General features: G+C 37.7%; 4 protein-coding genes across 4 annotated transcripts; 1 reads left to right on the top strand and 3 right to left on the bottom strand.

Moving 5' to 3' along the window:
* Positions 1–29,600: 29,600 nt before the first annotated feature.
* LOC133797745 (uncharacterized) lies at positions 29,601–32,829 on the bottom strand. Its single transcript, XM_062235765.1, has 4 exons — positions 32,660–32,829; positions 31,885–31,974; positions 30,645–30,912; positions 29,601–30,457 (listed from the first exon to the last, which is right to left on the bottom strand). Exons 1-4 carry the CDS (start codon positions 32,700–32,702, stop codon positions 30,136–30,138), a joined length of 723 nt encoding a protein of 240 aa, XP_062091749.1. The 5' UTR covers positions 32,703–32,829; the 3' UTR covers positions 29,601–30,135.
* Positions 32,830–47,715: 14,886 nt separating this feature from the next.
* LOC133797744 (uncharacterized protein At2g27730, mitochondrial) lies at positions 47,716–49,654 on the top strand. Its single transcript, XM_062235764.1, has 3 exons — positions 47,716–47,998; positions 48,142–48,225; positions 49,399–49,654. The coding sequence occupies exons 1-3, from the start codon at positions 47,855–47,857 to the stop codon at positions 49,417–49,419; spliced, it is 249 nt and encodes an 82-aa protein (XP_062091748.1). The 5' UTR covers positions 47,716–47,854; the 3' UTR covers positions 49,420–49,654.
* A 451-nt stretch (positions 49,655–50,105) lies between these two features.
* On the bottom strand, positions 50,106–53,459 carry LOC133797743 (tRNA (mnm(5)s(2)U34)-methyltransferase, chloroplastic). Its single transcript, XM_062235763.1, has 6 exons — positions 52,972–53,459; positions 52,630–52,693; positions 52,215–52,407; positions 51,235–51,308; positions 50,538–50,693; positions 50,106–50,376 (listed from the first exon to the last, which is right to left on the bottom strand). Exons 1-6 carry the CDS (start codon positions 53,315–53,317, stop codon positions 50,250–50,252), a joined length of 960 nt encoding a protein of 319 aa, XP_062091747.1. The 5' UTR covers positions 53,318–53,459; the 3' UTR covers positions 50,106–50,249.
* A 7,493-nt stretch (positions 53,460–60,952) lies between these two features.
* On the bottom strand, positions 60,953–64,774 carry LOC133797742 (abscisic acid 8'-hydroxylase CYP707A1-like). The gene is made up of 9 exons (XM_062235762.1): positions 64,516–64,774; positions 64,084–64,405; positions 63,836–63,985; positions 63,474–63,725; positions 63,079–63,168; positions 62,790–62,868; positions 62,032–62,138; positions 61,789–61,907; positions 60,953–61,125 (listed from the first exon to the last, which is right to left on the bottom strand). The coding sequence occupies exons 1-9, from the start codon at positions 64,713–64,715 to the stop codon at positions 61,020–61,022; spliced, it is 1,425 nt and encodes a 474-aa protein (XP_062091746.1). The 5' UTR covers positions 64,716–64,774; the 3' UTR covers positions 60,953–61,019.
* Between the last annotated feature and the right edge of the window lie 7,315 nt (positions 64,775–72,089).

The raw sequence follows: 72,089 nt of genomic DNA, 5'->3' as shown, positions 1-72,089 counted from the left end.
TTAATTTCATTTCTTAGTCTTGTAAAGTGATTGCAAGTTTACTTTAAGTCATAAGTATAAAATTTGGCTCATTCACGTACTAAAAATGGTGATTTTTCAAAATGAGAACTAAACATCCTAAATTCACTTTTAAGAAAATACATCCCGATACGGTCGTAACGCAATTGGAATTTTTGAAATCGGATAAACGAGCTAAAAGTTATAAAGAATTGAAAAACGGGAAAATAGGCATAATTCGGATTTTTGCTCTCTGTTTGCCATCCGGAATTCCGGTTGGCAACCAGAATTCCGGTTCCCCATCCGGACTTCCGGTTCGCGGCAGGCAGCATCAAAAATTAACCCTTAACGGCTATAAACGGCTAGTTTTTTCCCAAACTCTATATAAACTCGTTTTTCACTCAAAATTGGTGGTTGGCTGAGCATTTATTACATTTATCAATCCTAATCCATTGATTTCAAAGAGCTCTCAAAGTTTATATCATCCAAACACATATTCACACACTTGAGCCAAGATTTGTATTTATTTCTTCTAAGTGTGCTTGCTAATCACTCTAGGTTTCTCATTGTATCATCATACTTCTAGAGTGATTTTTGCTTGTAATATCAAACACATTCCCATATTGTGATTGAGGTGAGGTTGGCACCGGTTTTGTAAACAACCCGGTTAGAGTGAGATTGGGACTTCAACAATCCGAAAAAGAGGTTGATAGTCCTTGGTGGTGGAAAACTATTGTAAGAGGTTTGGAAATACCTTGGTGAAAAATTCCCGGTTGTAAGGGTTAGTCAAGCCCGCTAACTTGGCTCGATAGTTGAACTCAAAGCTAGGTCCATAGCTTTGAAGACCAAGGACGTAGGTGGCTTAGTTCTACCGAACCTTGTAAAATTCGAGAGTTTGCGATTTCTTAACCTTCCACTCTTTACATTACAAGTTTGATTATTTGCTATATCTATTTGATTGCCATATTATTTGCTTTTACTTGATAAATTTGATTTATTGCATAATTTGGCATATTAAGTTTTAAATTTCCGAAATTAGTTTAAATTTCCAATTCACCCCCCCTCTTGGAAACATATCTTGGGTTAACAGTGGATTGTTGGAATTGATGGAAGTTTTGGTTGGGGTTTAACTTGGGTTTTGATGAGGGAGTGTTATAGATCAAGTTTAGGAGTTGAATTGGATGTTTGAGTGGTGTTTGAGCTTGGTTTGAAAGGTTGGTTCCAAGGGAAATCGCAAGGGAAGAAAAACCAGAGTATTGGCTGAACTGGGGGTTGAGCCGCGGCATGGCCAATGTAACGCCCTACTTCCTTAGAGCCGTTACTACGTGAGTTTTAAGACAAAACAGTGTGCAGTGATCTCGCTAACCGAGGTTTTGAAGCGAAAGTGTGACTAATTAAAAGTTAAGGCTGTAACCTTTGAAAATGCGTTGTTTCAATAAAAACTTATAGTAATAGACATTTGGGATCCCAAAATAAGGTTTGAAAACTATTTACATCTTGAAATAAGTTTACAGTTGATCAGTACTAAAATCATAGATTATTACAGCCATTTTCGAATAAACCCCCAACCAAAGCAGTCAGGCAGGCCAAACATGTACGCGTCGCTTCACGCTCTCCGTACTCATGGTTGGTTGACTCAGTCTTTGCCCTTACCTGCAACACGAAGCACCCGAGAGCCGAAGCCCAGCAAGAAAACTCATGCAGAACATAACATATGCAAATATACAGTTAATCATATCATATAGTCCACAGATAAACAAGTCAACCATTAGACTAAGCAAACACGGCCATGCCGCCCCAGAAGCCTTACCGAAGCCTGGGGTATCGGTTCTCACCGTAAGGATAACACATGTATCCACCGGGCCCTGCCCTGACTATAGCATCCCATGTGCTAAGTGTTACTTCCGGCCCCGCTGCCGCACCCGGCCTACGCCGCTCTTGGCCCTTGCCGTTCATTTTATTATAATCACACATATAGTATAACACAACAACATTCAAACGAATATTAATTCATTTAAGTCTGCATCCTACCATGTGATGCAATATAGGGCCGTGCCCTGCAATCATCTCATCATGCAACATGCAACATAGGGCCGCGCCCCGCAATCATACTATGGGCCCATGCCCTATCCTACGGGTGTTATAGTTTTCTTACCTTTAGCTTTCAAATGAGTTAGTTACGGGCGATACACCTTGAGCGCGATCCGATCCTCGAGCCCTAGCTTAACACCTAGTCACAACCATGAAGAAAGACACCATTAACAACCTTAAATGAGCTTCCAAGCCAAGTTCTAGTACTTGGAACGTTGAACTTCACCAAATATGGTAAAAGACTCAACCCCGAGCACCCTAGGTTAAATTTCCAAGCCTAAAATCTCAAAATCCCAAAATCCCTTAAGCGCCGCGGCATGGCCCCCAAACAGAACCCCCAAAGGCTCAAAAATAGGTAAGGGCCGCGGCATTGCTTAGGCCATGCCGCGGCCCGCCCTTCTTCCTCAGCATGTAACTTCTTCGAAGGGCCGCGGCTCACCAAGAACCATGCCGCGGCCCGACCCTTCGAACCCAGTAAAACCCACCATTTTACTCTCTAAACCTCACCTTAAACCATCCCAAACACATATCTCAACCCCAAAACATCATAACCCAACTCAATAACACAATCATACTCAAAATCCACCCATTTGATCTCAACTTAAGAGATCTAAACCCATAAACCAAAAACATAAACCAAAGCTTGAAAAAGCTTAAACCATGCTTCAAATTTCACAAATCAAAACATAAATCAAACTTAATTATGCATAAATTCCTTACCTTAAGTAGAGAATCCAACCCTAAGCTTCCTTCATCCCCTAAGTCTCCAATTTCAGCTCCTCCACTCATCTTCTTCTTCTTCTTCATGCCCTAGCTTTTCCTTCTCCTTTTTCTTCTCTTCAATTTATCAAAGCATCAAATGGCCAAGCCCCAAACCGTGTACCCCTTAATACCCAGCTGCCATATATCAAATTCCCAGCCAAATGACCATTTTACCCCTCCTTGCATATCCTTTCCTAACTAAACCTCAAGGGCACTTAAGTCCTTTTACTTCTATTTCATTTCTACCATTTTCTACCTAGAACTTGTTACTCTCAGCAGTAACTAATGGTTACCCAGGTTACTAAATCTCCAATAACCATTACCCGCTAAATCTCAACTTAACCATAAAATTCCCAAGGTACCCCTAGGCTCCTCCCGAGCCGGGTATAGAAATCCCGTTGTGACTCTTAAGTTAATTTGCTCCCTCTAGGACCGTCTCGGCACGTGTATCACAATAATAACACCACACTCATGTGGTACAATTCATAGAATACATATATCACATATCAATACAGCTGTGCCCAATCATGGCTAAAATTACAATTATGCCCTTCAAACACAACCAGGGCCTACATGCATACTAATACACATAGTCATGCATCTCAGATAAATAAATAGTCAAATAACATGCTTTAAATCATAACCATGCATTTAACTAATAAAATCACACATAAATCCCGACATGCCCTCCTGGCACACCAATCAAGGCCCTTAAACCTTAATAGTGATTTTGGGTCGTTACAGCCAAGGAGGGCCACGACTCTTGAGGGGTGCTGAAGGAGGCCGCCTCTGTTTGAGGGGCGGGTCGCGGCATGGCTAGGGAGGGTCGCGGCCTTAGTGGCATTTTGGCCAAAAATGGATTTTTGGCTTTGGGATTCTAGCCTTAGGCCGTGGGATCGATCCTACTACCCGGTTTAGTAGTATTCAATGTCTCGGAGGCTAGGTTTTGGTTTGAGAACCCTTTGTTATTCATTTTATTGATGGAATCCCATAATTGGTTATGACCAGGTAACCGCTAAGGGAAAAAAGACAAGTCGTTCTTACATTAATTCTCGCTCGAACCAGAGGTAAGAAAACTGCGCCCCATATGTGACATGCATGATTATTCTTGAGGCATGTTGATTGTGTAAATGTGGACATGGATTGATTATTGAATGCTTAGCAAATCTTGCTCACTTGTGCATGGTACTGACTAATTAGTCAGATTTGGCAAAGGTGTCAGTATCAACTGTGAAGCTGTGACTCATTAGTCAGGTTCGGCAGTGTACGCCCTGGTTTTCCCACGGGCTGATTAGCAGGTCGAGCCTCGGACTAATCACGGTTAGTCCGTAAATTTCCCCAGGTCGGAGATCCTGTTTTCGAGGTCGTACCCCCTTAGCTCAAGGTATCCTCAAGGACTCGCCAAGGCTCCCAAGACTGGGGGAAGGAGTCTGAAGGCCGAAGGTCGGGTCAGGGAAGCAGCTCGTGGTACGAGCTTCTCATGGATCTCTGACCCTTTGTAAAGTCAACACACGCAAGATAAACGTGCCTATATCTGACATCACGTGTCCGATATCTCCCTGACTTCTCGGACATGCAGCAGGAACGTGCATATTCAGACACCCACGGCTGGGTTGGGCCGTGCGGCCCATTATCTCCTTATCTATCGATTTGACCATACTTATGTGTCAGGTGTAGGAATTAATCATGAATGTCACAGAGTTGATATGACAAATAAGAAGGTCACGGGATGACCTCCTTACCAACTTCCAGGTGCCTTCTCCTATAAATATGGAGACCCTGGGAGTTGATAAGGGTTGGAAAACAATAGTCTCGAAAGAGATATACACTTTGTAACCAAATACCCAGAATATATCAATAATATTGACTAGTGGAGTAGAAGGATTTTAACCTTTGAACCACTTAAAAACGTGTCTTGGGTCACCAAGTTCATCCTCTAAGATTTCATATCTGTGACGGTTCTACTTTCAGCACTAATCCTTTTCTCTCCTTCTCTTAATTACCTGTTGGCGAAGAACCGCGTCAACAGTTTGGTGCTTTCATTGAGAGCAAGTTCAATTAGTGCTGCCACAAACATCCAACTATGGTGACCACTCGATCCAGGCATGGCAACGAAACAGAGCAGCAGGATGGGCAGGAGGCCCACCATATTTCCATCCCTGATGAACAAATTCCTGAAGTCCAACAGAGGCCAGGAAAGCAGCCGGCGGGCCAAGACGATACTGGTAGTTCGGCGCCCCGGCCACCTAATCCGAACCCGTGTTATTATACTGCGGTGGAGATGGAGAACGCTCAGCTGAGGAGCCAGTTAGCAACTGCTAGTCGGCAAATCCAGGATATTCTGGCCCGACTACCCCTTCTCACAACCAACGTTAACGTTGGAGAGAGGCAAGGTGAGGCTCCTAAGTCTCACCGGGGTAATCGGCCCAGGCGTAGCCGTTCGGATAGACTTCCTGCAACCAACTCCACCCCTTCATCGCACCATCAAGAGGCAAACTTCAGGGAAATGCCTGGAACCAGACAACAGCAATACAGCCGTTCGGTCAGGACGTCAACTCCTAGTTCTCAACCTTCCTCGAGAACGCCCAGGAGAGCTCGAGGAAATTCCCGAAGGAGATCCGGGGAGGGCCAGCGACGTCAGCCCGTCCCAGAAGACCGTCCTGCGCCTCGTCCAGCTCGACCAGATCGGGACCAGCTAGCTGGCAGGGCCGAAAGGCCCCCACCAAATTTGATCCGTCCAGACGGAACTAGGATCGCCTCCCCAGTCAGGCATCCTCCTTCTCCAATTAGATATCCGTCTCCTTAGCTCGTCCGAGACATCCCAGCATACGGGAGTAGTAGGAGAAACCCACCATCAGCAGGACCTTCCCGGCGTAGCAGGGCGCCTGAAGAAAGCTCAGGTCCTCACCACCAAAGACGCACTCCGAGCCTGTCCAGCAGGAGTTATTGGACCGGAAGCCGCCGGAGTGATCTCTCCGGAGGAGATCTGCGTCAGCGGCTGAGTTCAGCGCAAAGTCACCAGACCACCCAGGGGGGCGACCTTTGAGATCGCCTCAACTCTCACAGGGAGGGTCGAGCTAGAGATGGTAGCCCGGCCCGCTCGGCGGGAGTCCGATCCTGTTGACGCCGTTTTTTGTCAAACAGTGAAAGAAGAGCACATAAACAGTAAATGATAATAGCCAAATAAAATCAAACAAATCAAACACACGATTTTTACGTGGTTCAGCAGTTAAATCTGCCTAGTCCACGAGTCTCTGTTATTAAACTCAAGATTATCTCTGAAAATTCTTAAGCATGAATTTTTCAGAGTTTTCTCTCAAGGTTCAGAATCTCGGTCCCTTACAATGGTGCATGGCCTCTCTATTTATAGAGAAGGCTGCAGAATACTATCCCACATATTTTGGGTAGTTACTCTTTTTGTGAATAAAATAAATGGCTTTAAATGCCTATAATCAGATATAAAAGGAAACGTCCCCTGAAGACCAGGAGACGTATAACTGACCAAATAATATCCCACGATTCCAGGGGATTTACAATAATAAATGAGGATTACATCTCATATTTATAACACTTGTAGATATTCAAGGTGGTTATCACGTATCTCTAAGGCTTTAGCCTCCCAGGTTTCCTGTCACCTTTCGAGCTGGAGACATCTTCCGAGGTCACTTGGCTTTTTCGAGATCGTATGTGCGTCGAGCTCGGGAACCCTGATCCGAAGTTGTCCCCGAAGATGAATGTGCTCCCGGAGCTATCTTTCGAGATCATGAACTCTTCGAGGTCACCATACTCGAGATTGTCTATATCCTGCAAGCTCGGCATATGATCCTGGAGCTTGTTTCCAACCTTATGAGTCCACTTTTTTGCGAATCCAACTTTCGAGGTCATAATTAACATGGCTCGAAATCTGGGTATAACAGATCCGAAGTACGTAACGGAGGGAATGTCCCAAATAACCTATCTCAAGATAGGAGGGGCAACAACCCACCTAATATGTACAATGGGTCCGGAGCTGTTGAACAGCCCCAGAATAACCCAGGATCTCAGGACCAAACCCTCGAGCGCCTAACTCAGATGGAGGAACTGATGAGAAAGCTCCTATCAGAAAAAGAAAAAGACGAATATGATTCGGGTGACGAAATGGAACTCTTCGCCCCCAACATAGCAGCGACGGCATACCCATCTGGCTTCCGTATGCCTCACTTGTCAAAGTTCAACGGGGACGGGGACCCGTCGGACCATTTAGGGATGTTCAACACCCTAATGATGGCCCATAACATTGGCCCGGAGCTGCGTTGCTTGATCTTTCCTTCCACACTGACTGGACCTGCCAGGCAGTGATTCAAGCAGAGTAAAAGGCAGTCAATCAGCTCCTGGAAGACCTTTTCAGCTGATTTCAAAAGGGCGTTCCGCGCCTCCTAGGCCGCCAGAGTCCAAGCCGATTCCCTAGCTAACGTGAGACAGCAGCCCGGTGAGACGCTGAAAGCCTACTTGAGCAGATTCGCGAATGTCGCTGCTCGAGCGAGGGACCCTGATGATAGCTCCAAGCTCATGGCCATGAGAACCGGAATCCTGGTCGGGGGAGACCTGTGGAAAGATATTCAAAGGAAGGGAGTCAGCTCGGTTAACGAATTCCTTAACAGAGCCCAAGAGTGGATAAACTTAGAAGAAGCTGAAGCTTCAGCCGCGGGGACCAGCCAGGTTCCCTAGAAGCCCGCTGGAGCGGGGACAGAGATCGTGGTGGCGATCCCTGAGGTCGCGCAGAACAACCAGCCCGGTGGTGGCAAAAGAAAGAGAAATGGTGAAAACAGCCAGCACGGTCAAAAGAAGAATAAGTCTGTGGATAAATTCAAGCCTGTGTTCACGACATATACCGAGCTCACCCAGTCCAGGGAAAGTATTTTCCTGGCCAACGCTGCTCGGGTCCCCTGGAAGAGACCGGAACCCTTGAAACACCACAAGAGAAAGAGAGACACTTCAAAATTCTGCCGTTTTCATAACGACGTCGGCCACAATACCGACGACTGCAGGCATCTAAAAGATGAGATAGAGACTCTCATCCGAGCAGGCCCCTTGGCGCAGTACTCACGAAACAGGGTCCCAGCGAGTCGACCCGCTCCAGAAGTCCCAGTCAGTCAGTCCGGGCCTCGGGTAGATCAGGACATCCCTCCTCCCGTGGTGGAGGGAGAGATATCCACCATCTCTGGAGGACCGCACATGGCTGGCACAAGCAGAGGCGCCCAGAAGAGGTATGTGAATGAGTTAAAGGCCCACAACGGAGCGGAGTTCGTCCCGGAGCAGCGTCATTCAAAACAGCAGCGGTTAGAGAAGCAACCGATTACTTTTACGGAGGAAGACGCAGGCCATGTCCAATTCCCCCATAATGATCCCTTGGTCGTAGCAGTCCAGCTCGCCAACCGGAAAGTGAGGAGAGTGTTGGTGGACAACGGAAGCTCGGTGAACCTCCTATTCCGATCCACATTAGAAAAGATGGGTCTAACCGTCGCCGAGCTAAAGGCGACCTCCATGATGCTGTATGGTTTTACGGGAGAAGGATCGGCAGCGATAGGAACGATCGAGCTGGTGATCACCCTAGGAGAAGAGTCTCGGACAGTCTCCAAGCTACTTGAGTTCGTGGTCATTGACTGCTCCGCTGCCTACAACACCATCTTAGGCCGACCTACACTCATAGCTTTCGAGGCCATCACTTCCATTCGACACCTCGCCATGAAGTTCCCTACTTCAACATGAATCTGCATCATCAAGGGCGATCAGCTCGCTGCCAGGGAATGCTATAGCATTTCCATGAAGGGAAAGTCTAAACCCGGGCAGTTGGCAATGGCCATTCAGAGTGAGGAGGAATCTCAGGGACCCTTGGCGGCTCCTGAGATTGAAAAACCTCAGATTCTCGAAGAGGAAATGATCGCCTTGAGTGAGGACATTGACCCCCGAGTAGGCGAGGACAGATCCGAGCTCCAGGCTATTATTGAGGAGCTTGAGGAGGTGAACATTGATAAACAAAATCCGTCACGGATGGTTAAGATTGGGAAGAACCTCTGCGACCAGAGAAAGGCGGAGCTGATTACATTTCTGAAGAATAGCTTGGACGTATTCGCATGGTCTCACGAGGACATGGTGGGGATCAGTCCGAGCGTCATCATGCACACGCTCCATCTGGATAAAAGCGTTCCTGCCAAGTCTCAAAAGCAAAGGCGTTTAGGAACAACTCGAGCTGAAGCCCTAGAAGAAGAAGTGGCCCGGCTCAAAAAGTGCGGCTTTATCCGCGAAGCCAAATTCCCAATTTGGGTCGCCAACCCCGTGCTAGTTCCAAAGCCCAACGAGAAATGGCGGACCTGCATTGACTTCTCCGACCTGAATAAAGCCTGCCCCAAGGATTGCTTTCCATTGCCTAGGATCGATCAGCTGGTGGATGCTACGGCGGGGCACGAGCTCATGTCCTTCATGGACGCGTACTTAGGCTACAATCAGATCGCGATGAATCCGGCAGACCAGGAGCATACCAGCTTCATGACCCCAACGAATGTCTATTGCTATAAGGTCATGCCGTTTGGCCTGAAGAATGCCGGAGCTACCTACCAGAGGCTAGTAAACAGAATGTTCGCGGACCAGATCGGAAAGAACATGGAGGTGTATGTTGATGACATGCTCGTCAAGTCAAAGACTGCCGACAACCATGTTTCCGACCTGGAAGAATGTTTTAAAATACTACGGGAATATGGCATGAGGCTCAATCCTCAGAAATGCACGTTCGGTGTCGCATCGGGGAAATTCCTGGGGTTCATAGTCAATACCCGAGGAATCGAGGCGAACCCCGACAAAATCAGGTCACTGCTCGAGCTTCCTTCCCCCAGGTCGCGGAAAGATGTCCAAGGCCTCACAGGAAGGGTGGCAGCACTCAACCGGTTCATTTCCAAGTCAATCGACAAGTGTTTGCCCTTCTACAACCTGCTCCGGGGAAACAAGAAGTTTGAGTGGACAGTAGAGTGCGAAAGCGCATTCCTCGATCTGAAGGCGCATCTGGCTGAACCGCCCGTGCTGTCCAAGCCCAGGGCAGGAGAGCCTCTTTTCCTCTACATGGCCATCACGGAGGATGCAGCTAGCGCCGTGCTAGTACGAGAAGAGGACCAAGTTCAAAAGCCGGTCTACTACATCAGCAAGAGACTCCTTGGAGCAGAGTCACGGTACCCACTGATGGAAAAATTGGCGTTTTGCCTAATCACAGCCTCGCGAAAGCTCAGACCGTATTTCTAGTCCCACTCGGTACACGTCATGACCGATCAGCCTCTAAGGCAGGTTTTGCAAAAGCCTGAAGCATCGGGACGTTTGTTAAAGTGGGCGGTCGAACTCAGTCAGTTCGAGATTTTCTATACTCCACGAACTTCCATAAAAAGTCAGGCGTTGGCTGACTTCGTGGCGGAGTGCACGGGATTCCAGGAGGATCCATCAGAAGGCCTACTTCAAGTCGCCTCGCCGCATTCATCGTGGAAGATCTTCGATGATGGTTCATCTAACGAGAGCGGCTCTGGGGCTGGAATCATTCTAATATCCCCCGAAGGACATAGGTTCCACTCGGCGCTAAGGTTCGGGTTCAAGGCGTCGAACAATGAGGCAGAGTACGAAGCTTTGTTAGCTGGGCTAAGGGTAGCTCAGGAGTTAAAGGCGAGCTCCGTCTAGTGCTTCAGTGACTCCCAGCTCGTGGTAAACCAGGTTCTGGGTGAATATCAGGCGCGGGGACCCAAGATGGCCGCCTATTTGGCGAAGGTAAAAACTGAGCTGTCCGCATTTGAGCGAGGATCGATCGAACAGATACCTCGGGAACAGAACGCCAATGCAGATGCTCTCGCCAAACTCGCCACCTCGGGAGAAACAGAAACCCTGGGGTTGGTGCCAATAGAATTCTTGAAAGAACCAAGTATAGAAGGAGATCGGGCAGAGGTCGAGATGATTAATGCCAAGCCGACCTGGATGACCCCCATTCTTGAGTATCTCGTCGAGGGCAAGCTGCCTGAAGAGCGTAACGATGCACGGCGAGTCTTGTATCAAGCTCCGAGGTACACGCTGGTCGATGGTGTGTTGTACCGACGTGGACATTCCCTACCTCTCCTCCGGTGCGTTCATCCAGTTGAAGCACAGGCCATCCTGCAGGACATTCACGAAGGATTCTGCGGAGACCATGCTGGGGGGCAAAGCCTGGCCTTAAAGGTTCTCAGGCAAGGTTATTACTAGCCAACTCTGTGCAAAGACTCGATTTCATATGTGAAAAAGTGCGACAAGTGCCAGCGTTTCGCTGCGGTTACCCGAGCTCCTCCAGTCGAACTGAAAATGATCTCGGCCCCTTGGCCATTCGCCGTTTGGGGGATAGATTTAGTAGGCGCCCTGCCTACCGGAAAGGGCGGGGTCCATTACGCCGTGGTAGCCATCGACTACTTTACTAAGTGGGCCGAGGCAGAACCGTTGGCTACAATAACATCGAAGAAGGTACTCGACTTTGTGGTTAAAAGCATCATCTGTCGGTTCGGCCTGCCGAAGAAAATTGTCTCCGACAACGGCACTCAGTTCGACAGCGACCTGTTCACCGAGTTTTGTGAAAGGCACGGAATTGTGAAAAGCTTCTCCTCTGTGGCCTATCCTCAAGCAAACGGGCAGGTCGAGGCTGTCAACAAGACTCTAAAGGCAAGCCTCAAGAAGAGGCTAGATGAGGCAAAGGGGGTCTGGCCAGAACAGCTCCCCCAGGTCCTTTGGGCATACCGGACCTCGCATCGGACTCCTACGGGTCACACTCCTTTCTCCCTAACCTTTGGGAGTGAAGCAGTCCTCCCCGTGGAAGGTAAAGTTCTGTCGCATAGAGTCCAGTCCTACGACCAAGATAGGAACCATGAGCTCCTATGCCATTCCCTAGACCTTATCGATGAAAGGCGAGAGGATTCGCAACTCCAGCTCGCCCATTACCAGCAAAAGATCACTCGCTACTTCAACACTAAAGTAAAAAAAAACGTACCTTTAGCGTTGGCGACTTGGTCCTAAGGAGAGTTTTCCTGGCTGGAAAAGATCCCAAGGATGGAGTCTTGGGACCGAACTGGGAAGGACCATACCAGGTCATTGAAGTCATCAAGGAAGGAACTTATAAGTTAGCTCGACTTGATGGAGGGGCAGTCCCACGGACTTGGAACGCCATCCACTTGAAGAAATATTATCAATGATCCACTTGTAAGGCCTGGAAGGCCACTTTTTATGTATTAATAAAAATCAAGTTTTTCTTTTTATTTGCAAGTGTAATCTTAAAGTAACCACGAAAGACCCTTTCCCAGTTACTTGGGGGCATATGGTACCTGGATATAATCAGGTCTCCTTAACGACTTAGGTGTTGATTCTTATCTATAGATAAGGGTTAACGCGAACTAAGTCCTATCCTGGTTTTAACCGGGTCATAAAACTTAGAAGTTAACTTAAATTTATTGATCGTGGTTCTTCTTAAAAGAGCTCAAGATATGGATAAAGGTTGACACGAACTAAGTTTTCAAAATAAGCTCCTGGTTTTAACCGGGTCATAAAACTTAGAAGTTAACTTAAATTTATTGATCGTGGTTCTTCTTAAAAGATCTCGAGATATGGATAAAGGTTGACACGAACTAAGTTTTCAAAATAAGCTCATGGTTTTAACCGGGTCATAAAACTTAGAAGTTAACTTAAATTTATTGATCGTGGTTCTTCTTAAAAGAGCTCGAGATATGGATAAAGGTTGACACGAACTAAGTTTTCAAAATAAGCTCCTTGTTTTAACCGGGTCATAAAACTTAGAAGTTAACTTAAATTTATTGATCGTGGTTCTTCTTAAAAGAGCTCGAGATATGGATAAAGGTTGACACGAACTAAGTTTTCAAAATAAGCTCCTGGTTTTAACCAGGTCATAAAACTTAGAAGTTAACTTAAATTTATTGATCGTGGTTCTTCTTAAAAGAGCTCGAGATATGGATAAAGGTTGACACGAACTAAGTTTTCAAAATAAGCTCCTGGTTTTAACCGGGTCATAAAACTTAGAAGTTAACTTAAATTTATTGATCGTGGTTCTTCTTAAAAGAGCTCGAGATATGGATAAAGGTTGACACGAACTAAGTTTTCAAAATAAGCTCCTGGTTTTAACCGGGTCATAAAACTTAGAAGTTAACTTAAATTTATTGATCGTGGTTCTTCTTAAAAGGGCTCGGGATATAAATAACGGTTAACACGAACTAAGTTTATCCAAAAACAAAATATGTGTATTGTAGCCAAAAACATGAAGAAATACACAAGTTAAAATTGCAAGGCAAATTGTCTCGAGGAAAAAATACCTCGTGCTAAGGATTACATAAAATACTTCAAAATAAAGAGAAGAAAAAACGCCCTAAGCCCCGTCAGTCGGCCCCTTGGAGGTCGCGGTCTCATCCTGCTCCGCCGCACCAGAGGCTTCCCCAGTCTTTGAAGGCGGCACCTCTTCGTCAAAGCGGGCTTGGAACTTCACCAGCAAGCGCGCCCAGAGACTCGACGGCATGAAGGAGAAGTCAGCCTCCGGGTTGTGGGCCCAGCAACGATAGAACAGTTCCTGCATGGATTGTTCCGAGGTGGCCCGTTCAGCTTCAAGGCCGGCCTGGGCCTCGGTCTTCGCTGCCTCGAGGTCTGTTCGCGAGGTGGCAAGGGATGTCTCAAGCTCTTTGACCTTCGAGCGGGTCCTCTCTAACTCGGCCTCCGAGGTCGCCAGCGCACCTTTCGCCGCCTGAGCCTCCTGAAGAGCGGCCTGGTGACCAGCCCTCATCTCCTCGAGCTGAGCTCTGGTCCTGGCGATGCCTCGGTGTACGGCAGCGATGCCCTGCGAGAAATGGAAGACAAATTGGCTAAGTAGAAAAATAAGGCGGTGTGTGAGGGGTAAAGCCTTAAAAGAATGGGGCAGCTTGCCGTTAGGGTCATGTCCATCGATGACTCTATTACGTGGACCGGGCTCAGTGTCTCAATAGCCTGGAGCTCCTTCTCTTTGAACTTGTAGAAATGGTTGACGACATAACTCGCCGACTCATACACCGTCCCCCGGAAGGCTTCTGGGATCTTCTCTAGAGCCTGGGGGTCGACCGTGATGCGTACGCCGGGGGCCACTGCAGCCGGGGTCCCGACCTCCATTCCCACGTCCTGGGTGGCTGATGGAGTTCGCTGGGGCGGCGGGGGCATGTGTCCTGCTCCGCCAGCCAGAAGAGTTGCCCCCCCGACCTGCGATGATGGGGTTTTTTCCTTCTCCTTTGCCGGAGATTTGGTGGAGCCCCCAGCCGTGCTCTTGGACCCTCGGAGCCTTTTCAATCTTGGCCCTGCTGGGGGATTCCCCCCGAAGTCTATGTCCCGCAGACTATCCTCGGGCTGAGACATCTCTTCTGCAAAAACAAAAAACATGGTTATTACAAGTTAGCAATCAGGCAGAAATAAAAGCAAAAGGTTAAAGGCAAAAAGTATACGAATACTAAGGGAGCCCTACCCCCCGAGTTGGAAGAACCTAAGACGATTATTTCCCGAACAGGCGCAAGTTCTAGGTCCGGTTCTGACTCGGGGCTAGACTCTTCTACATACTGCCTAAGCCCCGGAGCATAGATGCCCCTCTGGAGTGATGGCCACGTGCGTAAGTTGGTCCCATACTTCTAAAAAATGATCGACCTAAAAGCTAGGGTATTATCTACTACTATGGTACCCCTAGGTCGGCTATCTTGGTGATCCAGCACGAGCCGGTCAAAAAAATGGAGCAGGAGTGTGTTCAGGTCCGGGTCCCTTCGGTGACGATGGACGATCTGCCTAGGATTGAACCTAACCAGCCGGGGGTCCGCAGTGGCCCTATCTACATTCCTAAGCAAGAAAGGGTTACCTTGGCCGGAAGGACCCGCGGCTGCTCCGAATTGGATCCTCTCCTCGTCCATCCCCTAGGCGACCTCCAAGTTCCTCTTCCTATTCCTCACGAGCGGAACTTCAGCCGTCTCGTCCTCCTCGTCTTCCTCTGCCGCGACCTCGTCAACGATGATATGTCTGTTGTCGCGGGCTGGGGGCGGCCCCCGGGGCCTCTTCAGGTTCAGAGTCTGATTTGGGAAAATCAGTTTGCAAAACACCATCGTCTCGTCCGTCACGAGCACGCGATAGTCCTTTTCACTGGGGGGCAAGCCCGCCAGTGTTTCATATTGACCCCCGAGGGTCACAGACTTTTCGGTCCTCGCGTAGATGGCTGCAAAATTGGCTGGAATCAGAGTGGAATACGGGAGGAGCTAAAATAAAATAACACTTAAAAGGCGAGCTAAGGTCAGGGTTCACTTACGAGGACGGTTGAAGTAATGGTGCTCACAGTTCCGGAACCCAGTTGACATGAAGAACTGGTCCTTGAAGTCATTTGGATGGCTTGGCAGCTCGATGACCGCCGCCGTATTGGGAAAACGGGTTAGATAGTAAAACCCGTCACCTCGCCCCCGCTGATCTGGGCTGGCTTTGAGGCAAAAGAAATATAAAATATCAGCAGGAGTAGGGACCTCCCACTCCTGCTTCTTGAATAAGTACCTCAACCCTGCCAGCAGACGGTAGGAGTTGAGGGGGAGCTGAAATGGGGCCAACCCCACATAGTTCAGGAAATCAGCGAAATACTGATCCAGGGGAAGGAAGGCCCCTGCCTTGAAGTGTTCACCACTCCAGGCCGCAAACGATTCGTTGAGCGGCGTGCAGCTCCGCGGCAGGTCGGGCTATAACTGAGGCTTTCCCCAGTGGAATGTTGTGGGTGAGGAAGAGTTTGTTGATCTTCGCCTGGTCGGTTATCTTCGAAACGATTCTCTCCGCCTCGAAGAATGCGTCGGGGGCCACCTCGACCTGTTTCTCCACGGCCGGCCCAAAGTGGGGGATCGGCGAGCTGGGCATCACTGCCTTTCCCTTCTCCTGCCGGGAGGCCGAGCTTCCAATGTTCTTCTGAGGGAGGTTCTTTTTTGGAGCCATCTGGTCGCCTAGTGAACACAAGAAAACATTTTAGAAAAGGCGACCCAAGTAGGAGGAAGAATAATTATTATTTGCACGAGCTGAGGTAAGCTCAGCTCGTGGGAGGTGGAACCACGCGGTTCAGTGAACACGCGCGTATACTCCCAACAGATCCCAGATTACTCGGAATTCGCGTGCCAGGGGGTTCAGAGTAAAATTTGCCTTGGGAGGAAAGTTTTAGTAGGCAGGAATTGCAAAACCGCCCATGAGGCGTGTTCCCTAAGCTACCCGGTTTTGCACCCAAAATTCCCAAAACTTCTACCCAGAAATTGTTCCAGAAAAAGCATCCTGAAACCCATACTCTAAGGCGATTTCCTACAACAAGTATGTCCTAACCTAAAAAGGGCTGTCACCCTCCATTTCCACGCAACCCAGAAAACCCTTGCATGCGGCTACAGTAAAATTTTTTACCTAAGCTACAGTAGCATGTTTTCAAAGTGGACAGGGTCAGGAAACTTACAATGTATTGCTGGAAGGTTGAAGAGAATGCTGCGTTGATAAGAGCTTCGTCGGTGAAATAGCCTCCAAAGCTTCGGAGAAACTCGTGCGCCTAAGCTTCTTGAACAGTGAAAATGGCAGCGACTGAGTCGAGGGTTTCGTTCTTCTGAAAGTTAGAGAGGGAAGAAGGAAAGAGATTTGGGAAATTTTGAATGAAGGGATGGCCCGTGCGTAGGGTGGCCACCCCCTTTTTATATACATGAAGAATCACGTGTAGAAGGCTCTTGGGTGACCCTAGTGGGGATCCGAGGCCTTCCACTCGAAATACGAAACGACGGCTAAGCATAGACTAGGCCATTAAATGCGGTTCTCGTAAAACGTACCGTCACCACCCACGACGTTCCACGTATCAGACGCCTGCACAAAAAATGGAATGTGAAAGGTTGTGGGGAAGTCTAAAAGCCCCTACTGTGGTCTTCTATATATGATGTCATATACCACGAGCAGGAGCTTGGGGGGCAGATGTACGCCCTGGTTTTCCCACGGGCTGATTAGCAGGTCGAGCCTCGGACTAATCACGGTTAGTCCGTAAATTTCCCCAGGTCGGAGATCCTGTTTTCGAGGTCGTACCCCCTTAGCTCGAGGTATCCTCAAGGACTCGCCAAGGCTCCCAAGACTGGGGGAAGGAGTCTGAAGGCCGAAGGTCGGGTCAGGGAAGCAGCTCGTGGTACGAGCTTCTCATGGATCTCTGACCCTTTGTAAAGTCAACACACGCAAGATAAACGTGCCTATAACTGACATCACGTGTCCGATATCTCCTTGACTTCTCGGACACGCAGCAGGAACGTGCATATTCAGACACCCACGGCTGGGTTGGGCCGTGCGGCCCATTATCTCCTTATCTATCGACTTGACCATACTTATGTGTCAGGTGTAGGAATTAATCATGAATGTCACAGAGTTGATATGACAAATAAGAAGGTCACGGGATGACCTCCTTACCAACTTCCAGGTGCCTTCTCCTATAAATATGGAGACCCTGGGAGTTGATAAGGGTTGGAAAACAATAGTCTCGAAAGAGATATACACTTTGTAACCAAATACCCAGAATATATCAATAATATTGACTAGTGGAGTAGAAGGATTTTAACCTTTGAACCACTTAAAAACGTGTCTTGGGTCACCAAGTTCATCCTCTAAGATTTCATATCTGTGACGGTTCTACTTTCAGCACTAATCATTTTCTCTCCTTCTCTTAATTACCTGTTGGCGAAGAACCGCATCAACAGGCAGTGATACTGGGCACTGGTCACTGGTCACACAGTGCTGACTCATAAGTCAGGACGGCCTTAGCATGTTCAACGCAAGCCAATAAAGATTAGATCTAATCGATAACTGCATTGGATGACTCAAAGAGCATTAATGCCGGACCAAACTCAAGTTCGATGAATATTATAAGCGCTTGTGTGACTTACCCATCAGTCACTTATCTGTTAAGTTAGAGACTTACCCATCAGTCTCTCATCTGTTTAAGGCTAGTGGCAGCAGCCACTCTTCTGGTCAAGTTAGTGACTTGTTTGTCAGTCACTCAGTATGGTTTTCTAGAACCTCAAGTGGTATTCACTCATTTGTTTAAGAGCTATAAGCTCTGTGTGATTATAATGATAATCATTTAATAATGTTTATATGCAATACTGTGTTTTCTTGCTGGGCTTTGACTCATGGGTACTGTGTGGTGCAGGTAAAGGGAAAGAAAAGCTCACCCAGCCTTAAGTGGAGAGCTTAGGTGGTGATGTGTACATATGCGGCCGCTTGACCACCATGGCCAAGGAGTTCTTAGAGGAACTAGGGGGTTTACCCTAATTTTTGCCGCTTAGGTCGGCGGGTTTGTAAATTTGAAACAGTAGTGACCATTTTGTGTTACAAACAACTTGTAAATGTTTTGATGAACTCATGAACAGTTTATATATTTAATAAAATATATCATTTCCTTTTTATTGATTTTCCACCTTAGCCTGTTAATAACACTTAGAACACGTTTTTAACCAAAGGACTCAGGTAGCGAGTCAAATTTCCGGTTCACCATAACTTTTCTGGGGTAGCCAGGGCGTTACAATATGTATATATAAAAATTATAATAAATAAATTTAAACCTAGAATATACCGGATAATAAGTGTATAGTTTGTTTAATAATATATACTGTTAATAACTGAGGTTGTAGATTAAAAATTTGAGAATGAAAGAGGTGATAAGTAATATCTAATCCCAAAGTATCATTTCCTTCTAGTTTATTAAGAAAATAAGAATCGTTTATTATATAGTAAATTAACATGTGAAAAAGTTGATAAAAGAAAAAAAGGAAAAAGATAAACAAAGAAGAACCTTATTAACGAAATATATAATTGAATAGAAGGAAAAAAAAATGCAACACAAGTCGCTGAGAAATATCATTAATTAAAAGAAATGAGAAAAAAATAATTTAAATATTTGTTTAAGAAAATTAATATTTAATTGCCTACACAGTTCTAAAAAGTATAATGAATTATGTACATTATTTATATAATAATATATAATTTTTAAATTCATATAATAATATTTATATAAATGTATTATTATTTTAAATAATAGAGATAATAAAAAAAAAAGTATGACAAATATGTGGCATATGTATAATAAATAAAAAAAAATAGAATTTAAAAAATATAAACATGTAAATCTCAATTTAAAAAATAATATAGTAAACACTTAAGTGGAAAAAAAATACATTAAATAGGAATGCAAAATCACTATTTAAAAAAAATAGAAATTCAAAAAGAAAAAAAGGACAAAATGAGATAAGGAATCTTTCTATGTATAGGCAATATTCCTAAACTATAATCATCTACACTTCTATATATTATTACTATAGATATATATATTCAATTAACTACTATATTGTGTTTTGTCAAAACTATAATATAAAACTCCTATGTTATTGGCACATTTCGCTAAGCTTATTTAATATTTTTAGCTTATACGATTAAAAAAGTCATTTTGAAGTTGTCAGGTAAGAAATAAAAAATTCTCTTTCAATTTAAAAGTCATTTTGGAAGAGTTAGGACAACCTAGATTATCCAAAAATAATTTTTGAGAAGTTATTTTCTAAATTAAAATAATTTTCATAATTTATATTTTATTCATAAGAGATTTCTTTTTTCAATTGATATCCAAACAATTTGAAAATAAATTTTTTTTTTTAAATATCTTTATGTAATAGTTATCCAAACACAAAAAATAAGTCACTACTTTTATGTTTTTTTGTTTACTCTATGAAATAGAGTTATTTTCACTATTATTTCATTAGAATTTTGATTAGTTTAGTGTGTTTTATGTTTATTTTCTTTAAGTTTTATTGTTAATAGTTAATTTGATTTTTATGATGGAAAATCTTAGGAAAAATGTGAAGTTTGAGGTTAATCAAAGATTTCACGTTCAAATCTTGTACTGGCTCAGCATGCGTTGCGCAAAGTTGAAACTTCAACGTCATTTTCGACTATGATCCAAGCGTTTTTTGCAAAAAATTTGTGAAATAGATGTTTTGAGATCTCTTTCTCAGCTTTCTAAATCATTTTGAATCATCTCATTTGGAGTTATGATAAAAAAAGTTATGTATGTGTTTACTTAACAATGTTGGAACATGAAAAGTGCTTTGGACAACAATTTGTGTGAGCCCTCGTGGATTTTGTGCGAGGTCTCGTGGTATTGCAATTTAAACTTATTTAAAGACTTTTTAAAGCCCATTTAAGGGGGAATTCATAATTTCCCTCAGGGTTATCATATGAGATCATATTTGGAAGTGGAGAACAAGTTTTTGGGGAGAAAACACAAGGCAACATTAGATTTTTAAGATTGAAGAGAGATCTACACACTAGTTTGTTTCATCATTTCTTTCTCTTTTTTATTTTATCTTGTTCTTTTGAATTTCAAGCCATGATTTTTATTCTTGCTTGGTATTTTGCTTTAAGATGATGAACTAATTTCCTTTTCTAGGACTTTAATAGAACCTTATGTTTATAAATAAGTTTTCTTTTTTAATTCTTTATTTTGATGTAATTCATATTCATTGTTTATATTGGTTTGTGCTTAATGCTTTTCCAAGAGTTATCAACTTTGAAATTGATTTAGCAATTTAAGTGGAACTTGGGAGATAAAACTTAAATTAGACTCAATCAATATAGGTTAGAATTGACTTGTTTAGGTTGATTTGTGTTTAGGATAGGAATATATCTAATCACACTGAGTAGTCAAATTATGGCTAAACTTAATGTTATTGATAGATTTAAATTCTTTATAGGAATATTGGAATTAATCTATTGATTAGATTCACATGTGATTTACAAAAGAGTAATGATATGTGCACCCAAAATATACACTCAAACATTGCACACATTGATGTGGTAGTTTAACATAGCCAATCACATTCATTAAAACTGGGACCCACTATTTTAAAAAGTAGTGACATATCAATGTGTGTAATGTTTGGGTGCATATTTTGGGTGCACATATCATTACTCTTTACAAAATCCTTGCGAATACATATGAACCTAGACTAGCACCTCGAACATTAAAATGAAGATGATGAAAGATGGTTATGGAAGAATATTGGGGGAAATTAATGACTTAGATATTTTAGGGTATGATTGGTTCGCGATTAGAAAATTGTATTTTTGAAAAGTGGGATTTTGAAATGAAAATCTGAATTTAGTGACTAAAAACATGTTTATGAAAATGTGATTGGTTCAATGTCAGTAAACTGTTTTTGAGTTTTAAAAAATTGAATCTGTGATTGGTATTAAATTTGAAAATATAATAGAAACTAAAATATATGGGATTTTGGAAAATAATTTTACAAAACTGAGAAGACGAGTTTTTCTCGTTTTCCATTTTCCTTAACAAATTTTGGATACAGATTTGAATTTGATTTTAAAAAACAAACTACCAATCACTAATTATAATGGGTCCCACTAATTTTAAGGATTTGAAAACATAAAATTGGATCCTAATAGAATACCAATCAGACCCTTAATCTCTTGAATTCTTAATTTTTATTTTCTTGCATTATTATTTGACTTGGATTGAAAGAAAAATAGTGTTTGGTAATTAACAACTTAAAGATTAGTTTTTGTGTGATTGATTTTAATATACTACTTTAACGATACATGCTCTTTCATAGGGTTAATAAAATCAATAACACTTTTAGCTTTAAGTAGAAACAAAATCTTAGACAAACGGGGCCTAGGGTAATTCTATAGTGCAACATTACACCCCCTAAAAAGGATATACGAGTGTACTTTTTTTGACACGTAAATAGTTATAATTTCAATTTTTTTATATGATTATATACATTGTAGTTATTTAGTACATCCCCAAATTTTTGGAAAATTATGAATAATTTATAATATTAAAAACAAAGTTTAAATAACATGTTTCTCACACGTATAAAAAAAAATACATACATGCAACAAATTATTTGAAAGAATGTCATAAATAATTACAATGTATATAGTGTATAACAAAAATTATAATTATAACAATACAAAAAACACAATGGATGAGTACACTATATAATTTCCGTATATTTTATTAAGAAAATAAATATAATTTAACAATGATTAAAGTATCGTGTGTAATCATGAATGGTGGTTCTTCCGTCACATTCATGAATGGTGGTTACTCTACAAGAAGATTCAAATGTCATAAGTTGAGGTTTGACAAACTGCACTACAAGTGTGATAATATGTTTAATAGAAGTTGAGGTTTAAAAAATATCCATACAAGTAATTTACAAATTACAAAATAATTAAAATATAAAATATAAAATATAGATTCTAAAATAAATAGAGAAAGTAAATATTAAATTACAACAAACCTGTTAACTAGTTATAACACAAAGTAACAAATCTTAAATAAATTAATAATCTTTAAGATACAACAAAATTAAAAGGCTGAAGTGCTAAAATCACGAGACTTTGAACTTGTGATCAAATTAATAAATTGTCGAAAATAATGACATAGATATATATGTAATGATGACTAATTTGAACTATAATGTAATAGTTCTGTATTGTAGTTTACTTCGTAAGGTGTATATTAACAAAGACACAAATCATATCAACTCCCAAAAAGTATATCAAATTATGATAAATGGTGTGAGTTATTAATTTTGAGGTTAGTTCCTTTGTGCTAAAGGCGTGCATGGAGATTTATGTACACTACTAAAAATCAAGGTTCAACGTCGGTTATAGACCGACGCTTTTGCCAATTACGTCAGTTTTGGAACCAACGTTGTTGAAGCTGACACAATTGACCTGGTCAGAAGCGTCAGTCTGTAACCGATGCTTCTGAGAGTCAGATGCGTTGGTTATATACCGACAATTATGTTTGTGTTTGTGCAGAACCGACGCTAATATGTTTAAAAATTGTGTTATGAAATTTGTTTCTGCCATTTTCCCCCAACAGCAAAACAAATGCAGAAACAAAAGCAGAAATGCAGAAACACGTATACATATCAAAAGTATATATTTTTATATGAAACTGTATATACAATGGTCGAGATATATGATTAAAAAAAATATTCATATACTTGAGAGAGAAAAAACAATGACCAAGTTAATTTCTAATCAAAATCTACTAATGTAACCATTGTTTAGAGTAAAAATAAATAAATTAGTAACTAATCTAAACCCATTGATTAGAGACTAGTAAACTAATCTAAGCTGGTTTGTTGGCATCATCTTTGAACCATTGGAGCCAATCATTCCACTGGGTTGTCTGAAGGATGGTTGTTCCGAGTCCTCAGCTACAACCAAACCACAAGGATGAAGTGTAGGGACAACCCCATAATAGATGAATAGTTGTTTCTATCCCTTCCTTACACACAACGAACATTCTAGGTTGCTAATCTCGAAATAAGTATTAAGTTTGGATATAGTCAGCAATGCATTGTTGAGAATATGCCACCAAAACATCTTCAGGCGGTTGGGCATTTGCGAACCCCTTATCCATTTCCACACTTTGTTAGTTTCTCATTCCTCTGGTAATCCCTTAGCATGTTGCACGCTGTCTTGACAGAGAAGCAGCCATTTTTACCCTTGTCCATTGCCATCCATCTTCTCTATCTATTAAAGGCAAAGTAATGTTAAGGATCCTTTTGGCATCTTCCTTTGCAAACCACTCGTTATTCTTTTGTGAGTCCCATTGATGGCCAATAATGAATTCTTTGACCTACCTCACCCCTTAGGTAGCACCCTTTGTTGGGATTGGCATTCTAACTCCATTTGGAACTCAAGGCTGGAACTGAATTAAAGTAGTGAATCCATTACCAATTTTCCTGCAAAGACCTATAGAAAGGGTGTTCCTCGCACTAAGAATCACTTTCCATTCCACTTCAAAGAATCCCCATTGTGCATTTCCATTAATTCATTCCTTTTTACATATTTTGCTTGAATAACCTTGCTCCATAGACTTCCCCTATCCACAAGAGCCTTCCAAGCCCACTTCATGAGGAAAGCCTTGTTTATCATGTTTGTAGTTCATAATCCCAACCCTCCTTCTGTCTTGGGTTTTCACATTGTTGACCACCCCACAATATGGATATTTCTTTTCAATGGAGAACCCCCCCACCAAAAGTCTCTGAGAATCCTATCCAATTTTTCAGTGATTGAAAGAGGAATGACATTTGAAGTAGCCACATATGCCAACATGGATGATCTCATCGATTGTGTGAGGCAAGCATTTCCTGCATTAGACGAGTTTCGTTTTTCACCTCTCAACCCTTTTGAGGACTTGTTCGGTCAGATACTCCATATTCTTTGTTCTTTTGATTAATTAAAATAGGGGAAGTCATAAGTATAGCGCATCTTTCTTCATTCTTTTCATTGCTAGAAGTTTAGAGATCTTCATGGCTTTGGCTTCTGACTCCTTTTGGGAAGAATGATGCTGGCTTATAATAGTTAACTGCTTGATCCGACCATGCACAATATGTGAATATGCAATCTAAAAATGTCTTATCCTCTTTCTTTGTTGCCCTGTCAAATAAGATAATGTCGTCTGCAAACATCAAGTGGCTAAGAGTCAACCCTTCTCTACTTAGTTTGAACCTTTTAATCACCCATGTGTTCTCCTTCAATGTTAATAGTTTAGATAGGATGTCTGCCTCCAAGATGAACAGAGTGGGGGACAACGGATCCCCCTGTCTCAGCCCACATTTTGGCTTGAATCTTCCAGTAACTGATCCATTGAGGAGCAATTTCATTTATGACACAAATATAAAGTGTTTGATCCAATCTGTGAAGGGGGGCTTTAGTCCTCGCCCTTTCAGAACTTCCAAGATAAAGTCCCAATCCATTTTGTCTTAGGCTTTTTCCATATCGAGTTTTATCATCATAAATCCTTTCTTTCCCTTTTTCTTACCCGTTGAATGGACAATTTCCCTAGCCACCATTGTGTTTTCTGCTATGAATCTCCCTTGAACAAATGTATCTTGAGTTGGTGAGATGAGATCTTTGAGAAATGGTCTCAACCAAGTAGCTATGATCTTGGAGATACATTTGTAGACCACATTACAAAGTGTTACTGACCTATAATCATTAATTGATGATGGGCAGTCCTTCGTTGGGATGAAGACCAGGTTGGTGTCGTTTATGAAATGTGGTAATTCTATTGAAGAAATGTATGATTAGCTCAAATAGGTCATGTCTAACCACATCCCAGTGATGGACATAGAAGGATACTGGTATGCCATGCAGTTATGCACTTGGTCTTTGCCCATTTATTTCAGAGTGGTTGTAATCTCCTCCACGGTTGGGATCTTGTTAAGATTGACTGCTTCTACATCTTCCAACCTTGGTTGGAGAAGTTCTTGAACTCGAGAATGAGCTTGGCCTGGGTCTTCTTTTGAAGATTTCCTTGAATTTGTTGAGTAAAATCTTGCCAATTTTCGAAGGGTTCTCAACCCACTCTCCTGATTCGTTCTTTATGAATTGTATGTAATTTCATCTTCTTCTGATTATTGTGGATGCCATGAAGATTTTTGTGCACTTGTCTCCCTCTTTGAGCCAAGAAACCCTAAACTTTTGTTTCCATAAAAGCTCCTCCCTATGTAAGGACTCAATCAACTCTGCCTTAGCCGCTTCAATGCGTAATACATTGGTGGGGTCGGATTTTTCAATCTCCTCTAAACGTAATTCGACATTCTCAATATGTTTTTTAATATCACGAAAATGGGTCCTGTTCCATTGAGCTAAGTGAGACCTTGCTCTCTTTATCTTTCTGCTAAAGTTAATCATGGGACTTTGATGAAGCCGACCACTCCAAGCACTTTTAACCATCGAAAAACACCTTGGATCCCTCGCTCCCCTGACAACCCAGGTCGATCATACCTGCCCTGTCCACCATTCTTCTCAGATCAAATGAATACCAGGAGGAGTTACTTTGGTTGGTGTAATTGAAGCTTTCATGGTCATGAAGAACCCATTTAGATCCCTTATTAATACCCCCAGAGTTAATGCTGATAAGAGTCTGTCCACAATCATCTTCCAAAACTCTTCTTTTTCATTATGGGTTGGCGGCCCATACACACAATAAATTGACCAAAGTTCTCCTGGGGGCCCCAAGGAGATTATTCCAGTAATGAGGTTTTTACTCTCCTCTTCAATCGTGCATTTGGCTCCTTATTTACAGCTTAAATCATGCATTCTAGTAAGTTTTTACTCTAGTGAAGCTTGTGCATATGGTGTTTAAAATTCTCATGGGCCAATCGCATTTCTGAAAGGATCAATAATTATGGCTGGGAAACGCGAGTAAGCTCCCTAAGCTGACAAACTGCCGCAATGTTTCTAAGTCCACGACAGTTCCAATGTAGTATCCTCGAACCCCTTAGAGACATTTTTGGGCAAGTCTCAACAGCCCCAAAGTAAAAAATATGTTGGTTCTCCTTTCTGCTCCTTTCTTTTTTTGAATTGAGCCCTTCACGAACACTCTTCCCTTCTTTGACTTCCTAAATAACACAAGTAGATGGAATTGACAATTGTTTGTGAACCACAATGAATTGGTTGTTTAGATCCACTTTAACATCAAACAAATTGTTTTCCCATTTACTTTTGATTTGTTTGAGTGGGATGATCAGGCCTTTCTTTTGTGGATTTGAGGAGTGACACCAATTCTATCTTGAGGCTTCGATGGTCTACCTCTCTTCCTCTCACCAATCCCAACTCATTGTAGGTGAATCTCTGTCCTTCCTTGGGCGACCTCTTGGTCGATTAGTGGGTGACCTCTGTTCATCTGATCCCGGGGAGAATACTGGCTTCTTGGTAGGGAGTGATAGCTCAACATGTACCTTAGATTGTTGATCTCCATTATGTTCCATGCTTTTGTTCTTCACTCCACTTTCGGCTAGGCCCTTGCAATCTTCGGGTTTGTCGAATTCAGTAGGATGTGGTTTTAGGTAAGCTCCTTGTGAGGCCTTCCTTTTTCATGGGCCCTTGGAATGCTCATTGACCCTAAAGTCTTCAATGTTTGTAATTGGGTGAAAGAGAACTTATTCTCTATGGAATTTGTCTGCAGTTAGGGTATGTTTCAATAAATCATAAGCTTGGGCCCAACACTCATTGGATGGCCAATCTAGTTGTTTAGGCTGAGGCCCAAAATGTTTTGCAAGACTTGATTTTTCGCATACTCCATTTTTTTACCTTCTAGGAGTTGCTTTAATTTTTCGTTATTGGCCCAATTGGTTATCGTGTTGTCCTTTTGTATTATAGATGACATTTTGTTCTCATCCGAGTGGGAGGGAAGTTTGCAAGTAGCTTTAACTCGTTGCAGCAATTGTTTTCCCAAAAAGGACCAGCTAGGTGGCTCAGCTCGATTATCCTGCAGGCCCTCCACCTCGCCTGTGCTTGCTTGGCCTGCCTCTTGGGCGCACGTGTCAGTTTTCTCAGTCAACAGGTTGGAGAGTGTGGAGGTAAAATGACACGTTCCTTCCTTTAAGGTAAGGAACAATTTGTTTTTCTCCCAATCTTCATTTGTCTCACTTCCAAACTTCCAATAGGGGCAAAACTCACCAATACCTAGCATGTCAACCATGGGAATTCAATTATTAATCCCTCTCGAAGGGGTCGTGGGATCTATCGAATACTCCTCCATCGTGCCCGCTTGGCCGAATTTTGTTGTAGCTCTTCCTTGAGTTCATATTCCTCCGAGCTTCTTGCAATGCGTTCTAATCTCACCTTTCTGCAAAGATCAGGATCCATTAGGAGTTGCTTCTATGTTATCCATTCTTTAAACCATTTTGGTCGCTGCGACTTGAACGTCGATTGCTCAGGAACATCCGCCTTGAGCCAATTTCCAAACATTAGAAAAACGTTTCCCTCCTCGTTCTTTATGACTATTGGGGGTCTAAAACAAAATTTCTGTTCATGCCCCATTACTCCACATTCGAAACAAATTCTTGGTAGTTTTTCATATTTATATTGTAGCTAGAGATCTTTGATGCCTTTCCTTTTAATGAAGAATCCTGAGAATAAGGGCTCATCAATTTTCACTGTAGCCTTGGATTTAAAGGTGCCAGAGTTGGAGCGATGTAGTGTGTTCTCTGGTATTTTGTATAGAAGAGTTGCCTTCTCTGCAATACCTTCTAGATTATTGGCATTCCAATAGCTTGGGGGTATGCTCTGCACTTGGACCCCGATCGGGGTTCTATCAAAGTTATCTTTTGAGTAAGTTAGCAACAAAGGCCATGGCATGACCACCAAGAGAGCCCCACTCACGAACCAGGGCCTACGCTCTAGTACATTCGTTGCATTATCAATAATAGGAAAAGTGAAATAGAGGATACCATTGTCTAACTCTTTCCACTTCCATCCTTTAATGGCATTCCACGTCATTTATAGTGAAGCTGAAATGACCGTTTTTGAAATCCTTGTCTTGGTCAGAAGAGCATCCCAGCAATATTCTACTTGGATGTTCTTCATCTTCCTGTTCGTTGGGTTTAAGGTTGAACGTAAGTTCTTTCGTTGTGATATGTATGGAGTCATCCAAGTGTTTACTAATGCTATTTTCTTCTATAGGTGAAGGAGAGACTTGTCCACAACCACAGCGAAAACTTCAAACAACTTATCAGAGAGTGAAGAGAACCAAACGCCTTTGACAAACTCACCAACAAAGAGATGCCCTATCCCTTTTTAACAACACAAACACTATCCCTCGACGACTAAATCGCACAACCCCTTAGGGGTACACTCCTACGAGAGTAAAAGACTCATTCCTTCTACATGTCCTTTTCATTGTGAGACTGTTAGAACTTAAACAAAATGTGCCTCATGTTTCTTACAAATCAATGGCTTGAGTTTCTAAGGGCCTTGATGATGTTGGCCTTCTTGCTTCAACGCCGATGTTTTCCATTAGTGGCATTCTTGAGTTTTCAACTTTTTTGCTTTGAGGTTTTGGAGTTTGATTTTCATGGTGCTTAGTTGGCATGGTCATGCTCTTTTCAACTAGTATGGTTTAGGGATTTTTTGGTTGAGTGGTGTTCGTGAGTGTCTGTTGCGTGTGGATGTTTTGGTTGTCCTTTATGTTATGTTATGTCTTTTTTTGATTTCCATGTTTTTTAGTTGTGTTAATTTGGTATTTTGCCTAATAATGGTGCATATCACCATCATCTTTTGACGATCTACCAACCATCTGAAATGTTAGCAAATTGGCTTATCGTAGTGACCAACACTACCACTTCGTGATCATCGTAGCTTTCCTAAGGCGTGCTGAACCATAGTTCCTTAACCTTAAATAACATCAAAAGTAGTTGTTTTTACCTTATTTCACAACTTAATTAGTCTGTATGAGTAATCTTTTTCTGATATGCATAATTGTTAATTGCTCTTTGAGTTTTTTTTATTGTTATTATCTATTTTTTTAAGTTATTATTTGTTAATCGTTTTGTATTTCAATAATTTTTCATCACAAAAAAACAAAAAAGAAGATTGCGTATCTTTATTCTATTCACATAGTAACTAGTTCATATTATCATCTTGATCGTAGTAATTATTTATTTATTATCTCGATAGTAGTAACTATAAACAAGAGCTAAGCACGTAATACAGGATGATAAGCTTAATAGGAACATAAACAAATATTATACCACCGTCTTGGTTGTGAAAATCAAACTACAAATTAAATAATTTTAATTACAAAGCTAATCCTCTAGATTCTAGTGACTCCAATCAAAAACTTGCAGTACTCACTATAGTGAAGGCTAATAAGAACAAAATACTATATAGAATGACCAAAAGATACAACCACTTTGGGATTCTTGACCTAAAGTCCAAAAGAATTAATAAATAACCAAAGAATTAATAATATTTTTCTTTTGTTTGGTTATTATTACCTAAGTTCTTTTTTATCGTACAGCTTGTTATCAAAATGGTCATCAACAGTGATTTATCTGGAGAGATTGTATTAATAGAAAAGAACATTAGTCTGGCAAATATGCACCTACACACAACCAACAAATAAATATTACTTAGGGTACAGTTCTTGCAGCATGAGATTTACCTCTTCAATAATCTGGCATTGTCCCAACATTCGTTGGAGAAAGACGATCGTGGGACCCTGTCTCTTCAATTAGAGGGGACTTTTACTGAATCGTCTAATATCCCACAAGAAGGACAGCAAAATTTCAATAGAAATTTCCCTCTTAGAAATTTTGAACAACAATAAGGTCCAAAAAAGTTTCATATATGAAGCATATAATTTCCCAGCTTATTTATCATTGTACAATTACTTTAGTCCGAACCATGTCTTCTTTCCTTTTCTTTCCTGTGTTTCCTCCTGTCATCCGAGGAATGACGCTTCTCATATTTCTCATGCTTTTCATATTTTTCATGTTTACTGTGCTTCTCTCTCTTTTCACGCTTTTCATGCTTCTCGTGCTTCCTTTCATCATGCCTCCTTTTCTTTCGATTACTTTCATCCTCTGATCTCTCTTCTTCAGTGTTTCTTGTCGTTGGGTTAGTTGGATTAGACAAGGGTACTGCTGGCATTTCAGGTGGAATGTTTTCAACAGTTGATGGATGAGAACTTGATTCCATGTGAGGGCGATGTGCTCTGCAGTAAGATTAAAAAGATCTCAAATAAGAAAGCAAACAGAAGGCTACACACATTCAATTGAACAAAATATCACAGGAGTCTCCCACACAAATGTACATTTACCCACTAGAATCTCAGAATGAATTTTTGTGGTTTACTCGCACAAGAATCTTAACTACTGTAATTTTAGCTTCAAGTAACATACCTTGAGAAACCAAGACCATGAACATGGGCTGCCTCAGCATGCCCTTCACCAACATCCTCAGCAGTAGAACCTCGTTTCACAAGCTCTGAAAACTCATGCTTATCAAGCCGATTACCTTGTGAGCGGTTTGCACGCTTAGGAGCTAAGCCAAGAGCCTCCCTCATGGCCTGCTCCTCCTCTTCCTTAATCCTTTTGATCTCTTCTTTAGCAGCTTCCATGTCTGCATTCAAAGAATTTTTATCCCTCGTATACCAGTGCAGGTCTTTTCCTGTTAAATTTGAAAGGGATAACAGTGTCAGTTACACATTCTTTTGATTGGCGAATCTCAAAGATCCAAACTTGTCTAGTAGGAAAAAATGTGCATTAAACAAATAAGTAATGGAACTAATTTTCCTAGTGGTAGTACTAGACACAACGACTGAACTTCAGTTTTAATAAATGTAGGACTGAGAATGCTGAGAGAAAGAGAGAGAGAGAGAGAGTACTTCAATATTCCTATGGAATGAACTTTACTTCCATAAAAGGCCAGACAAGGAAGAGATGAAGAAGAAGAAAAAAATGAGAAAAGGGGAGAGCCGGATGGGAATTCTCAGACACAGCATATCCTCAAAACGCCAGACAGAACGTAAGTTCAACTTAAAATCTGATGACATTGACAACAAATTTAATGATAGTGTTTACTAATAAAGAACAAATCTATAAACAATTAATATACTGAATGAAATATAGGAAAACACAGACAGACTATGTAAACACCACCAACCTGAGTGGAATTCAAATAAACCTTTAGGAAAACCAAGCTTTGAAGTGTTTTTTGTAGTTTTAGAAGATATGGATGCTTGGCAAGTTTTAGGGGTTTGTGTACATCTTAACAATACATTTGGGGAAACTTTGTTTCTAGCTCACATTTTCGGTTTGAAAGTAATCAAATTCAGTCTCAAAACTTTTCAGAATATTTTTAATTTTCAGGATTAATCTATTTCATTATTACAGCCTAAGGTAGAAATTACAAACTGTCCACACTCCATTATGGAGGTTGATAACATAAGCTAATTGATTGATATGGCATTGACCCAAACAAATTTAAGGTGATGATATAGACCAACAAGTTGCACATATCTCCTCCTAGATATGTCTAAATCCAAAGAAAAAAAAAAGGTGCCTACAGATACATTACATTCAATTCAATCAGTTTGCAAAACCCAGGAAAAATGCAATATTACCAAGACATGAGTGTTACCTTTCTGCCATCTTCCAACAGGGGCCTTGAGACTGTGACCAATATAGTTCTCTCGATGCTTATCAACTTTCACATCGTCCCAAGTAAATTCTGTTCATCACCAAAAAGTGGCAGGAAATTATTAAATTAACACCACAACAAACAAACAAAAAGGAAAGAAAGAAAAAAATATTAAACTTTAGTTGCAAGCGCATTAAATACTAGTTCTAATATAAGTATGTTTCGGTTTCGCGTACGAGTAATCTTAAAAAAATATCTTCTTCCCATTAAGAAACTCAAGCAACTCTTAGAATAATAGTATAGATGATTTTAACTCTATTCAAGATTTCAACGCATACTACCTAAAAGAACCACGAAAATAAAATCAACACATTACTCGTATCATATGCAATGAAATCAGGTCCTTAAAAGCATATTCTAGCAACATAAATACTTAAACTAAGCATAAGAAGATTATCCCAGAAGAGAAAATTGAAAAGGCTGCTCACAGGTTACAGCTAACAAATAATTGGTTTAATCCTCCATTTTTACGATTCCAGTTTCAATTTGTTTCAGAACCAATAGCTCAAACTAGGGCTTCTTCTGAATCCCCAAAACACAAAGCATACACTTGATAACTGATAACAAAACTCCAGCAATTAAAAGAGAAAAATCGTTTGGCTTCTGAAAACCGAAACAGACATTTTCCTTATCAAGCTTACATAATTGAGGAACAAAAAATTGAGATCAAAACCCTAAAAGAAAAAAGTAAAAGGAAAATAGAAAGAGGGCTTACGATCGCGGCCACCACGAACACCGCCTCTGGTAGGGTGATACATGTTTCAACAACAGCTTCTTCTTCTCTCCTCACAATTTCAGAATTTCGGGTTATCAAAGCTCAATACCGTCATCCCCCGGCCTATATATTTATCGGTGGAGGCGTTATATTAATTTGAGAATTTGATTAAGGCAACCTATTTTTATTAACAATTGATATAAATATATATTTGTTAAATTTACTCTTTTTTTTAATATTCTGAAAAATACATATAAATAATATAAATTTTAGATATTGATGGAAAAAAATAAAACAAAATTTTTTTATATAAACACTTGTTAAAGTAAAAGGTTTTTTTTCTTTCAAAAAATTAGATGTTATTTAAAATATATATATATAACAGACAAATTAAAATAATTAAAATTAAGCAAAAAAATAAAAATAAAAAATGTCAAAAAAAAAACATTAAGAAAAAGTGTTAAAAATAATTTAAAAAATATTTTTTTTTTATAATTAATGGGGTACCTCTATTAAAGTGCTATAAAAGTTGTGTATAACCATGTTTTTAGTCCATTTTTATAAAATTAAACTCAAATGTTGGTCTAAAATATGTACTAAATTTGGCACATATTAAAAATTGTGTAAATTTGGCACAAAAGATAGCATGAGTCAAATTTGGCTCACAATAAATATCACATTTTTTAATTACTTATTTGTCACTCATTAATACAAATTATTAATTTTGTAATTTATCTTTAAATAAAAATAATAATTATTTTTGTATATTTTCAATAAACATTAATAGTTATATTTATCATTTTTAGCTAGTTTGCACCTTGTGTATTAAACTACAAATACAAAAAGTGAGCCAAATATATCATTGACACATATTTTAAGTCAAATTTGACACAAATTATACAATATTCATCGGAGATTCTTAGGGTGTAAATATAATATCCTTATTTGGTAAAGAATATAAGGAGATTCTAACGTAGGGATGTCAATTTTGCCTCTAACGATAGGGGCATTTTTATTTTTTGGTACGTAGAGAAATTATAATCTAATTGAAAAAAAATACAGTGTATATTGTAGTTATAGCAAGCATCCACCAATTTTTTAGAAAATTTCGTATAATTTACAGTGCCAAAATTATGATTCAAAAAGTATGCACGGGAATAAAAAAAGAGTAATAATATGTGTATTCAAAATATGTACACAAGCATTATACACATTGACGTAAGAACATTTTTAACCAATCACATTTGTTAAAATTGGGACTCACTATTTTAAAAAGCGGTGTCAAGTCAATGTGTATAATATTTGAGTGCACATATCATTACTCATAAAAAATAACAGGCATGCTTACAACTAATGACTTTAACCTGATTTCGGTACACTAAATTATTTATAAATTTTATAAAAATTAATAAAATGTAACTGATGGTTCGAATCCTATTAATAGGAGCAAAACTGATGTCCTAATATAAAAATTAACTACAATTTTATTCCACACTATATCGTCCAAATAATAATTTTCTAAAAAATAAATAAATTAGATAATATACATATATCTATATCTTTTTTAAAACTCATGTATTTTAATTTCAAAAGAATTAAAAACATAATAACTTAATTAAAATTATATTAATAAAGGAGTAATAAAACAAAGCTATGTAGAGCTCCATTAATCACAATTAGCCAAAATGAAATGGAGAGTTTTTTTTTAAGGAAAGACTACAATTTTCATTTATATGAATTCTTAAGTACAATAATGGCAATATATAGTAAACTATGTAAATTTGCTGCTCAATTTAGACATAAATGATGAACCTCCTGCTCCTACCCTGCTGAGATTAAAAAAGCTAGAAGAAAAAAAATAAAGTATCCAAATTTGCGTTCGGTGTGTTATTGTACAATCAATACTAATAATATCTCAAAAAATACTTTACGTTACAAAAATACAATACATGAATAAGAGTATCACAATATTCTAATGTATCTAATAATAAATCGACTATTTAGGTTTTTTAACCCCGAACTATTACATATGCATATTATACCTTTGAATTTTTCAGGCAGTTAAAAAATCCCCCGATCTATTCATAGTCATGTAAATTAGGATTTTCGTCAAATTTCGTTCATTTTTTGTAACGGGAGGATGATGTGGCCTGTTTTTTACATAATTTGGGATGACATGTGAGACTCTAAAGTGTACAAAAAGAATTAAATAATTAATTAACAATCCATCTCTACATATAAATTTATATATATATATATATATTTATTTATTTATTTTCACTCTTATAACAAAGTTTACATGATTAGTTAACATTACACATGTCCAAACAAAGTTTTCAATCTTGAACATTATCCTCCTGTTACAAAAAATGAACGGAATTGGACGGAAATCCTAATTTACATGACTGTGAATAAATCGGATGGATTTTTTAACTGTCTGAAAAACTCAGAAGGCACGATATGCATATGTAATAGTTCGGGTGGTAAAAAACCTAAATAGCCTAATAAATCACAACTTTGAAGAAACAAAGTAATGAGACAAAGTTAAAATCATCATCACTATCTTAGCATCACTTTCTACTGTCGAGACCAAAAAACTAAATAGTCCAAAGCAGGTTGAAGGAACGAGCTAAGGGTTATGCTATTTTTGGTGTAAAATAAAATGTATCTTACTTTGACCAAATATGTTAGGAAAACCATCATACTTTATTATCTTGTTCGAAATTTTACTTAATTTATTTTTTACCCCCTAAATAAATTGCTTACTTATTTCCATCAAATAACTTTTCTTGCCTCATCCATTTTTTAAATAAATGGATTGAAAATTTGGTGTGTTACTTAATAGAGTTATCACCTTAGAATTAATAGCACCAATGAACGATTCTAAAAATGAAGCTAATTGGAATTTTAATTTATTTATTTATGTTTTATTTTTGAAGGAAAGCCAATAAGAATTTGAGTGAACGTAACATTAATTTTTTTTTATATAAAAAATTGGGGGCGAAATGAATATAATACAATATATAATTAAAAAATAATATATATTTTTTAGTTCAAAAAAAAATTAACACAGATTATATCTTTTCTATATAAAAAATGTGTAGATAACAAAAGTTTTTTATTTTAACGATTTTTTAAAAAAAAAATTATAGTGTTAATTTTAATGGAATATTCTTATATTTAACAGAATATTATAATATTTAACAGTAAATTGTAAACCTCACTTAAACTTAAATAAAATAAATAATTAAAAAAATTAAAATATGATAATTTTGAGATATTTTACAATGATAATTATTTAAAAACTAAGGAAATGTGGAACATTATTTGTGTCTAGTATATATATACTAGGTAGAAGCAACGTGCAATACCCGTTTGTATAGTTTTAAAGTCGCAAACATTGTCTATAATTTTAATATAAACTAGTTCATTATTTTTTTAAATATATATATAATAGAATAAATTATAGTTCTATAATATATATAAACTAGAAAACATAACCGCGCTTCGCACAGTCCTTTGTAATTATTAAAAAACATACATATTTTAAAATACTTTTAGGAGAATGCTACGACATGGATTTTTTTTCACCCTACTCGTACAATATGTTCCTTATATGGACACGTGAGGGCGTATTGAATACAATTTTTTTTTCATAATGGTGTCCATTGTATATCAAATCTCTTGCAAGTTTTTGAAAAATTCTGAATAATTAAAGTACCGAAAACAAAGTTCAAAAAATTTGTTGTACGTGTGCATTTATTTTTTATTATTATTATCATTATTATACGCTTTGCGTTATTTTTTTTATATAAAAAGTCTAAATTATGTATGTGGAAATTTATGTTTTGTGTAAGACTTATTTTGGGCGATTACCCGTTTGAACCTTTTATTTTTAAAAATTAACTTTTAGAACTCGTGTTTTATCAAAAGGTTAAATATAAGATTTGATAGATTGATTATTTGAACATTGTATTTTGGTCGATTACCCGTTTTGACCTTTTATTTTTATAAATTAACATTTGGACCATATATTTATTCAAAAGGTTAAAAATTCTTTATAAAAATTAAATTATATATAATTTATATTTTTTTTGTAAGGGTTCACATCATTTTGAACATTGTATTTTAGCCGATTATTAGTTGGGGTCTTTATTTTTAAAAATTAACTTGTGGACCTTAAGTTTTGTCAAGATATTAAAAATAGGAATAGATAGATTGGTTATCTGAACACTATACTTTGGCCGATTACTTGTTTTGACTCTTTATTTTTAAAAATTAACCTTTGGACTATGTATTTATTCAAAGTGTTAAAAATTCTTTATAGAAAGTAAACTATATATACACACCATTTTGAACTTTGTATTTTAGCCGATTACCTGTTTGGACCCTTTATTTTTTAAAATTAATTCGTGGACCTTGTGTTTTATCAAAATATTGATTACTCATTCACATCATTTTGAATATTGTATTTTAGCCGATTACTCGTTGGGGTCTTTATTTTTAAAAATTAACTTGTGGACCTCAAGTTTTGTCGAGCTGTTAAAAATAGGAATAGATAGATTGGTTATCTGAACACTGCTTCAAAGATGTTATTTTATTAGTATATATTTATAGTTTTTTTTATTATTTTATTTTTTGTTAGTTCATTAGGTATTTAATTCAAAAAATATCTAAAAAAATAACATTTAATGTAGTTTTTGTTTTATTTTATTTTTTTGTTAGTTTATTAGGTATTTAATTAAAAAAATATCTTCTTTAAATATCTAAAAAAATAAAGTTTAAATAATTATTAATAAAAATAAAAATTAAAAAAAATAGATTAAAGGAGAAAATAAAAAAATATATAGTTTGGAGTAATTTTAGAATGACACATCATCTCCTTATTAATAAAAATGAATAAAAAAATTAGATTAAAGGAGAAAATAGAAAAAATAGTTTGGAGTAATTTTAGAGTGCCACATCATTTCCTTGAAGCTCTTCTTTATATATATATAGATATATAGATATTTATATCAATATTCTCTACATATATAACATCTAAACACAATATTGACATATATATATTTACAAAGCTACATGGTACATATATAAAATATAATAATATTTAAAAAGAAATTGATAATAGAAATAAAATAAGAATAGAAAAAGTCATAGTATAGACAATAATATACATGCATCAACTATTTTTAGTTTCTAATGTATCTCACAATGTACTTTGATGAATTTGATATAGAAAAAAAAGCTTCAATCACTTGATAAAAAACAAACTATCACACAAATTTATAAGATAAAAAAAATGATATGTATGCCTTTATTGTTTTTAAATAAATATGATTTAATTATTTAAATTATCATAAAATATCATATTTTAATTATTTTTTTTGTTATTTAAGTTTATGTTTGTTCTAATTTTTGAATTTGAGAGTGACAACAAAATATTATATATTATATGTTTAATATAATATTAAATTTAAGTTTAATTAAATTTTATTTAAGTTATAAAATATATGATTTTAATTATTTTTAAATAATTATCATTGTAAAATATCTAAAAAATATCATATTTTAATTTATTTAATTTTATTTAAGTATAAGTCATGTTTACAATCTACGGTTAAATATAAGAATATTCTGTTAAATATAAGAATATTCTATTAAAGTTAACAGAGAAAAATAAAAAATAGTTAAAACCAAGAATTTCTGTTATTTACACATTTATTATATAGAAGATATATATACTAGATACAAGTAACGTGTAATATGCACATTTGCTTAGTTTTATTTATAGAATTTATTAATTATTTTTATTAAATTTATATTAATGTCATATAAATTTCAAATAAATATCTTATTGAGAAATTACCCAACATACTGCTTTTTACCATTTATTTTTCACTTTTACGTTATTTTTTCATTCCTTTCATTTTTATAAAAAAATTTATGCAATAGTACTGCTTTTTATGCAATAGTCGACGCCCTCCGTGTCCTAGCCACCGCCGCTCACCTCCGTGCCCTAGCCACCGCTGCCTCAGCTCCACAACGTCGACGTCCTCTGTAACGCCCCAACTCCAAGGACCGCTATAGTGCACATTGAAAACAGTGCTAAACTCGCTAATCGAGTCATTTGGCCATAAACGTGTAACTAAGTGTGATTAGCGGTTTAGGGATTAAAAACTTTGATTAAGATATAACGTCTCAATAGAACGTTTACTGTATACATTGGGATCCCAAAAATATAATTTTAGAGTCTACTACAAAAGAATATTTACAACAGGCCGTTCTAAGCGGCAAAACAGGGTTCAACCCTAGTTCCACTTTCAAACCTCGCCCAAGTATTGGTCGAGCAGCTGCATATGTACACGTCATCACCTAAGCTCTCCAACTCAAGGATGGTCCAGCTTCCTTTTTCCTTTACCTGCACCACAAAGCACCCGTGAGCCGAAGCCCAGCAAGAAAACTCATATGCTCAAAAACAGTCATATCATGATATCAAATCATATCTGGCATGCCTAGCATTCATAGTTCTACTCAGCATGCAAATGAATTCAAACATATGCTGGGGTATCCAGGAAAAGAAAACCTGGCCTTCTGATTGGAGGACTATCAAGTCAATCCTAATCAGATGAGTGTCGTAACACTAAAGGTTCTGATAAACCATGCTGAGTGACCGACAAGCGAATCACTAACTCAAGTGGAAGGGTGGCTGTTGGGTAAGCCTCTAACCTTCAATAGGTTCTGGTAAACCATACTGAGTGACTGACAAGCACGTCACTAATTCAAATGGAAGATTGGTTGTTGGGTAAGCCTCTAACCTTCAACAGGTCCTGGTAAACCATACTGAGTGACCAACAAGCAAGTCACTGGGACCTCAGTGCCCAAGCCATGCATATGATGATCAAAATGATCATGCAGAGCCCGTAGCTCTGATCAGATGAGTGAATATCACTTTGAGGTCCTGGTAAACCATACTGAGTGACTGACAACCAAGTCACTAGGGCCCAGTGCCCATTTCCTACAATGGCTCTACATGACTAGCCTTTGGCTAGATAAATGCTTGTTTATATTCATCGAACTTGAGGTCGGTCCTGCATTAATGCTTTTGGAGTCATTCAATGCAGAGGGTCGATTAGGTCCAATCGACATAGCTTGCACTACTCACTAGGGTTGTCATGTCTAGTGAGACAGCACAATGTGGCCAGTGCCCAGTACCACTGCCGAACCTGACTAATAAGTCACAGCTTCACAGTTGATACTAGCACCTTTGCCAAACCTGACTAATAAGTCAGTGCCATGCACAAGTAAGCAATGCTATCAATATGTATCATATGCCAATTATCCAAGATTAGGGCACTCAGCATGCTTACTAAACAGTTGCTAGCATAATTATAATCATGCACAAACACAGAGACTCAAGCTCTGACCAATCTCATATTCATCATTCATGGCATGCCCTAATCACATGTTTCTCATGCATCACATGCATCACATTTAACCAACCAGCATGCCTCAATAATAATCATACGCAAATGGGCAAGATTGCCAAGCTTTCATTATGCTATCAATGTTTACATTTAAACATCCAACATGCATCAAACATAACCATGCATGTCACATATGGGGTGCAGTTTTCTTACCTTGGGTCCAAGCACAGGTTACCAACAAATGAGCCACAAGAACGATCCTGATTCCAAGCCTCTAGTGATAACCTAGTCACAACCATAATATAAAACCTCATCAAAATGAGTAATTAAATACTTCCAAACCCAACCCAAGCCTCCGGGACGTCGAATCCCACTCAACTAGGTAGTAGGATCGATCCTAGGCCCTTAGAGTTAAGTTCCCATCACAAAAACCACCATTTAGTATTTTTTTTCCCTTAAGGGCCGCGGCCCTACATGGCCATGCCGCGGCCCGCCCCCCTGGCAGAGCCTCCTCCATCTTCTTCAAGCTAGGGCCGCGGCGCCCAAGAACAGGGCCGCGGCCCAACCTCGCACCAGCCACTTTTCTTCATTTTTTCCATTTTAAAACCTTCCAAAAACCCATCCAAACATTTCCAAATCATTAAATTAAAGTTCCCAAATTTCTCAATGGTCTAAAACCACCAAAACCTGAAGCTCAAACAAACTAAAAACTCAACAATTCACAAAATCCAATTCAAGCTTAAAAACTTTTAAAAACTTAAAACTTAAACTTGAATTACCTCCGATTGAGTTGTTTCCAACTAAATCCTCCGGTTAATAAGCTTCTAATTCTCCTTAGGATTTCTATGCCTCGATCCTTGCTTGATTCCGAGTCCTAGAACTCAAGATACCTTGGAAAATGCGATCGGGAAACAAAAAGGGAACTTTTAGGGAGAGAGAACGTACAGAACGTTCTTTTTATTTTCTTAAAAGGTTACTTCAAGCTTAAGTAGCTTCCAATAAAACCTAACGCTTGGGGTCCCGAAAACACCCCCGGGGACATTATAGTCAAAACTTCCAGAATTTCCCCCTGATCTTACTAACTCCCAATTTATCACCAAATATTAATTCTCATTACCCAATAACCCGGTAATGCTCTAAATACCCCTTGACTTACACCAAGTCAAGCTTAAATCCCGTTGTGACTTTCCCACTAGCTTACCTCCTAGGATCGTCTTGTGCTGGGTAACCCTGGCATAACCAAATAATAACAAAGCACCACACCCATTTCACATATATGCCAAAAATGCCCGAAATGCCCAAAATATGAAAATCACCCAATTAATCACAAATGGGTTCACATGCATATTTAATACACCTAAACATGCATATTATCATTAAATAGCATAATAAATCAATTATGGCCCTCCCGGCCTCCTAATCAAGGTCCTAAACCTTATTAGGAAGTTTGGGGCATTACATCCTCCGTGCTCACCAGCGTCGCCCATCTCTGTGCCATCGACGTCCTTCGTGTCCTCCGTGCCCTAGCTCCGCAGTCGTCACCTCTGACATTCTCAAGGACGCCACCAAAGTTGTTGCTAAAATCATTGGCAAACATGAATCTGTAAGCATCTCTTCTTGTATGTACACACACATGTATATATGTATGTAATATTTGTTTGTTCATTTTGTTGTGACCACAAGCTGTTCGTTGAAATGCCTGAGTTAATTTTAATGCTTCGTTTTAAGTTTGTTTGCAAGTTTTATTTCAATATCTCTTGTTCTGAACTTAGATTTTAGGAAGGAAATGAAAATTAATTCTAACTGATTAAAGTAGAAGTTCAATTAAATGTAATTTTATAGATTTTAGAACTTTATAAATCTATTCTAAAAGAGAAAAGATTAAAATGTATTTGATCGAATTCTAGGAAAATATATTTTTGTTCCTAGTCATTTTTCTCTGACAAAACGTTAGTTCTAAACAAAGCCTCAATACCTTTTCAGTATTTAAAAGTTGCAGATATGCATAGAGAGAATGAAGGAGAAGAGGAATAGGTTGATGGGTTATAATAATAATAATAATAATAATAATAATAATAATAATAATAATGGAGGAGGAGGAGGCATTAATTTCATGAGCATTAACAGTAGTTGCAGCCTAATTGGAGAAGTCATTAATGGTGATATGAGCTTGAAATCGCCTCATATTGAGGTTCATGAGATGGGTTTGGCTCTTGAGATTGTTCTGATAACTGGCTTGGATTTTCAATTCTTGTTCAACCAAACAATTCACATTCTTCATGAAGAATGAGTTGACATTCTTAATGCCAGTTTTTTTGTTTCTGAAGATACTGTTTTTCACACTATTCATTCTTACGTAATTTTTTATAAATAATTTTTATACTATTTATTAATAATGATTTTGTTATTATTAATTGGTCTTCATATGATGATATATATGTACTATAGAAGGGAGAGTTTGCTTCTGGTGTTGGTGTTTCAAGGATATCTAAGAGGCTAAAGAAGTTAATTGTCGAAGCCAGTAATAATGAATCTTGAAGCATTTATATATGTGATTATAGTAGTGGCTGCTTAGTTATCAACAAAATCAAGAATGTTGAGGGATTATATTGCCTTGATTACATTGCCTTCTAATACTTTGTAAGTCATCATCAGTTTATTAATTAATTAGACGTATTATATATATATGTTGTTTTGTGATATGAAATTAAGCATATTCATGCTTATGTTATATCTATATATATTGTTAATTAGCTATTATTGGATTTTATGAGCGTACCGATATAGACTTCTCTTCAAAGCCTTATGTTGGGAGATCTCAAGTTAGTTCTTTTGTAGTTATAGATGATGGCATTCCTTCTAGGTCGCCTGTGAGTTTTTCTTTCTTTCTAATTTTTAGAAATCTTAAATATTTTATTATATTTTAATATGTTGTTTTAGAATGTAACTGATGTTATTTTTTTGTGCTTGTGCAGAGATAGTGCAATATATATGTTCTCTTTTGCTGAGTATTTCATTAGCGGAAAAGAGATTCCAAGATGTGATTTTGATGTCGAATGTCATAGGTCTAGGGTTGCTTATTTACTATGCTCATATGCAATGGGAAAGCAAGAATGTGGATATGAGAGCGCACGTGAATATGCTTTTTGGGATTAGGCAGAGAGCAAGGCAGAGCCAATAAGTCAATGGGAAAACTTTATTAATGTAGTTGTTGTTGCTGCCAATACAAAATGCTTATTGGTTGTACTTAAGAGTTACTTTTATTAATGTAGTTGTTGTGCTTATTAGTTTTTTGTTATAATTGTTCTATAATTTAATGCATTTCTTTGATAATTTCCAAATAAAAACTTTAAAATTAACATATAAAGTAATCATTAATCAACCTACTTAACAACCCTTAAACAACCACTTGTAAATAAACCATTCAACTCTTAAGCAACTCACAATTATAATAAACAATCTGTCAAAAAACTATGAAAACTTCTAGGCAACACTTCAAATTTCTAAGCAACATTTTTAAGCAATTCTTAATTAGAATATTCAGCAACCTGCAGCTTATAATCCCCCAAAACAACATATAAATCAATTTTGTTTTGCAACTATTAAGCATTCAGCAACCCCCAATCTTTATATCAGTATATACAACAACCTTTGCAATTATTTAAGCAATCATTTACAACCTATTCAACAACCCACAATCTCCATTATAACAAAAAAATTAGCAACCCTTAAAGAAACCCACAATCCCCAAAATTAACATATAATACTTCCTTGTGAGCAATTCTATATGACTACATATACAGCAACCCAAAAGAAACCTAAGCAACATGTTAAGTAGATTAATTAACAATAAATTTATAGAGCAAATAACATTTATATATTAAAGAAATTATTAGTAATTTTAAAGTAAAACATAAAGGAAATGAACCAAAATCATTGTATAGATCAAAACATTTGAACTTTACATATTGTTTTGAAAAAAAAAATGAAGCAATAATGTATGTTTTTGTAAGTCAACATCTAATCTTTCTTTCGAGAGTTTCTGCAAGTCTTTCTGTTATGTCCTCTTTGACAACAATTCCCACATTTGTTTTGTTTTTTTGTTTTTCTCCCATGGAGCTTTACATATTCTTTTCTTTGGTCTAACTACTCTTATTTTTCCTTATGGAGGGTGTATTTTCACAACTTTGATATGTTTAGGTATTTGCCAAGTGGGTAAATAATTTATTTGAAAGTTGCAACCATGACTTCCTTTGTGTAATATGGAGAACAATATTGATATGGATCTTGATTCATTTCTTTAAAAACAGGAATTGCATGGGCACAAGGAAGTTGATTCATTTGAAATCTATTGAAACATAACCAATCTTATAAAAACAACTAAAGTAATTTCATTATTTAACCATATAAAAAGACTAACCCTTCAAGCAACTTGTAAAGCAACCACTAATGATGTTAAACCCTAATAAACTTATTCAGTAACTCACAATCATTATTATAACCAAATTTAAACCAACTAATAAGCAACAAATAAATCAAATCTTACGTAACCTATTTGGCAACTACCAATATTTATAACCAACATATACAAAATCGTTACAAGCAACCTGTTCAGCAACTACCAATCATTATATGCAGCATATACATCAACTGTTACAACTATTTAAGCAATTCTTAAGCAACTGACTGAGCAACTACCAGTCATTATAAGCAACATATACAACAACCTTTACATTTACTTAAGCAACCTATTTAGCAAGTACCAATCATTATAAGCAACATATACAACAACTGTTCCACTAACTTAAGCAATCGGAACCAGCAACTACTAGTCATTACAAGCAACACACACAACAACCATTACAAGTACTTTATTCAATTCTTAAGCAACCTATTCAGCAATTTGCAACTTATAATTCCCAAAAACAACATATAAAACAACATTTTTAAGCAACGATTGTACTCTTAAGCAACTTTATAAAGCCCATTAATAACACATAAAGAAACATATTATCAATCTACGAACCAAAGCAACCGCAATAAAATATTTAAATAACAAATTAAATTATGATGTTAAACATCAAAGTTGATATAGTTTTTGTTTTGATCCTATTGCCCATTGTGTTGGAGTAAAACTGCAATGCTATCCATTTCCTGCAACCAAGATAAACCTTGTAAATAACATATTAGCAACTTATTAAACAACTTACAAAAACCTTGATGATCAACCCTTAAGCACCCATTAAGCAACCTCTTCAGCAACTTTGTTAACACATTAAACAATAAGAAGAAACCTATTAAGCAACTTTTGTAACCCTTTAAGCAAATAAACAAACTCTTAAGTAACATCTTCAAATCATTATAAGCAACATAAGCAAACAATAAGAAACATGTACAATATTTAGAGAAATCTTTTAAACACCTAATTAAGCTAGCAATTGTTCTAAGCAAAGTATAAATTAATAATTACCTCCTTTCAATCACTCCTCTTTAAAGCCCAAGATATTTACAATTGCTTGTTCTCACACATTCTTCCAATTGCTTGTTTAATGAGTATGTTTGAAGCAACCTAAGCATTTACAACAACCCATTCATATTCAACCAAATCAATCAAAAAAATATACAAAAAATAGAGAAACTCTTAATCAGGCTCGTCAGCAACCTTTATTACCTCTTAAGGAACAAGTCAGCAATCCAGAAATTCAGATTTACATCATTTCAAGAAATTGACAATCCATTGTTATTCAATTGATTGTCAATTGCTTGTTTGCAGCAACCTAAGCATTTACATTAACCCATTCAGATTCAACCAAATCAATCAAAAAAATATACAAAAAATAGAGAAACTCTTAACCAGGCTCGTCAGTAACTTTTATTAACTCTTAAGGAACTAGTCAGCAACCCAGAAATTTAGATTTACATCATTTCAAGAAATTGACAATCCATTGTTATTCAACTGGCTGTCAGCATTCCAAGCATTTACAGCAACCCATTCAGATTCAACTAAATCAATAAAATAAAATATATACAAAAAATAGAGAAACTCTTAGCTAAGCTCGTCAGCAACCTTTATTACCTCTTAAGGAACAAGTCAACATCCTAACTAGTAACCCAGAAATTTAGATTTGCATCATTTCAAGAAATTGACAATCCATTGTTATTCAACTGACTGTCAATTGCTTGTTTGCAGCAACCTAAGCATTTATAACAACTCATTCAGATTCAACCAAATCAATAAAAAATATATACAAAAAAATAAAGAAACTCTTAACCAGGCTCTTCAGCAACTTTTATTACCTTTTAAGGAGCTAGTCAGCAACCCAGAAATTTAGATTTACATCATTTCAAAAAATTGACAATCCATTGTTATTCAACTGAGCTATCAATTGCTTGTTTGCAGCAACCTAAGCATTTACAGCAACTCATTCAGATTCAACCAAATCAATCAAAAAAATATATAAAAAATAGAGAAACAACTGTAAGCCCAAAAAATATATTTGTATAGTCTTGATGGAAAACTATTGAGAGTAGTGGGCATACACCTAAACTAACAAAAATATAAAATGAAAATGACAAAACAATGATAATAGATCAATGGTTGTTTACTAAAAGAAATTAAATAAATAAAAAGTGTGTATCTAAAATTGGGAAAACCAGAATAAGAAAACCCAAAACAATGCCAAATCAAATATCTAATGTTAACCCAAAAATCAATACCCAAACCAGACCAACAATGGAACCCAGCAGCCCAGCCACCAATAATGATGGGAACCCAGCGACCCAGCCACCAACAATGACGGGAATTCCTTCTGACCGAGCGACCCAGCAATCGGTATTCCTTCCGGTTTGCTATCGCTGGAAGAGAAGAAAGAGAGACTATTTTTTTTTTTTTGCTGAATGGTAGAGAGATTGGTTGCAAATCGTATTTTTGCACAAAACACTTAAAGCTATATATAAATGAATATATTTTTTAGATACCGTATAAATGCAAACTTTTATATATATGTATTATTAAAAAAAGCCCTATCTTATTTTAATTAAATAATTTATTTATTTTTGTTTAAGTTGATGTTTGTTCTAGTTTTTGAATTTGAGAGAGACAACAAGAGATCATATATTATATATGTTTAATGTAATATTAAATATTATACGTGAATTTTAAATTCAAGTTTCTTGTTAGTTTAAAAAAAATTGTTGTTAATTCACATTAGATTCTATTATATGTTTAATATAATATCATTCTAATAAGTGAGTTTAAGTTTAATTAAATTATATTTAAGTTATAAAACATATAATTTTATTATTTTTAAATAATTATCATTATAAAATATCTCAAAAATATAATATTTTAATTTTTCATTTTATTTTATTAAATTGAAGTATTTACAAACTGCAATTAATTATAAAAATATTTTATTAAATATCAAAAATCTTTAAAATAAATTTTTTTCGTTATTTACACATTTATTACATATTATTTAAAACCAAATTTTTTTTGTTATCTAGAATTTATGTAATAATTATTATTTAAAAATATATTATTTAGTAATTATTGTTTCCAAACTTGAAATTAAATCTTGCTCAAAAAAAGATGTGTATTAAATCTTGTTTCCACAATCCGAGCTGAACCCGTACCCACCCAGATATGATCACCCGAAATATCAGTTATAAAAACCGGATACTTCTTCTAGCCAGGGGCCACCGAACCGATTAGATCGTGGCGCCGACATAGTACAAGTAGAAGACACTAGACAGTGAAACAGAAAAAGAAATGGCTATGAGATCCGTGCTAGCAAGAGCAACCGCGCTGACTCGCTCGATGGAGACGACTCGGGGTGCAACTCGCTACTTTAGCGACGGCAAAGGCAAGATCCTGAGCGAGGAGGAGCGAGCTGCTGAGAACGTTTATATCCAGGTCTGTTCTCCTCCCTCTTCTCTTCTGTTTGTTTCCTGAGAAAGTATACATTCATTTCTCTGTTATATGTGATATGGGTTTTGGCTTTTGGGGTTTGCTTCGTTTGATTGATTGGATGGTTCGTTCGTTTTAAAATGATGAAGAAAATGGAGAGGGAGAAGATGGAGAAACTGAAGAAGAAAGCTGAAAAGGAAAAAGCCCAAAAAGAGAAAGAGAACGCCGAGAACGTAAGGATTATTGGTTTTGGATATTATGATATTTGTATTTGAATGCTAATATGTGTGTGTATATTATTGTATTCTTGTTTGTTGTCAATCTCTTAGTGATTGATTGACTCAGGCAAAATTTTGACTGAAGACCCCAAAAGGGTGATGTTCTTGGAGTAGCTCTTAGTAGGAATGGAGTTGTTGTGGACTGGTTTAGCATATAATTAGAGAAGCTCTACTCTCGGAAAAATAGCTCCACTTGCTTTTTGTTTTTATTGACAAAGAAGAAAAATTAGTTATCAAAACTTGATTTTTTAAATGATAACGTGCTTCAATGTGGTTAGTCATGCGTGTAACACGTCTGGCTTATGCTTATTTGTGAATTTTGTAAAGAATACCACCCCTTTTTTGTCACCAGATATATAGCCCAATAAGACACTCTACATGAACATTTTGCAGGGTTGAATTTCATGTTGTGTTTTCGCTTATTCACATGTTTTTGAGTTTTTACTTGCAGAAAAGTTTCATTTGATTAATTGTCTGATTATTTAGGTGGTTTGTGTTGGGTATGCCTTTATGTTTACTGCTGCTTACCCTAGTTTTTGTGAGTGGAAGTCGTTTTGGTGTGGATGATACTTCACCTTCATGCATTGTTGAAGCCTTCTAATTTATGAAAACGTATATTATATGTCTAGATATCCCAGTCTCGATCTTGTTAATCCTAGTGGTTATTTTCTTCAATGGATTTTGAATTATTTGGTATAATATTCACTGGTTGGAATATGCAATTTACATATCTCGCTTTTGATTGATTATGTACTATAATAAGAGGTGAATTGAGAGATAAGATGGGCTAGTTCAAGTGTTTGGCTGAGGTGAAAGTGAGAGTTGTATGTAGTTCAAACTCTCATAAATGCACCTTTGTCAAGATTGTATAATAACTACTAGTGCTACTATATAAGCTTACAAGCATATGTTTGGAAGCCACTTTGGTTCCACTTGTCATGTCATATGTCAGATGAAGACCATGACCAAGTTACATTTTCAATCTGTTCAGCCATTTCTGAAGGCTATGAATCGATGTGTAAATATGTATAAAACAAATTGTTCACATTTAGTCTCTTTACTTTGTCTCATGTTGTTGATGTGATAAAAGTACTGATTCATTTACGTGCTTCATCTATGGTTTTTCAGAAAGCCGAGGGGACCCAATGAGGTTGAACTGGTCATCTGCACTAGCTAGCTGATGAACTCTTGGAATGAAGAATAAAACTGTACATGGTTCTAACTCTGAGGCGTGTTTAAGACTGGTTGTTGTATAGTATGTTCTTGTCTTCAATCATGTACGCAGTCTTTTATCCATCAAGAGTGGGTTATCTGGTGGACTGAAATCTTAATAAACTCTCCTGTGTTTTCTGGATAAAATCAAGGTTTTTGTTATTAAGATTTATTTGTTCTCTTGTGTTATTTTTCTCTACTTGTAATGTTTGTGGTGCAAATGAGGGTAATTTAAGTAGTTTGGGTTAATTCTTTTCTCTTGGTATTATTGCTTCTTTTTTGGGAAGTAATTAGTTTTTTTTAAAGGGAGAATAATTAGTTTGGAGAGTGAAACTTTACAGGAGAAATTTATTTAAGAGATAATAATTGATCCCCTTCCACTCGGTTCTTTCATCTAGTAGGTTGAAGTCCAAAGGCGTGAACGATAAAAGCCTACCATTTTTTACCTTTCTAAATATATTTTATCATCTAAGATATATGTTTCATACTTAAAAATATATTTAAGTCATTTTTTTATTTTGGTAAAAAAAAATTGGATGGCCCATTAAATACATTTTCTAGATAAACATTTAACTATTTTGTATAATGCGTGTTAAGTTAGATACTTGGGATCAGGAAACATATTTTTCAAGATAACAATTAAATATACATTATATAATTTTTTTGGTTCATTTTTTTTTCTCCTAATGACAATGTTAAATGGGTTAGTATGCGGAAACTACAATGATTTTGTTCATGACCTTTTCAATGAACATGGAATGGTCAATTCAACACTTCTTGAACAAGAAAACAACAATGGGAGACATTGGACGGTTTAGCATCTGTAACTTGCAACAGATCCAATTCTCAATTGATAATTTAGAAGCAAACTCTTGGACAGTCTCCCATTCTTGCCTGAAGAAACAGAAAAAAGAAGCATGAGTGTACTGACCAAACAATCGTTTATCTAGATATATTTTGCAGCCCAAAGCATAAACTTTTAACTTGATGGAATGGTGATGATGAAAGAGCCGAATGATTCAGTTCATGAAAAGAAATACAGAGAAAAGTATTACCATCCACCAGGATGCCCAACATAGACCACCAAGCTGATTAGTCCTCCAGGAGTTATAATATCTTTTGCAGCATTCAGTGCTTTTAGTGTTGTTTGTGGCTCTGTGATTAGTGTTTTGTCACCACCAGGAAGGTAGCCTAGGTTGAAAGCAATAAGCCTGAAAACTTACAAGACATCAGACTTGTACCCCATTTTCAGCAATTCATTCTCCTCCTCAGGACAAAGTAACTGCCATTTGCAAAGCCTATCTTTATGGATTCTTTAAGAACAAAGTTCCATGTAAATTTCAGCTTGTGTTTAAAATATTTGGTTTGATACTTCGTTCTCAGATGCCAATTTTTAAATACCACTTATCATTACTTCCTTGACTTGTCACTTTAGAGTGAGCTCTCAACATGATTGAAACAATTTTCGATGATAAAGATGAATTTACTTTCCGAGTTCCTAGGATTTTACTTATTAGCACTCGGTAGGATACTAGAAGTAGTGTCTTAATATCCATGGCTTGAAAAATTGACATGTGGTTTTAACTTTCTTGATCTGCACATGTTAATGTGTTCAACTTGCTTAGGAAATATCAGACCGAAATTTCAATGGGAAAGGAAATGGTAAGAGTATAGATGGGCTTTCAAATTGGAACTTAGCTTCTAAATGTTGAATAATAAGACAAGCTTGTAGAAGTTTTGAGTAGTGAGTACCTTACCAAAGTATCCTCAGGTAGAACTTCTGCCATTTTACTATGGCATATTTGGAAGAGCTTAACAAGTTCTTTCTGCATAGATAACAAGATTAATATTGCATTCAGTTTTATTCCTAAGGACCAGAATACAAAATATGCTACATGGTTTGAACTTTGAACTTGAGCAGATTTTGGTCATATTAATTTATACCTCGGAGTCAAATAGTGTATGCATAAACTCTATGTCCACCTATCCAATTCACCTACTCTAGAAGGAACAAAGATGACACCTAGACTATGAAGGGTACATTGGGTATTATGACAGAAGGGTAGTGGATTGTTAGAGCCTAGAGTTTGTTGAAACTAGTTAGTGGTTTATTATGCGGGGTATATGGGAGAGTGTGGCTGGGATTGGGACATGAAAATTGCATTGATTTTCAGCAATAATTCTTGGGAAAGTTGCTCGAATACTCAGGTCGTCACTTTTAGTTGAATTGAATAATAGTTCCTATCTTTCTCCCCATTTTAGTTCTACTGTTGTACATTTACATTAGATAGAATCCATACCGGTTCTATCATAATAACACATCATAAATACAGATAAGCTTCGGAGCTTCCCAATTTATCATCTTTATTTAACAAGAATGAAGAAACTATACAGAAGAAAAAAAGTTTATAGTTAACCATATTCCTCTGTTAGACCATAGGGAACGATAAAATTTAGAACCTTAGTGTGATGAAACAGAAAGAGATCAAAAAATATTGGTCAACATCCAACATACATTATTATATAAAGACTTAAGTTCAGGCCAAATCAGGCTTTACGAGAAATATAATTTTCTAATCACTAGCCAGTTAAACTTCTTTAAGGTCACTATGTAATAGTTAACAATGCATCACTAAAGAATAGGATTTTAACTTTGTTTTTCAAGTAGAAAAAATAAAAACTCCTATCTTAAAGAGAGATGAAAGGCATAGTGTTTCGCAATAGAAATATACCTCATTTGGGCTGACTGACTGTTCCAGCAAAGAACTTGTGTTCTCTAAGGCATCTTTCTGAATGTCCAATCCATAAACACGACCCTGCTGTGATTCACCAGCAACCAGTTTGAGCATTGTCAATGTGTCATAACCATTGCCACAAGTAGCATCAATGACCGTATCTCCTTTTCGAACAATTCGTTCCCAGACTCTATTCGATAGGAACAAGAGTGATTCAATGTTAAACATAGTAGTGAAAGTAAACTAATAGCGTACAATTTGTCTGCAAAATCAGATTTACCTTTCCATGTTCACGAAAACTAAAGCTCTAAATAAGTGAAAGACAACAATCTAGACATTAAAATTTTCTTGTAGCCACTTACACAGACCTTTTTTAGCTGAACTTACACAGAAATAAAATGAAACAACATACTTGTGAGCTACTTCAGTAGCTTTCTTCTTGCCCAAAATGTAGCTCGCCAAAGCATCTTCTACTCCTGATCAAAGCATTTCTCATATTAACTTATTCCAAATACCAGAAAAAAAAAATACATAAAACATTCCTGATTACAGTGATATACCGTAAACAAACAAAATTGCAAATGACCCATTTCTCTAAATTTCATTCTACACCAAAATAACAAAAGAATTTTTTTGAACAAACGAACCCAACTCAGAATCTAATAACCACTACTCACAACTCTTCTGTCCGGTTCAAGAGAAAATGCAATTACAAACATATATTGAAAAATAAATTCGGTAACAAGAATGGTACCAGAAAGAGGAGAGTCTTCAGGAACGGAAGCCGGGGCGAAAGAAGGATTGGTCTGAGTAGCGCACAAGGCGAAAGTTTCAGAAAAGTTTCTACGAACAGGGAAAATGCAAGAAGTAAGGTTTCTGGGGATAGCGTAGGAAAAGTTTGTTGAAGAAAAAGAGAAGGGTTTATATGCGAAGCTTGTTAAATGGGTTTGATGCGTTCCTGATATAAATTTGAGGGTCAGCGCCATTTTCACTCGATCCAAACCTCCGGCCATTTTCATGGCCTTAGCTGAATAGAAGCAGCGTCTCCACATATGAGGACTACGTTGCAATTTTTTTGTAATCTCCCCAACTCTTTTCATTCCTAAAACATATTAAAAAAATATTTAGCCCGACCACCATGAATCCATAGGTGGTCGGCCTACCACCTTAGGCCGACCACCGCAGGATTCAACCCTTGAAAAGTGCGAGAGGATTGTTCAAGTCTCCAGAAAAGTAATTTTTACAATACAAGGAAGGCCCCAAAAAGGTTAATTGAGGTGAAAAAAATTATTTTTAGGATCCCAGATGGTTGACTTATGCTTGGGCCAACCACCCTAGATCCCTAAAAATTGCCCAAGGGAAAGGAAGTACTCAGCCCATGAAGCTCTAGGGGTGGTTGGCCTAACCCTAATTCTAGGCCTGGAAATCGCCTAAGGCAAGGGAAAGGAAGTACTCGGCCCATGAAGCTCTAGGGGTGGTCGGCCTAACCCTAATTCTAGGCCTGGAAATCGCCTAAGGCAAGGGAAGGGAATTACTCGGCCCATGAAGCTCTAGGGGTGGTCGGCCTAACTCTATTCCTAGACCTGGAAATCGCACAAGGAGAAGCCCTAAAGGTACTCGGCCCTAACCCGCACAAGGAGAAGCCCTCAAGGTACTCGGCCCTAACCCTGATCCTATCCTCGAAAATCGCAGGTGCTAGGGTTTGAAGTCCCAGAAATCGCCAGACTAATGAGGTCGTTGACCTAGGATCTTATATCCCTAGAAATCGCCCATCCTAGGGTTTATAACCATGAAAATCGCCATATTTCAGAGAAATCTTGATTCAAGTAAGTTAATTATTTTGGATCAAGATACACCAAAACAAGAAGATTCAGACAAAAATTTCTCAAAAATTCAAAGTGTTTCTTATAAATCTAAGAACATTTAAATGAAATGATGTGAGAATTAGAAGAAAGTACTTACCAGAGATATGCGTTTGATGAGGAACTGGAGAAATCAGACTTGAATTTTGTTTGGAAGTGGCGCATAGAGCAGGAATGAGAAGAGAAGACCTACTTATAACCTCTTAGGCAGACAAGATATTTTTAGGAATTCAAATTTCCTTGAAAAATATCTGGTATGGTTAAAATTTAAAATTCCTTGAAATATATTTATATTTTTAGGAAATCAAATTCCTTAAAAAACCATCTTATATTTTTAGGAATTAAATTCCTTGAAAAATATTTTTTATTTTTAGGAATTAATATCTTTGAAAAATATATTATATTTTTAGGACTTTAAAACTCCTTGAAAAATATATTATATTATTAGGATTTCAAATTTCCTTGAAATATATATTATATTTTTAGGAAATTAATTTTCCTTGAAAAACCTAATTATTTTTAGGAATTTCTGATTGTCCCTAAGAAATTCGTACCGAACAAATTATCGATAGTTAAACAAGTACTATGTAATGTCCCGATAGACTTGACTATTTAAGTACTGCTACGGTATATTTCTCGGGCCAGGATCAAGTTTACCGTAATGTTGAAAACATTACAATAAACTTGGGGAGCAAATGTTATCCCTAAAAAATACGAGGATGACGTGGCGAATGAGAATGCGACACGTGACATCACAAATCAGGGGAAAATGAAGAAGTATTGAGAAAAGATCAACTGGAAAAAAAGATAAGTCTAGGATCTATAGGGAAGTCGACCAAGCCTATATCCCCTAGGGGTGGTCGGCCTAAGCAGGCCCAAGAGCCCTAGGACTTGTAACGCCCTACTACCTTAGAGCCGTTACTAAGTGAGTTTAAAATGTGCAATTAACTCGCTAAATGAGGCTTCTAGAACAAAAGTGTGATTAAACAGAAATCAAGGCTGTAATCTTTAAAAGTACTCTATCTCGTTGAAAATTCCAAGAGTTTAACATTTGGGATCCAAAAATAAAGTTTATAAAGTATTTACAACTCAAACAGGTTTATAGATGTCTAATTATAAAAAACGTAGTTTAATATAGCCATTTCTCAAAATGCCCCAACCAAAGCAGTCGGGCAGGCCAAACATGTACGCGTCGCTCCACGCTCTCCGTACTCATGGCTGGTTGATTTTCCCCTTACCCTTACCTGCAACACAGAGCACCCGTGAGCCGAAGCCCAGCAAGAAAACTCACACAACACATAACATATGCATATCATACAACCATTATAACAGATAACTCACAGATAAACAGATAGTCCATCAGATTAAACACATATACGACCATGCCGTCCCAGAAGCGTTATCAAAGCCTGGGATCTCGGTCCTCACTGTAAGGATATCCCATGTATCCATTGGGGTCTCACCCTAACTATAAGCACTTCATGTGATAAGTGTTATACCCAGCCCCACTGCCGTTCTCGGCCCTTCGCCGTTCCCGGCTCCTTTGCCGTTATTTCTGCTATAACCACATATAGCATTCTCAAACAGCATTCAAACATATAATAATTCAATTAAGGCTACACCCTAACAATAATACAATCTAGGTTCGTGCCCTGCAACAACACTATGGGCCCATGCCCTGCTCTACGGGTGTTACAGTTTTCTTACCTGTATCCCGAGCTTTACAATGCACCAAAGTCACGAGCACGGTCCTCTATCCCGAGCCTCTCCGAAAACCTAGTCACAACACATAAGAAGTACTATTTAATACTAACCAATCCAAAACCACCTCTCGGGACTAATCTCATACTCTCGGGATCTCCAAATTCCTGAAACAATGCATCAGAAACATCCCCTGAGCCCCCGGAGCAAATGCCCAAAAATGCAAAATTACCCTATCCTGGAAATAGCCTAGCGCCACGGCGCCCAGCAAGTCAGAGAGTCCCCCAGCTCCTGATTCAACCTCGCGCCGTGGCGCCAGAGAACAGGGCCGCAGCGCCTCTTCGCGAACCCAGGAATATGGGTTTTCCCCTGCATTTTCCCCGAGCCAAAACACTCCCAATTCAATCCCAATGCATACTCAAACCCCAAAATCAGTTTAAAACCCCAAATAAACCATTTAACAATCTATAAACCTCAACAACAAGCTCAATTACACAATTACACCCAAAATCCACACTTAAGTTTTAGATTTCAGAAACTTAACAATAGCTTTCAAAACTCAAACCAGAACTTGAGAAAGATGTAAACCAGACTTCTAGATTCTTAAACCATATCAGATATGAAAATTCAAATATGTTTAAAACCCTTACCTAAATCAAGAATTCAACTTGAGCTGCTCTTCCCAATCAAGTCCCAAGCTCAAATCACAACCTCCTGTTGAACCTAACCTCAATTTATCCCAAGAGTTTACCAAACAAAGCACATAACTCAGTTCCCAATTCCATGACACTCTTAGCTAAATTCTACAACACATACACAGAATTTCCTTACCTCAATTCACTGAATAATCCTCCAAGTTCCCTTAGCTTTAATTCTCTTCTTGATCCCAAGAGGTTTGCCCTTAGTTTTCCCTTTCCTCCTCTAGGTTTTCCTTCAATTTCAGCAAAAACAGAAATATACCTAAGTGTAAAACGTGAATGACCCTTTTCCCTCAGCTGAAGATTCCTATATCCTGCCAAAAGACCATTCTACCCCTCCAAGAAAATCACTTCCTAACTAAACCTCAAGGGCACTCTTGCCATTTCACCAATCCTACAAATTTACCACTTCCTCATCTAAACTTGTTACCCTTACTAATTACAAATGGTTACTCAAGTTACCCAGTCACCAATAACCATTAACCACTTATTCTCAACCCAATTACAAAACTCCCAAAATACCCCTAGGCTCCTCCCGAGCCGGGTATAAAATCCCATTGTGACTTTTAAACTAATTAGCTCCCTAGAACCGTCTCAGCACGTGCATCACCATCATATCACCACTCAAACGTGGTACAAATCATATAATACAATTATCACGTTTATGCCCTCAGCGGGCTAAAATTACCAATTTACTCCTATCATACAAACGGGGTCCACATGCATATTTATACAACCTAAACATGCATTCTAATCACGTACTCATTTAAATTCATATATTAACATGCCAACTCACTTATTGCCCTCCAGGCACGCTAATCAATGTCCTAAACCTTATTAGCAAATTGGGGTGTTGCAGGAGTGGTCGGCCCCAATATGCCCAAGGACCCCTAGGGTGGTCGGCCTGACATGCTCAAGGATGGTCGGCCCACCCTATCCTCCGTAGGGTGGTCGGCCTAAACCCCCAAGTACACTTCACTAAGAATTACTCACTTTCGTTCAAACTGAGATCAAAATGCCTAGCACCCAGAATGTCACAAGCCTAGCACCCATAACATCAACAGGTCCAACACCCAGAAGGTCACATGCCTAGCACCCAGGCTCAGGTCGTCAGGTCTAGCACCTAAGCCTCATATATCAACAAAGACTTAACATTTTCCCAGAGGTTTCTATCATGCATTATCCACCACGATCTAGAGAAACAACGAGAAGACCCACGATCTCATAATCATGGGGAGGTGGACACGTATCTCCACTACCTGATGATCGTGTACCAAACCACGATCCCAGTATTACAGGTCATGTAACAACCCCTGAGTACTATAAATAAAGGACCCAGGGCTTCATTTCGAAGGATCTCTTTTTCTGGAAATTTGGGAGAAAAATCTTTCTAAGGAGTGAACTCATTAGTTCGTACTTGTAATTGTCGAGTAATTCAATACAAAAGACTAAGTGGATTAGGTTATTACTGTTCATCAGAATAGGACTGAACCACTATAAAATTCATGTGTGTTTATTTAAGATAATCGTACTCTATCGTTTATTCTATTTAAGGTGTCGTATACTGTACATACAACTGTTGGCCAATTTCACAGGTCAACACCTGGTAATATACCAGCTCTTACAGCCATAAGGTGGCCATTTTCGTCGACGTTGCGAGCTCGTGCCATCTCTATATTAAACCTTGCAAGGTAACTTTTCAACGATTTTCCTTGTTGTTGTCTGACAATGGTTAAAGCCGAGGCCTCGGGCCTGACTCCTACCATGGCCTTGAACTATTTCTTAAATTCCTTTGCTAATTGATCCCAAGACGAGATCGAATGTCTTCTAAACTTTTCGAACCAGTTTTTTACTGGTCCAATCAGAGTGGTAGGGAACAACATACACCGGAGCTCATAACCAACATTGTTGGCTTGCATAGTATTGAATGTGCTCAAATGGCTGTATGGATCTGAATTCCCGTCAAATGGAGCTACGTGGGGTATCTTGAACCCCTGAGGAAATGGCGTATTGGAAATATGAGGAACAAAAGGCTCGAGCTCCTCATCGGAGTCATCAGCCTTGTCCCCGTTCCTTTCATCCTAAAGGAGCATGAACGCCCGTTCGAGCTGGTTAATTCTCTCCTGGACTAAGTCTAATGGATGTTGAGCTTGTGCTTGGGGGAGTTGATCATTTTTTATAAAAACTCCAGCTCATTGTCCTGGTATAGGGTTATACTGATGCCCATATGCTGGCTATTTTTGACTGTTTAAATCGTCCCACCAATCGAGGTTTGCAGGATTGGCTTGCCCCCGGTTCTGGTTCAGGTGTTCTCGAAGGTCAGGATGATTACCCTGATTCCCAGTATTCCTGGGTTCGGTAATATATATGCTTATAGAACTAGTGTGGTCTGAGCTCCCACTTATGAAACTAACATTTCTCTCTGACTGAGGGGCTCGGTAGATCTTCCACCGGCCTCCTTGCTCCAGTTGTTTATGATCTTGACAAATGGCTTCCCACTGGTTGGGCAGCCCTATGTTCTCGAGTCGCCTCCCTCTCGCCCCCATGTCCAGGCCTGGCTCGACGGTTCCCATCTCGACTGCCAGTGCGAGAGGGCCTTTGTCGTGTAGGCTCCCCTGCTTGGTTCCTTATGAGGAGCTGGTCGTGGTGCCTCTTGGACTGGTGAGGGGTATCTTATAAGAGATGGTGGATGTCTTATATGAGATGGTGGTGGCCTTCTATTGTTGGGCCTGGAAGGTCTAGAATTGGGCCGGACAGGTTCCGAGTTGTTCCTGACTGCTTCAGGGTTAGAACTCCGAACTACTGAATGAGCTCGGTTATTCCCAGTTCCTGTAGACACTTCCACAATCGGATTACTAGTAGTATTAGTTCGAGTATTTCTCATAGTGCGTTCAGTGCCAGGGTTTTCCCTGGGCCCTGGCTGAGCTTGATGGGCCCCTTGCTTAGCCCTCCTGGTGGTTGTGCTCCTTCCAGGACGTTCTCTTGGTCTCGGGGTGGTGCTTGGACCTTAGCGGCCTGTCTGGCCAATTCTTCGTTGCGCCTTGTAGCCTCTGCCAATTGTTGGCGTAGTTGGTGATTCTCCAGTTCAACAATGGGAATATACCTCTCTGGATATAGTAGAGGTCCTCGTCAGGCCTGGGAGCAGGCGGTCCCTGAGAGTCAGAGGATACACTTTCCTCCTCTGGGCCGTGGTCAATCATTGGCTGCTTCCCAGGTCGACGTGGGTAATCTTCAGTGCGGGGAGTTTGCTCCTCAGGTATTTGGGGCAATGGTTGCCCACCAGTACTGGGGTTGTTCGCGACGACCATTGGTAATTTAGGAGGTTTCTGACTAAACAATCCAACGACTTGCTTAATGCTCTCAATGAAAGCACCTAACTGTTGATGACATTTTTCGTCAACTTAAATCTGAAGAGCACTAATGATTTAAGAAATTAAGGAAGAACAATTGAATTTTTACGTGGTTCAGCAGTTAAAGACTGCCTAGTCCACGAGTCAATATTATTGATTTGTGGTATTCTCTCAAAGCTTTTATAAAGCAATTTAGCATAGTGTTATCAGTACCAAATTGTGTTGGTCTACAAACGAAATTCTCTAGTCTATTTATAGACTGGTTAATAAAATATATTCCCTTTACTTCAGGAGTTACAATTCAAATTTGAAATAAATGTAATTGAATGCATTAATGACATAATATCCTATGATAATTGAGATATAGTATTAGATAATAACAAATCCCTAAGGAATTGAGATTTCCTAACAGTTTTCGCATGTAAAACGCGTTGTTGATCTTGAAGGCAAGGTTTACACTATTACGAGATTGGCCAACACTTCGAGCTCACTATTCTAGTCAGCTTCTTCCTTAGCCAATGATTTCGTCGAGCTCAATCTTTGGAGACCAACACCTTCGAGATTGCACTAAGTCTCGAATTACACATGCATCAGAGAAGGTTCGTTTTTTCGAGCTTACACTTAAACTCGAGCCTTCTAAACTTGTGCTCGAACACCAACAGAAACGAGTCATGAATCATGCACATTTATACAAGTGTTGAGTCATTACTTGTATAAGTGTCATTTTTGAGCTTACGCTTTACGAGCCTACATTTCGAGACTCATTTGTAGCGGTGTCGAAATTTAAATGTAACATTATTCATTAAAATAGTAAACAAGAGGTGCTAAATTTAGTAAAACTAGCAAAACTATACAATTTTGAACGGATTATTCATTAAAATAGTAAACAAGAGGTGCTAAATTAATTAATGAATGACTCATTTTATTTATTTTTTATTTAGGGAGATTTGGATCAAAATTGTTTGGTGAACAAATAAATAACACCTTGTTAAATAATTTACTATTCAGTTGAAATTGAAGCTGAAATCTAAATGTAATATGGTCAAATATTGGATTTTTTTATATATTTAATTTATAATTTATATTTAAATTAATTGATGTAAAAATATTAAAATGAAGAAAAATAAATATTAATATAAATTTTGTATTAATAATGAATTTATTTAGTTTATTGGGAGAGAGAGGTTGAAGCTAGGTGGTAGTTATAGATTCTCTCCAAAATCTGACTGGTAGTCCGTTGTGAGGCACTGGGAATGGGCTGTATTGAACACCGCTTTCAGGTCCCACAATTTCCCACCTGAAATTTCCACAAACCAACAAACTGTTATTGTCGCTCCACCTACGCACTTCTCAACCAAATTAAAGACACTATTTTTTTAATCAGACCCAACAAAAAAAAAATATAAATAAAGAAAAATATAGATACCCTTTAGTTCACTTCTACAAAAAAAAATATATCTGTTAAATTTTTTTTAGAATAAATCTAAAAATTTAGTACTTTTATATTTTTTATTTTTACTAAAATGTAGTAATTAAATAGTCATGTTTTTCCGAGAAAAATATTTAAAGTTTCTAACAAGTAGTATTTAAATATCTAAACAGTACAAAATCACATAGTTAAAAAAAATTTATATAGAAAAAAATAATTAAACAAAATTATCACTAATTATTTAAATATTATATTTTAGCAACTTCATGTATTTAAAAAAAAAAAACATTTAAGTAAAAAAATATAAAATTTTAAAATTATAAAGTATTTTAACTGTTATTCACTCATTTTCTTAACACTGTCTCTTTCTACGTATATTTGTTATTTGTCTAATATAGTTAATTATTGAGTTTTATTCAAACCGCTAATTAATTATAATCAGACTCATGTGTTTTTTCACGTTATGGTATATTAACGTACGTTTTGAGAGTATTTGACAATAATATTATTATTAATAATTAATATTTATACCTGAAATTGGTGACCAAATGGTGGAGCATAATCAGTATTTCCAGCTTGGCAAGTTCATTTCCAGGGCAAGCATGTGTACCACTGCCAAATGGCATAAATGTATTGGGTTTGGGGGACACCTAGTTTTTAAAAAAAAAAATATATTGTATTATAATTAATTAAACTAATGACTTTGAATAAATACATAAATAAATAATGAAGTTTGGTAATAAACATTTAATGTCTTAATTAAGTGGTGCATACCTCGAATCTAGAGGGATCAAATTTCTGAGGTTGACTGAAAAATTCAGGATTATGATGAATGTTTCTGAACAAGGGCATCACCTTCCAACCTTTTGGGATTAAGTAGCCTGTCACCAGGGTCCAAAAGTGGTCATTTTTTCAGTCAAATTCTAATTCCCAAACTATAAGATAAGAGGAGGAACAATAAATTATATCGGTCAAACTAATCAAAGAATATTACATTAACTCTGAAAAGTCAACTTTAAATATGAACTTCTACCTTATCACCTCTTTTTAACTAGAGAGAGAGAGAGAGAGGTGTTAACTTATATTTAGCATTTCTTTTTTAGTTTCTCTTTGTTTTTTTTATTTTCATTTTTTTTCTAGGTATATATAAATATTTTTTTATTATTTCTTATTGGAAAAATATTAGTTTGACTCCTGTGTTTTTTCTAAATATGCGATCGACCTGTGTTTTGTTAAATAATAACTCGGACCATATATTTTACAAAATAAATCAAAATAGTACCTTATACCAAATTTTAATAAAAAAAAATTTCAAATATAATTTTTCATTGTAAGCTCATCGACCACTTTTTCCGAACACATTGCATCACTAACGACCCGAGATATTTTGAACAAAATCGGGTCTATAATATTATTTTGATCAATTTTGTAAAACACAAATTTCAGATTGTTATTTAATAAAACACAAAACTAATAGCGTATTCGGGAATAGAAGGTCATAATAGTATTTTACAAGTATAGATTCTTCATACCCTTGTATTCAACATCAGCCACAGCTTCTCTGAAAGTGAAAGATATAATGCTTGCAACCCTCAAACTCTCCAACACAACCTGATCAAACCATCAATTAATGTCCTCTCATTGTTATATCCAGTACTCTCTAAAACATAAATGTTGCTTCTCTTAAGCTAAAAATAATATATAATTATCCATACGTTTATAAATTGAAAAATCTCGATTAAGATTATTGATTACCCGTACTATACAATATCCTTGTACTATATATTATATATAATTGCATATAATTAATTAATCATATACCTTGTAACTAATTGGCATATTTCTAGTTTGCCTCCATGTCAACGGCTGTTTATTTTCTTCATTAAGTCTACGAATCTCCTTCTGTTCAGACTGCAAATATAAATGAATATGATAATATCTCAATATTATCCACAATTGAAATAATACACTCTTATATATATAGAGAGACATGAAATGAAATGGACTCTTGGGGAGAGACCAGACCACAAGCTACTGTTTTGAATACGTACTGGGGCGGTGTATAGTGCAATAATTGAGCTGGGCTAATAAATAATAATTGACATAACAATGGAAAATAATAAAGGCTAGGAATATACAAGACAATGCTCTCTCTATATATATGTAATTAATGACTATATTTATATGTGTATATATGTATATATATGTGTATATACCTTGACAGCCTCTAGAAGCTTCGGTTCATCATGAAGGAACTTGACAACCCAGGTCATGACACTGGCTGTGGTGTCCTGAGCAGCAAAAAGCACTCCAATTATGTTATCAGCTATCTGATCATCACTTAACACCTCTCCTTTCTCATCTTTAGAGTTCAAGAAGCAACCCAAAAGATCATCTTTTTCTACCAATTTCTTCTCTTTCCTCTCCCAAATAATATCACTCAAAATCTTACTTAGCTTTTCCCTTGCCTGTCAAGAAAAATCACATACAATTTAAATATATAGTCAAAACAGTTGACCCTGATGATGATGTTTTATAACACATTTAATGTCAATTCATGATGTTATTATTGACTTACCAAGAGGGCCTTCTTGTAAAGAGTCCCTGGAATGTTGGTGGGGAAGGAGTTGTAGCCTTTGTCTACTATACTGTAGTTCTTTTTAAGCTCTTCGGTCACATTTGACTCCAAATGGCCAAAGATTGAGAGAATACCCACCTCGAAAGATAACTACAATATATATAGTATAATTTAAGAAAATAAGGCAAACCCAAGTGAAAGGGGGTGATTTTTCAGAGCTTAAATATCACTGTTGAATATATACGTACCTTTTTCATTTCATGAAAGGTGTTTATAACTTGTCCATTAGCCCAGGAACTGGAGGCAGAGATAGCTGCGGCTTCAATATCAGGAACCAAATTCCTGATGGCGTCGAGGGAAAGAGAGCCCTGAACCAGCTTCCTCAGTCGACCATGGTAGTCTCCTTGGTGGAAGAACAAGGCCGATGGTCCAATCAAGCGTTCCTTGCTTTTGGGGTAACTGGGCTTGAACAGGTGAGCTTCTGTCACCAGAACGAACTTCGCTGCCTCTGGGCTCGCCAGCATCACACTTGGGCACCCAAGAATATGGGTCTTGAAAATTTCTCCATACCTGTGTATTCACACACACAAATCTTTACATCTAACGTAAAATAACCATTTCGAACACTTGACAGAAAAATTTAGAGAGAAAAACGTATACTATATTGCCAATAAATAAACCTTTTCTGTTTGGAAGCAAAGAAGGTGTTTGGGTCCTGAGAATAAAGTTGAAGAGTTTCGCCTATGTAAGGCCAACCCATTGAGCCAGGAGGAAGCTTAGCTCGTTTTTGAGATCCATCTTTGTATGTGATTTTGATAACGAAATGAAAAAAGAGCAGAGTAAGAAGAAAAATGAATACATAAAAAAGAAATGCATCCATTTTTAAACTTTTTTTTCTCTTTCTCTCTTTCGTTAGATATTGTGTGAGGTTTTCTCTGCCTACGCCCTCTTATATAGACAATGCATTTTTATATTTTGTATTTTTTTAAAGACAAAAGAGTCAGTTATTTATTTATTTTATTAATTTTGGGCTCTAAATTTTTATCCTTTCACTAAATTTGTTGAGAGAATATCCTGAAATTAAAAAGGTAATAATAATAAATCTCTAAGAAATGAAAAAAACATTTATTATTGGGATTCTCATACATCCTTCTCAAACATTTATTGCATGTTTGGATTGGTACATATAAAATGAAATGAAATACTAAAAGATAAAACGGGTAAATTACCTTCTATTTTTTTTTTGGCTATGTATGTTAATTCGAATATTTATTTATTTGAAGAAAAAAAAATTATTAGCGTTTTAAAAATTAATAAGAAAGACAAGTTTGACAGGCTGGCGTGTGGCTTCTTGATTTTACTAGAAATAAAATGCTATTGTTCATGGATAGCGAAAGAAGTTCCGAAATGTTCACCATCACTAAGAATCAATACAAAAAGTCTAAATGAAGTTAATGTGTGACTGAGGAATTCCGGCATCAATGGTGAGTCAAATGGACCTTTATAGAAAGTTCATAATCTTTTTAGTGGTAGCTTGCATAGGTAATTGAATAGGGAAATTTCAGTTTCTATACTGCTAATTAAAAAATATATTAGAAATAAATATTTTAAAATAATATCACTTTTTGGCACTTTAACAAAAATAGATCATCTCTTTCTTCTTCTTTCTTCACACTTCTCTCTTCCCTCTCTCTCTCTCTCGGTTCACTCCCTCTCACCTCACGGTACCACCAACACCATTACCATACTAAATACTGCATTTCGAACAGATATGGACATGACTTTTGAGTTTTCTTTTATGATTTTTTTCAAATCTAAAACTTTACAATATGCAGAAAATTGACTTTGCTCGATGCTGCTCGATGCCAGCTTGTTGTGGCCTTCAAAATCAAGATTTTCATGAAAAAAACGACTTTGGTCGATGATTGTTCGATGGTGGTTTGATGATATTCGATAGACTCGACGCGATTCTTATAAGAGACATAATTTTTTACTCGAGTATCCTTTTGGGGTGATTTTTTTTTTTTTGAATTTGGGTATTTTTTCAAGATCTACACATTTGGCATGCTCATATGCACATTTGAGAAGTGTAACACTTGAAACAAATACAAAAAAATTTAAATACCTCATGTTTAAGACATGTTTTGGTATGTTTTCAAGTTTTAAACTTCACAAATGTGAATACGAGCATGTCAAACGTGTAGATCTTGAAAAAACATCCATACAAAAAAATCACCTCAAACGGATACTCGAGTGAAAAATTATGTCTCTTGCAAGAATCGCATCGAGTCCGTCGAGCTGGCATCGAGCACCATCGAACCATCATCGAGTAAAGACATTTTTTTTATGAAAATATTGATTTTGAAGGCCCCATCGAGCTGGCATCGAGCACCATCGAGCAATGCCAATTTTTTGCAGATATGAGAGTTTTAGATATTAAAAAAATCACAAAGAAAAACCCCAGCAAAATCATGCGCAGATCTGTTCAAAATGTAGTATTTAGTGTGGTAGTGATGTTGGTGGTGCCGCAAGGTGAGAGAGAGTGAACCGAGAGAGAGAGGGGGGAAGATAGAAGAGAGAAGAGAGGAGGGTATTTTTGGTAGGGTACTAAAAAGTAGCATTAGTTTGAAATCTTTAATATGTCTAGCATATATTTTAATTAACATTCAATATTAAGCATAGAATGTGAAATTTCCCATTGAATAAGAGTATTATCACATATATATTGCCACTGGATGGCTGGGCTTCGACTTTTAGCTTATGTAGAAGCACTTTCTCAAGAAGCATATTCTATTAGTTTATTTAAAAATGACTTTTAAAAGTAACAAGCACTTTTCATTTTTAAATCCAATCCATTCGGATAAGAGTGTTTATAACTAAATACTACATAAATTACTTTTAGGAAGTTGTGCCAACCAGCGCCATTATTTATTTATATATACAAGAATTTTACGGAGAATAAGAATCATGTTTTGGACCTATTGGTGGAATTTTGTTTTTGGTACATGAATAAATTGCTCTGATACCATTTAGGTGTTCCTGCTATAAGTTAGTTAAACAAACTAACGAATCAATAAACCCAGCAATTTCTCACACCATTCTGCACGACTTACATACTCCGAATTGCGTGACTTACGATCATAAAGGATAGATTGCTAGATTTATTAACTCGAAGATTAATCTAAAAACTTATAACAGTAGTTGCCTTCAGATATGATCCATATTGCATGCTATCTCTACTTCAGAAATCTCTTAAGGAAGGATTTAGAAGAACATTTTTGAAAATAAACACTCTGGTATTTTATTGCTTCATAATTCTCTGATTTTCACAAGGAGGGATGATGGCCTTATATAGCCACATCCTTCAGCATACAAACTTAACCAAACTTAACCCATCCTAGTCAAAACCAACCATAGTTGGGATAGGATAAGGGATAAGATTCCCTAGACAAGATAAGGGATAGGATTCCCCGACAAAGACAAAAGGCTAAACAACAAAAACTTATGGCTGAAATAATTATTTAAATATTGTCTTTTGACTAGTTTCATAGTCAGAGTCATATGTTGGGTCTTCATGAAGTGGGTTCCATCCTGTCGGTTCTTCATCCTCGTCACTGCTAGCTGGAGGACAGGCGACGTATTCTGTGTACATCACGTTCCATTCGTCTCCTGTGTAATGGAAGAGATAGGGGTCTTGTATATCTGTTGGGTCAGCATATGGGTTTTGTGAATCTTCAAAGTAATCATTTTTCCGCAAAACTACCCCTTCAATATCGGTCAATTTGTACAGAGACGAATATTTTTGTTCTAATGTTTCTTCGAGTTTGGTGGCCTGATCTGTTTTATTTTTTGATATATGGAAGGCTTCAAGGGCCCTTGTTATTTTGCGAGTATAATCGGAAGGGAATGTCTCCCAAGGAGCATCTTCTTCTGGCTTGGGCCACAATTCAGGAGGTATAATCTGGTTTTTCTCAAACAGACTCTTTTGGATGTCCATGTATTCTTGGCCCCCAAGACCACATAATGGTTCTTCTTTTGACCCGTAGACTTCAAATGTTGGATTAGTAACTATATTCTGTTCTTCATCGAGCTTGGCATTGAGACTGAGAAAGAGAACAATATAACAGTTCATTAGGCTGGCAACATTTGGGCCTGGTGGGTAGATAAAAGTGGGCCTGCTATTTTGGACCTTTTTTCCATCCAGCTGATAAGACCATTTTCCATTCTTCCAACTGGGCGAACTAGGAAAAAATGTCCATTTGGACTTGGTAAGCTGGCTTGAACCTTTCTTGGTCCAAGAATGATTTTATGGATGTGTGCAAGGCCATAGTTTGTACTTCGACAGCTATGGTGAAGACACTGGCCAGGTACCAGAAAAGGTGGGCTATTGGTTTTGGTGTGAAGATAGCATCTCGGAGAGGTAGGATTTGGGCAAATAGATACTTTGGATGGATTCCAAAGTCATTTTGTATGGAAGGTCCAAGCTTGGAGATCATAAGATTTTGGATAAAGATTGCTCTGTGGGTTGCTCTTTCTCTGGCTGATCTGTTGGATGTTTTTGGAAGGATCTTCTTTGCATCCCGGGGAAAAGATTGGGTGTGTGTGACAGAAGAGGAAGAGGCCATCATGAATATGATTGGGATTGAATGTGGTGATTTTTGGATGACAATGGGGATGGTTCTTGGTGAGTATCCTGAGGCTAGATTTATAGCAGGGGGTGATCTGGATAAGAAATCAGCCACGGTATTGTCTTTGCCTTGGATGTGTTTAATGTCAAAAGAATAGTTGTCAAACCAAACTGCCAATCTCAGAAGTTGGGCATTTGTCGTTTTGCTCTTTTTTAGACTAAGCATTCCTTTTGACGCGGCAAAGTCTGTTTCTACCAAGAAATGGTGTCCTATCAAATGGAATTCAAATTTTGTGATACCCATCTTTATCGCCAATAATTCTGTAAGGGTAGAGTGATAATGGAGCTGAGAGTCTTTGAAGTGGCCACTCTTGTATCCACATATATTTCTTTTCCCTATCTCGTCTTGTTCAAGTAGGACCATTCCCCAATACCGATCACTAGCATCTGTTTGTAGGATTCTTTTCCCATCAGAGGGAATCTGCAGAGGTGGCAGTGTCTGCATTATCTCTTTTAGCTTTTTGACTACTACAGTTTGCTCTCGTGACCATTGTGGAGTTTGCATTTTAAGCATGTCGGTGAGTGGTCTTGTCATTTCTGAAAGTCGCGGGACAAAATCCCGTAAATAGTTTACAATTCCTAGGAACTGTTGAATTTGGACCTTTGTGAAATCCTTTTCGGGAAACTTTAACAACTCTTGGGCTATGTGCGGTTGGGCTTCATATTGGCCTTTAATGAGCTTCATCCCCAGAAAGTCAATTTGGGCTTGTCCAATGATCATCTTTTTTTCGGATAGCATGACCCCATGGGCTTCTGTGAGAGAAATGAATTGGGCCAGAAGATTTTGATTGGATTGTTCATCTTGTGAGAAGAGCAATATGTCATCAATATAGATTAGGGCCTTGTCTAGAATAGGGTCATAGATCTTATTCATGGCCTTTTGGAACAGTGATGGAGCTGTTTTGAGACCAAAGGGAAGGACAGTCCACTGATAGTGGTGGTTTGGAATGCAGAAAGCTGTTTTGGGCCTATCTTCTTCTTTAATACCCAACTGCCAAAATCCTGCCTTGAGGTCAAATTTTGAAAATATTTGGGCCTTTGACAGGCTTGCAAATAGGGAATTTTTATTTGGTAGGGGGAATTTATCATCTGCCAAAAATTCATTCAGAGGCTTATAATTGATGACCAACCTCTGTTTTCCTCGGGCCTGTTCTGATCTCTTGTTAACGTAGAAAGCATGGCATGCCCATGAAGAGGTGGTTGGTTCGATTAGTCCTTGTTGCTGTAGTTCTTTGCATTCCTCAGTTGCCATTTTCTGATGCTCTGGGTTCATGCCTGGGTGGCTTGCCTTGGTAGGGTTAACATCTTCATTGAGCTTAAATTGTAAACTGATGAAGATCTGATGATTTTTCCAAAGAGGGTGTTCACGTCTCTGGAGGAATTCAGCATGACTTATGGCACAAGAATTTTCTATGAGCCTTTGTCTTTTTTAGAGAATGGATCAGGAGGCATGAGAAAATAGTTTGGTATAGATTCCCATGGAGCAAAATATTGTTTGTAACCAAGGCCACTAGGAAGGATTCTCAAACCCTTTTTCTTAGTGTAGACATCAAAACCAATAATTAGATCTTTCCCTGGTAATTTTGAACCAATTTCTCTATGAATGATAAAGCATCCTAGGAAGAACTGTAATTTGATTGGTTTACTGATGAGCTCTATACAGGAGATGCTTCCATTTGCAGCGTGGAAGAATTACTTTTCTTTCCTCCAGTATTCTGGAGGGAGAACATCAGGGTTCATCATGGTGTATGATGCTCCTGTATCGAAGAAGGCTGCTACTTTGACTGGCCGAGCATACTTTGTAGAGAGGATCTGCATGGAGATTATTTGCGACGGTTGTATTATATTGATTGCTGCCATGTGGTAGAGTTTATCTGGGGCCTTCTGTTGTTTGAATGCACAGAGGGATTCTGGATTGATCTTGTCATCAGTAGAGAAGATGGATTCTAGATCATTCTCTTCGAGAGATATGCCCGTTGTTTGTTGAATGTGGGAGATCAGTTTGGCGGTTTTCCCTTTGGGGCATTGTTTGGCATAATGTCCCTTGTCACCACAGATGAAACATCTGTCAGATTTTTTTTCTGAAAGAGCGATTCCTCCTTAGAAACTTGAAGGAGCGGTGTCCTTTTTCTTTTGAAGATTTAAAGGTCCTAAAGGTTTTAAACCTTTTGCTATGTTTCCTTTTTTCTGGAAGACAGGAACATGCTGATTTTGATTGGCATTTGATTTGTAGTTCCTTTTGGCTGCAAACCTTTCCAAGCTTCTTGGATTGTTTCATGAATTCTTGAATAAATTTGTGCTGAGAGCAGATCTTTTCCAATGCCTTTAGAACTAGTTGATAAATTTCTCCAATCGTAGCATCAGCTAAGGTTCTTCCTGTTCCCGAGAGAAGTCTAAAGGTTTCTTCTCCTAGTGGTTCTGGTATGGAAGAGAGGAACGCCTGCTTTAGATTTGGGTAATCAATTCCACCTATTTGGTAGAATCTTTGAGTCATCTTTTTATAATGCTTTTCCAAATCTCTCTTATCCATTGAACATCATTTTAGTTTAAAGAATTCTGCGCGAAGTCTTTCAGTGACTTGAGCATCTTGTCCGCAGAACTCAATATACAGATAGGTCAGGGCATTGGTGACAGATGGAAGTTGTAAAAACGTCATTTGTCTGTAATCGCCCAGACTTGTCCACCAGTCTTGTAGGGTGCCTGTAAAACGGAAAACAAAGCTGAGGAGAATCGTTCCTGTCTGTGCTTCTGGTCTTTGTGATTCTAGGCTGAGCCAAACTTGAAACTCCTGGAACCTTTCGCGCCATTTTGATGGAGGGAGGTCATCTAAAGTAAAAGTTTGAGAATTTGAACATTTACTTTTCTGTTTTTGGAGAACATGTGGTGTTGTTGATTCATTTCCACTTTCGTCTTCGCTTGTGAGAATTGGTTCGGTCTGTGAGTTTGATTCAGCTGGTTGCTCCATCAGATGTGTAAATGCTTCATCGTTATCGCTGGACAAAGTTTTACTAGATAAGCTCTCAGGGTCACTCAGTATGGAATCATCAGAAGTTGAGCTTATTTCTTCAGACCAGTCACCCGAAGAATTGTCTGAACTAGTCGAAGAACTTTGATCGTCTGCGTCCGTTTCATTATCTGCGATGTGGAGAGTGCTTGTATGGTGAATCATTTGTGACAGAGGGTTTGTGGCTGGGTGAACTATAAGTTGCTTGAGTTCATCTGTCGTTTGGCTTGGTGATTCTTTCTTCTTCCCCTTTTTTATCTTCTGTTGTTGGTTTTCATCAAGCATGCGCCTTAGTCTTACAACAAAGTCTTCTTGTACAAATCCAGTAATAGGAAAAGGCTGAGAGGTTTTCGGTATTGTAGCAAACTGCCAGGGGACTGGCGTCGTAGTTATCCCGAACGGGGACGAAGTTCCCAAATAGATAGTTGAAGGTGCCTTTGTCAGTTCTTGTTGACAGAACCGATTCTTGAGGGATTCATATTGGGTTTTGAGGCTCTTCATCTCAGCTTCTTTTGCTAGGAATACTAGCATCGAAACTAAGTTTGCTTTCATGATAGCTAGAA

The sequence above is a fragment of the Humulus lupulus genome, chromosome 8, assembly GCF_963169125.1.
Source record: "Humulus lupulus chromosome 8, drHumLupu1.1, whole genome shotgun sequence".
NCBI classification, from domain to species: domain Eukaryota; kingdom Viridiplantae; phylum Streptophyta; class Magnoliopsida; order Rosales; family Cannabaceae; genus Humulus; species Humulus lupulus.
Note: the sequence above shows the minus strand (reverse complement) of the source record. Positions and strands in the feature narration are given on the sequence as shown.

Excerpts from the sequence above, each read along its gene's own strand:
- LOC133797745 (XM_062235765.1), bottom strand. The coding sequence starts at position 32,702 with ATGTATCACCCTACCAGAGGCGGTGTTCGTGGTGGCCGCGATC. Across the intron at positions 31,975-32,659 it reads TGTTCGTGGTGGCCGCGATC|AATTTACTTGGGACGATGTG; the intron begins GTAAGCCCTCTT and ends GGTGATGAACAG. Across the intron at positions 30,913-31,884 it reads TGTTGGAAGATGGCAGAAAG|GAAAAGACCTGCACTGGTAT; the intron begins GTAACACTCATG and ends CAAATTTAACAG.
- LOC133797744 (XM_062235764.1), top strand. The coding sequence starts at position 47,855 with ATGGCTATGAGATCCGTGCTAGCAAGAGCAACCGCGCTGACTCGCTCG. Across the intron at positions 47,999-48,141 it reads CTGAGAACGTTTATATCCAG|AAAATGGAGAGGGAGAAGAT; the intron begins GTCTGTTCTCCT and ends AAAATGATGAAG. Across the intron at positions 48,226-49,398 it reads AGAAAGAGAACGCCGAGAAC|AAAGCCGAGGGGACCCAATG; the intron begins GTAAGGATTATT and ends ATGGTTTTTCAG.
- LOC133797743 (XM_062235763.1), bottom strand. The coding sequence starts at position 53,317 with ATGAAAAGAGTTGGGGAGATTACAAAAAAATTGCAACGTAGTCCTCAT. Across the intron at positions 52,694-52,971 it reads TGAAGACTCTCCTCTTTCTG|GAGTAGAAGATGCTTTGGCG; the intron begins GTACCATTCTTG and ends TGCTTTGATCAG. Across the intron at positions 50,694-51,234 it reads CCTGAGGATACTTTGGTAAG|GCTTATTGCTTTCAACCTAG; the intron begins GTACTCACTACT and ends GTAAGTTTTCAG.
- LOC133797742 (XM_062235762.1), bottom strand. The coding sequence starts at position 64,715 with ATGGATGCATTTCTTTTTTATGTATTCATTTTTCTTCTTACTCTGCTC. Across the intron at positions 63,726-63,835 it reads TTTACAAGAAGGCCCTCTTG|GCAAGGGAAAAGCTAAGTAA; the intron begins GTAAGTCAATAA and ends TTTTCTTGACAG. Across the intron at positions 61,908-62,031 it reads TTGATCCCTCTAGATTCGAG|GTGTCCCCCAAACCCAATAC; the intron begins GTATGCACCACT and ends TTTAAAAACTAG.